Source organism: Homarus americanus, unplaced genomic scaffold (assembly GCF_018991925.1).
Source record: "Homarus americanus isolate GMGI-L3 unplaced genomic scaffold, GMGI_Hamer_2.0 scaffold24523, whole genome shotgun sequence".
NCBI lineage: Eukaryota > Metazoa > Arthropoda > Malacostraca > Decapoda > Nephropidae > Homarus > Homarus americanus.
The window spans coordinates 4,568,086-4,637,511 of NW_024744357.1; the positions used below are offsets into that span (position 1 = coordinate 4,568,086).

A 69,426-nucleotide genomic window follows, 5' to 3' on the forward strand; every position below is an offset into this window, starting at 1 on the left:
CCTTGTTTATCTTCCTTGTTTATCTTCCTTGTTTATCTTGTTTATCTTCCTTGTTTATCTTCCTTGTTTATCTTCCTTGTTTATCGTCGTTGGAGGCAGAGTTTACTAGTTCACAAGTAGACTTTAACTCCCTGACTTTCCTCACTCCCTTTCCTCATGTCCCGTCTCCTGCCATCCACCTCCTCCCTCTTTCCTTTCCTTCCTCCTGTGACCTTCCTCCTTCTCCTGCCCTTCCACGTCTCCTACCCTTCACCTCCTCCTCCTCCTCTCCTGAAGGGCCAGTAAGATGTAAGAGCCACTCACACAGCAAGACTGGAGTGGTGTTATAGGTACACATATATAATATAATATGTACACAGTTGCGGCAATACGTGACCAATGAGCCAGGCTGCCAAGAACTTTAGTGCCAGTGAGTGAATAACGTATGTGTGTGTGTGTGTGTATGTGTGTGTGTGTACATTGCATTTACAGTATCCGTCACTTAAGAGCGGATATTGATAAACGTGTAAACAAGGAACAGCTTAGAAGATAATGTAATACTGCAGGTTGTTTGTCGCAGTTGAGGAAGATATGAAGAATGTGTCTGTCAGTGAGTCATGGCAGGTGATCGACCAGAGACAAAGTTGGTATGTTGACGTATTGTTATATTTACATAATGATAATTGTAATCGTTCATAGGAGCGATTTGGGTTTGTGCAGTACAATAAGACCCTTGTCGTTGACGCGATGAGTATAATTCGGTCACATATAACAACTGCTGGTACATCAGGACACAGTTTGAATAATACGATCAATATACAGTACATAATTACACTTATTAAAGTTATTTAGAGTTCTCAGAGGATTCAACAGTTCACAATAACACTCACGTTTTGGGGTCAAGGGTTAGACCAGCGAGAACAAACATAATGTCCTGTGGGAAACTGTTGTGGGCGAGAATCAAGAACACGTTACTACCATCATCATCATCACTACCATACATGTTACTACCATCACCATCATCATCACTACCATACATGTTACTACCATCATCATCATCACTACCATACATGTTACTACCATCATCATCATCATCACTACCATACATGTTACTACCATCATCATCATCACTACCATACATGTTACTACCATCATCATCATCACTACCATATATGTTACTACCATCATCATCATCATCACTACCATACATGTTACTACCATCATCATCATCATCACTACCATACATGTTACTACCATCATCATCACATACCCATACATGTTACTACCATCATCATCATCACTACCATACATGTTACTACCATCATCATCATCACTACCATACATGTTACTACCATCATCATCATCATCACTACCATACATGTTACTACCATCATCATCATCACTACCATACATGTTACTACCATCATCATCATCACTACCATACATGTTACTACCATCATCATCATCACTACCATACATGTTACTACCATCATCATCATCACTACCATACACATGTTACTACCATCATCATCATCATCACTACCATACTACCATCATCATCATCACTACATGTTACACCATCATCATCATCACTACCATACATGTTACTACCATCATCATCATCACTACCATACATGTTACTACCATCATCATCATCACTACCATACATGTTACTACCATCATCATCATCACTACCATACATGTTACTACCATCATCATCATCACTACCATACATGTTACTACCATCATCATCATCACTACCATACATGTTACTACCATCATCATCATCACTACCATACATGTTACTACCATCATCATCATCACTACCATACGTGTTTCTACCATCATCATCATCACTACCATACATGTTACTACCATCATCATCATCACTACCATACGTGTTTCTACCATCATCATCATCACTACCATACATGTTACTACCATCATCATCATCACTACCACAAATATCATCATCATCAGTATCACACATTGCGCCACAACGATTGTCACCACCATCGCTATCTTATCACCACCACCATTATATCATGACCACTACGCGCACATCACCAGTTCCACTAAACTCACAACATCGCCATCACCACTATCATATTATCATGATCACTATCACTAGCGTAACACATCACCATCACCACCACTATTACATCATCACAAATTACCACCATCACCACAACTGGAACACCTCACCACCACCACTATAACATTATCAACATCACCAATCCTATCACACATCACCACTACTGTAACACATCACCATTACTGTCACATATCACCACTACTGTCACACATCACACCACTATAAAATTATCAACATCATCACTACTGTCACACATCACACCACTATAACATTATCAACATCACCACTACTGTCACACATCACACCACTATAACATTATCAACATCACCACTACTGTCACACATCACACCACTATAACATTATCAACATCACCACTACTGTCACACATCACCACTACTGTCACACATCACACCACTATAATATTATCAACATCACCACTACTGTCACACATCACCACTACTGTCACACATCACACCACTATAACATTATCAACATCACCACTACCCCCACACATCACACCACTATAACATCACCACTACCCCCACATATCACCACCACTGTCGAATGTTCCAATCATCTTATATAATATACTCCAGAGTTGCCCTGTCAGCCGTTGCATTAGTATTCACGTCTGTTTATCTATCTCTCTCTATATAAGTATATATAGATATTTATTTATCTATATATATACAGTATATATTCAACGTTAACATAATTATGGGGAAGATAACTCGGTCTAAACAGTTACGATCCAGGGAAGTGCCTCCTCTCGGGGTCAGGAGGAGTAAGCGTCTAAGTTAACAGCGTTTTTTCAAGAATCGTCCTCAAGTGTCTGCAGGTGGTACTCTGACCCTCTTCTTGGACCCGCCCCCACGGGAAACACGATGGCCAAACCTCAATAACATGCCACGTGTACATCTGAAAGACCTATGTACGGTTAATGGAATTATTAATAATCGCCCATGTACCATGTTTGTGGATTCAGGAGCAAGTTCGTTTATTATGGAGTACTCAATGGCTGAAGAACTCGACATTTTATGGAGGGCAATTGAAATTGAAGATAAGAAATTGGAGACGTGGGCTCGGCCTTTAACAGTTACGCTTCGGTTCGTGAAAAACATACAGGTAAAATTTGAAAATGACATAACCTTAAACTGCAGGATCTGTATCACACCGAGAAATTTTAAGTTGCCTGACAACGCCTCCATAACGCTGGACAACAGCACCCTCCGTAATAATTATGTCATCCAAACCTTCAACAGAAAATTCTCCACCTTATATTTCACCAATCCCAAGGTGCTCAAACGTCCCTCCAAGAAACAAAATGTTCTTTACACTCTCAAGGCTCACGCAACTGAATCCCTGGAAGAGCCCTCACTCAATATCCTCATCGACACTGGTGCACCCGATTTTTACATCAAGAAACGTTGTTTGGTAAATAAATTCGGGTTACATATTCCTCCAACAAGAGTTCAGATAAAAATAGGCCCCGAGACGTTTATACACAGCGGGCGGCTGTATGAATGTTACCATTCAAACATAGATTTAGTTCTTGGCGTAAATACATTGGCCAAATACGGCTGCGCCTTGGACTACTTTGACAGAAAATTGTACTTTAAGATGGGCAATAAACATTTCGCTACAGACACTCGTTTAGTGTGATTCGAGTTTTCAACAGCGGTCATACACGATCCACTGGCAAGATGAAACCAGGGGCAAGTTTCTTTATGGCAATGGAAGAGTTTTCGTTCGAAATTTTTTCATAAGATGGCAGGTCTTTTATTTTTTCGACACTACTACCCTAGTCGCCCTTCGTACACCAAAAAATTAACACATCTACGGCATATTGTAATGATTAATACTTTACTAATGAAAAATAATACTAAACTAAGTAATTTTTAGTTAGTTTCAATACCAAACCCAAATAAACTCAATTATTTAAATATATGCATAAATATCACCACCTCTTTCATAATTGGTTCGATGGATTCAGTTTGTTTCACTATGATCGAACCTTAAAGAACCGTTTTCTTTTAGTGACGGGAGGTAATACGTCTGTGGGATTATATATTTCCCACAAGGTCTTTCGGTAAAGAAAACGCTGAAATTTGCTATGGTAATTATATTTTTAAATAAATTGGGCCAAAAAGTGTAAAAAATATGGGTTAAAGTAGCTAAAAGGTCACGTGACTGCGAAAAGCTCTGTGATTGGTTGTGTGTATGTGTTGTTACCAGCAGAAATACAGGACTTATGGCCATATACAATGTTGATATACACAGGCATACCTTATTTTTAGGTTAAAATAATTTACTGCAAGTATCATAGTGTGTATTTACTTGCTGGCTGCCAAAATGATGCAAAAGACCGATGACTCCAACATGGAAGTTTTCATCGCTGTTCTCTATTTCATGTCTGGAAATTGTAAGTTTTCGTCACTGATGTCTAGGGACGACCATGGCCAGGGGATGATCAGATGACAGATGTAATTTAACGAGCTTCATAGATGGATGGCGGAGCTCTTGATAATAATCTACAATCATAAAGACATCTACTTTGGGTAAATTTCTTTCATCTGCCTTGATGAACCCTGGAAGTAGTTGTCCAACCTTCTCGGCTGATCGGCTCTGTAAATAACTATTATTAGGTAATTAATTGTGCTTTATTGTGCAACACAGTGATGCTGTATTGAATATATAAATATTACTAAGCACATTAACTAATTCAATGGATATTAGCTGCCCCTACTACAAATTTCATAGTATAACATTCCAAACAATATTGGTATTATCTTGGTTTTGGTCGTCTGGGGAACCTTACGATAAGACACATTATCACTACGGGATTTCTGTTGCAAAACATTTTTCGATTGCATAAGGAAATACAGGTCATATGTTAGGTTAGGTTATGATGAGTTATATTATAAGTTATAAAGTTTGCTTAACATACACCAGTAAGGGTTGGGGGTAGTAACTGAAAACTAGTGAAGTGAAGATCAAAATCGTTCATAACACATCGCAAACCATCAGAAAAAATCATAGCCTGTATGTCTAAGTACAGGGATGATCAAAACTTAAAATTTACCCAATATTGCCTATCTCGAATCTAAACATTCAAATACTTATGGTAGTTAAAGTAAAATTTTACCCATTAATTAATATAAATGATGATATATCCCAATGCATTCTCAAAACAAAGTCCAGACCATGTCATTACTTCTAAATTGACTTGTATCTCTATCTAGTACTGATATACTCTGTAAATGCACTGGGAAAAAAAGAGAAAACTCTACCAGGTAAGAATACATGACAGATGAACTGGTGTGAACATAGGAGTTTCTTATGACCATAAGCTGTTCTTCCCGGCACATTTCTTCATTTACGAAATATCCATGACTTAGACCATAAAAAAAATACCCTTAGAACTTACCTGAACGTGGTATTTGGGGTCTGAAGAGGCCATCCTTTGCACTACTCCGACTGCAGCTGTGAGTTTGTTGGAGAACGTCGTCTGCAGGGAAACTGGTGACGTCACTGCAAATGGCGGCCCTGTTTCTAGAGAAATAAACTTATCTCGACTATTATAGCAGGACTTTAAACTTTTATTACAAATTATATATACCGTAGCACTCTACGGACGTGGCAGAGTGTATTTACCCAGAGCCGTCAACTCGTCCATTGCCTGTCTACCCAGCAGTAACTGGGAGCCTGGATATTAATCGATTTGCTGATCGTACTCCGGGGTAGTGTTTAGCCAGTGCAGTTGGCGAGTTGTCCGGTCTTATCGGACTATTCTTTGACACTGGGTCATGCAACTCGTTAACTTAGGGTGTGGTTTTTGTGTTGGCGACAGCTTCTACACCTTAAACAAATTCACACCTTGGTGGCCCTAGGGCGGGCCATCCTTGTTATACGAGGGGCAACCATTATATCATGTACAGTACTATACAAGGGATCCACGAGGTGTTGTCATGGTTTTCAGTATGACTTGTTCAAACAGCTGTATCTGGCACATTCACCGGGCGTAGTAGTTAGGTGGTATATTAACGAACTCCTGAGCCAAATTAGGCTCTACTTAACCTTTTTAGCATCCCCTCATATTTTTACTGGTGTAACAAAAGCAAGAGCTATATCCCAATCCCATGTTTGAAAGACAAAGATGATGCGAGCAGGAAACAAATGACAGCCGGTCTGAGATGGTACAGCAACACGAGCTTATTTCCTTATTTAAAAGCTGTTTTGATTTTAGACCAATATGAAAGGCGTTTGTTACCCTAAACGAATTATTAGTTGATTAAAGTTAGCTATTTAACCAAGCTGTATTTTATTCATCCTTAATGAACTACAGTTGGATGGAGACCTCCGCTTCATATTCCATTCATGGGTGCTAAATAATGCTATACCTTCAGAGCATAAAAGAAAAATTAATTTCATTATAGTTAGTAGGGAAAAAGGTACCAAGAAATTTTTATTTAAACATACAGTTCATCTAAAGCTCAATTTTGTTTTGTGAATGTTTCCCACCTTTCGTCTTTGTCCATTGAAGCGGTGACTGAGGAAAATATTTGCTTACATATTAATTAAGGACATTGCATAAACTAATAAAGCTGAGGTTCTCAATTGGCTTAGCCATGTCAATATTGTTATTATTGTTCATTCTGTATCTGTATTTTTATGGCTCAATAAACTGGTTCAATATTAATATCAATATCAATGGTGATTATTAATATTATTTCAAATCATATTTTTATTCAATATTCATTTCAGCTTAACAATTAATGTATGCCTTTTAATTTTTATATCCGATTTTAACTCCGCAAATTATTCCTGAACGTCTGTGAGCGATATTCTCGTATGTCATATTATTTTCTTTCAAAATATACTCAAATTTTAACTACATGACTTTTTCTTACAATTTTATTATGAAAAACTTCTTTAGCATTCATCAATTTTTTTGTTACTATTTCACAAACCCTCATCAGAGCTTAGTCCTCCACTTAATATAACTTTCCCATGGGTTAAGGTTCCTCTACAGTGCTGTAACGTCTACAGTTCTACGTGTGTCAAATCAACCGGTTCATATATCGAGCTAAACCCAATTCATAGTATGTTATTATTTACGTCTTAGGGTCTTGTTCAGTCTTAGTCTTACATGTGTGGCAAATAGGTTATCTAAGAGCTCCCTAACTAAAGTGAAACGCTGATCATGATAACTGTACATAAGAACATAAGAAAATAAGGAGTCTGCAATAAGCCGGTTGGCCTGTGCATGGCAGCTCCTGTCGAGAGTTACTACCACTCTCTATCATCCATGAATCTATCTAGCCTCCTTTTGAAACTTTCCAGAGTTCCAGCACTTACTACAAAGTTGCTAAGCTTGTTCCGCTCGTACACCACCCTATTTGTGAACCAGTTCCTTCCTATCTCCCTCCTAAACCTAAACTTATCCAACTAAAATCCGTTGCTCCGAGTCCTATCCTGTTCGGATATTATAAGAACTTTATCTATATCCCCTTTATTGATTCCTTTCACCCACTTAAATACTTCTATCATATTTCCCCGAGGCAAACTTATCTATGCATTCATTTATTTATGTACCTATGGTATACTGAACCTTTCATATACACGGATGTTGTTTTGGTGTTACTATGGAAAAAAACCTCTGTAATAACTCACACAGGTGGTTAATTAGCGTCAACATTACTTTTCATTCTCTGGTCATTTGATTATTCTCTGAAATATAAATAAGTTTTAAATATATTTAAAAAAAAAAGAAATAGCTGTTAACTAGAGGTATTAATAAGTAACAAATTCCAAATAAGAGCGTTGCCAATATGGATACCCTACGGTTCGTGGTATTGAATAAGACTGATGCCTTATGCCTCTAGCTGTCGGGTTTCACTTTTCCGCTGGATACCTTAACAACATAGTCACTTAACATCTTTATTTCATCTAAGTCACGAGGAAACACTTGTTTACATGACATACTAGCAAGAAGGACATAACTGACTGTAGTAGTCCAGTTGTCAGATACTCGAATACAAATTATGACTTGTGTTGTTCACGTATACCTGTTTGTGTGTGTGTGTGTGTGTTAAGCTTCGCCAGGCAGGTAGAGTCATCGCCGCTCCCCCACCTGAGAGAATGTCAACACTCCACTATTGGCCACGACAACAACAAGACCTCACTCTTGTTCTTCTTTGTTGACTCCAGAGCGAGGATTTGTGTGTGTGTGTGTGTGTGTGTGTGTGTGTGTGTGTCATAAGTATACCTTCCTGCTGTTGGTGCTGGGGGTTGAAGGGACTGTGAGAGAGAGAGAGAGAGAGAGAGAGAGAGAGACACACTTGTGACACAGGAACGAGAATCGATTAACTTTTATTTCTATCGATGGAATCACCACAGCCTATTGCTGGTAGTGAAGATAGAGAGAGAAAAGAGAATAGCGATATACATGGTGATATAGATTTTTGGAGGCGAAACACAAGAGATAACCACTGAGAAGAGATTATGTAGACTCCCCTTATACTATACATAGCAGCTGTCGCCAATATGGTACACGGAGGGTGGCCAGGTAGGTGAGAGGACTTTGATGATGATGATGAGGTGAGGGGTACACACACACACACACACACACACACACACACACACACACACACACAAGGGAGGAAGGTGTTTGTGTGTGAGCAATGGGTGGTCTTAGGTGATGTCAAAGGCAATAGGAACGACATGAGAAGACACCACAGTTTTGTTCCCTGATGAGTAAATCCTTAAGTTTCCCCTGAAGAGCGGCTAGTTTATTGTACACCCTAATATTCATCCTGTGATCATAGTAGTAGAGGTCATATACAGGCAATTAATATCCTTACGTAGTGGTTGATTCATCTACTTGACTTAAAATGTAGAGCGTCTTTCGATAATAGTTATCTTCGTGTTACTGTACTGTATATAGAGTTTGTACAGATCTGTCCATAAAAGGTACTGTTCTTATCCGACGGTGTTGTTGTATGCGGCCAAATATCTGTCCATATACTGTACATACTGCGTCTCTGTCAGTCAGTACAATGGCAGATTAGCAGGTGCATAACAGGTGAGATATACAGGTGAGAGACGCATCGAGGTATATGAATGAAGTAACATAAATAATTACTGGTTGTATTGTTCACTTCAACCATTGATGGTCCTAACTTGACTGTTGATCTACTCTCAATAGATGTTAAGACCGACATTGTTACAGGTGATGTTTGGTTTCTCTTGTGTAACCCTGAGATAATGAAAAAGTCTTCCTGTTAATGAAATAATCACTTACTCCCCTAAATAACATGTCTTCCTTGGTCCATTTATCTAATTTGTACAGTATGAGCTGTTGTTCACAATATCAAATGTTGCATTAAAGATATTTCTCAGTTAGAAACATTGGGATTTAATTGTTACATCTTTTTACCAAGTCTGAACCCTGTAGGTGTTCTCTGACTCTCTAATAGTCTAACACCCTAAGGGATATTACACAAGCAGGGTAGTCCGTAATAACAGTAGGCTAGTCATCAGGTTATCCCGGCATTGGTTCTGGCAGATAATACTTTTAGTCCATGATGTGATATGACTCATAGGGTATAATGCCAATAATGGATTACCAGGGACATTCCATAATTGTCTACAATGTCCTCACTCGTGGTGCTGGATTTATGAACCTATGGACCTGGTGAGGGCAGCGTGCACCTCCCACTCATCCCACTCCGTATATGAAACATCCCACTCATTATTTTGTGTATATTTACTCCCATTTTGTTTACATTATTTTTCTCTATAAAATTCCTCTCCAAAAGCTCCTGATGTCAGGTTGGTTACGTGGTATAGTTAGACATATGAATTCAAATGATACTCATATATTCAACGCTTATGGCAGCAGCGAGTCTGAAGGTGAAACATGTTCATTGTTTTTATAATGTACCTATAATTGCTTTATGTCTGTTCACGTTTTTCTCAAGGGAATATGTCGATTCAGGCCATTTAAATATTTTTCCCATGTATTTTGTCGGAGTTTATTTACGTTCCAACACTGCAACATCACGAGAACTTTGAAACAGTTTTAGCAGCAGAGTTGTCTGTGACTTTCATACCTGGTTAAAGACTTAGGGTGTCTCAGTTTAAGGGTCATTATAGTATACTGATGTGGTTTAGTTCCAGTATGCTGACTACTTCTCCTCCTCCTCAACAAGGTGAATGTTGAGCCTAATGTAGTAATACTTGAGGTAATGTTGTTGCTGTGGGCAGTTGATAATGGCTTTGTCCACCAATAGTTCTAGCGACTTATTTTAGCGGGTTTGTGTGTTTGTGTGTGCGTGCGTGCATGATTTTGTGTGTGCGTGCGTGCAAGATTTTGTATGTGTGTTTGTTTGTGTGTGTGTGTGTGAGTTTATAAGATCATTAGAAGAACAGATCCAACTTTGTTAGGAGTTCCCAGTAACTAGATTAGTTAATTACCAAGTCAGTGGAACTTACCGAGAGATCAATAGGTTACCTGCGTCTGACAGCTACAGGTAACTCACGCGGTGTTCCCAAAGGCTGTTTGTTGATCATCTTGTTCACTTTAATAGTTTCATAATCAGTGTGAAAGTCAGTATACAGCACATCAGACACATACTGAAATACTCATTAAATAGGTAATTAAATTTCCAAATGGCTGTGTACTACCATAAGCTTCCATAAGGAGCAGTTCTGTTGCCTCACGTTCTTCTTCCCCAGCAACTCAGTCGGTGGAAGGCAGTGTGGGAGTCAAGAACAGAGCAGAACACAAGCATCGTATTAACCTCTAATGGATGAGCTAGCTTCGTTCTCACGGGCACAGCAGACAGACACCCCTCAGACCTGATACAATACAAGGAGCACCTGTGTATAATGGTGCAGCAACAACTAAACAAAACACTCAGTTGTGTTTCGGAAAAATCTCTGCCACTAAATAAAAGATGACTATAAGACATTACCAAGATCATTACTATTAAACATCGAGCAAGAAGTGACTCAGACAGGAGGGTGGATGGTCAGCTCCCTAGTTGTGTGCATGCCAGTCTGTCACCCTCAATTATCTCCCCCCCTCCCTTCCTCTCAACGTACTGGTTCCCTCATTTTTGTTTTTGCCCCTTCACCCCCGCCCTTTGGTTAAAATTTTTGTGATGCCATACAGCAGCAGGGTCTACCACAAGACAACACATTATGCTTCCAATATCTTCCCAGGCGGTAGTACCTTCCTGGCTGATAGCTGCCTACTACTGTACCTAATAAATCACATATATGAGGATACATGACTTTTCCAACCCAATTTAACACACTGGCTACCTAGCCTCCAGTCTGTCCGGTAAAGTAGTCACTTGCAATTCTACTAACTGGTACAGACCGTCAATCTTGGTGAATAAGATAAGTTTTGGCGCGTCAGTTGGGGAGCTGGGAGCACATTTGGTGGTGTACGAGAGTAATGCCGATTAATTTCCAGCCTGTCATCCGGACAGACTGCCCATCATCGAGCTAGTAACGTCAAGGAGAAATCTCTCTCGATGTATAAACGTCACGAGCAAAAGTGGAAATATTCCTTTACAATAACTGTTTGAACTCGAAGGAAAACAATCGTGTAGCATAAAGGCCACTGATGTAACCTAAGAGCATGGGATAAAGTGGCGCTGTTTTATAAGTATCTTAGTAACTTTATCTTAACGAGACGAAAAAAACTCAGGAAAACAATAAATCTCACGACAACTCTGAGACAAAGACTAAAGGCTCAAACTGTTGATACCTTAAAGTGGGTAACATAGGCCTGATGGTCCATGAAGGGCGGCGCACTAAGTCTCAGTACACAAAGAGGCAGTATTGTACACTCCCTCTACAGATGGTCAACTACAGGGTCCACCGAATGGGAATCAGTGGTTCCTATAACATAAGGCAAACGCTGTATTGAGCAGATCCTATATACTGATTCACTGAAAGTAAAAACATTGCTACATATTCACGTTATGTGTATCTTTAGTCGTAGTTTTATAAGTTATGCAAAATTTCTATTGGATTATATAGACTACTCATTATTACTAAACAATTCCTTGCTGATTTGTGAGTCTTGAGAAGGTCATCTGATACACCGTAAATCTTTCCAGTATATATATCCTTTATCTTCCTCATCTAGGTAATTTAGTCCTTACGTTCAACCAGGAAGAAACCGAAAATACTGTGAGTAAACTCTAAATATCCAACTCGTAAAAGTGCAGAAGTCAATGTCCCTTTGAAGTGAGCTCGATCGGCTTTTGTTCTGTAACCGAGGTTCCCCTGGTGGCGACTCTTGTTAAACGTGTATTGATGTTGCACCCCTTATAACACACACACACACATCTTCCTTATAACCCTTGAGAATACTATCACATCCATTGTCTACTTATATGATTACTCAATGTTTATTCTCCTTATTAAACTAAACTATATTGTTAATCACGTGACCCATTCCCTAGTTACACCATTACATTGTTTTCATCTCTGTTTGTTATATATTTCCAGCCAAGTTCTTTCAATAAGCATTTCATAATGGGCGTCACTGTCACACACACACACACACACACACACACACACACACACACACACACAGAAAGACAAAGCCGTGAATGTCACAATAACACAGCTCCTACCTGAGGCAGGTAGCAGCATATGCTAATATTGTTGAGGCAGCGGCAGAATATTACCAGCATAATGCATCATGACGATATTAACCCGAGTATTAAGCAGGAGCGGTTGTCTATGAGGCCTGGTATTGTGTACTGAATTATCTAGGTATTAAAGCCATACTAATTTATGGATGGTTATGGCTGCAAATTGAAGGCGAGTTCGATAATGTTTTCACTCACTCACTCATAAAGTACAGTACCCTCCCTCCTCACTCACTCACTCATTCACTCACTCAAAGTACAGTACCCTCCCTCCTCACTCACTCACTCACTCAAAGTACAGTACCCTCCCTCCTCACTCACTCACTCACTCACTCACTCAAAGTACAGTACCCTCCTTCCTCACTCACTCACTCAAAGTACAGTACCCTCCCTCCTCACTCACTCCACTCACCACCAAAGTACAGCAATTCTCCTCACTCACCCACTCAATTAAAGTACAGTGCACCTTCCTCCCTCACCACACCACCACCAAAGCACAGCACCTCCCCACTCACCTCACTCACCAAAGCACAGCACCTCCTCACCACCACCACCACAAGCACAGCACCCTCCCCACCACCACCACCAAAGCACAGCACCTCCCTCCCACCACCACCACCAGCAGCACCCTCCTTCCCCACCACCACCACCAAAGTACAGCACCCTCCCTCCCCACTCACCCACCACCATAAAGCACAGCACCTCCTCACCCACCACCACCAACCCGCACAGCACCCTCCTCCTCACTCACCACCCACCAAAGCACAGCAATCTCACCCCTCACCACCATAAAGTACAGTACCCTCCTCCCTCACCCACCACTCCACCAAAGCACAGCACTCCCCCACCACCACCACACCAAAGCACAGCACCCTCCTTCCCCACCCACCCACCACCAAAGCACAGCACCTCCTCCCCACCACCACCCACCACTCACCCCACCAAAGCACAGCACCCTCCCTCCTCACCACCACCACCACCACCACCACCAAAGTACAGCACCTCCTCCTCACTCACTCCACTCACCACCACCACCAAAGCACAGTGCCTCCCTCCTCACTCACTCCACCAAAGCCACAGTACTCCTCCTCCCTCACTCACTCCACCAAAGCAGCACCTCCCTCCTCACTCACTCACTCACTAATGGCAAACATTAATAAGGGAATTCATTAAGTCCAGCTCAACAACACGAGGGAACACTTGTTTACATGACATAGTAGCAAGAAGGACAGAACGGACTGTGGTAGTCCAGGAAAATCATGAGTCCAACCGTCCAAACCACGAGTCCAGCCACCAAAACACGGGTCCAGCCACCAAAACACGGGTCCAGCCACCAAAACACGGGTCCAGCCACCAAAACACGGGTCCAGCCACCAAAACACGGGTCCAGCCACCAAAACAGTCCAGTACCAAAACACGGGTCCAGCCACCAAAACACGGGTCCAGCCACCAAAACACGGGTCCAGCCACCAAAACACGGGTCCAGCCACCAAAACACGGGTCCTGCCACCAAAATAATGAAGGCAGGTTGTGTTGAGGAGTCGTGACACAAGTTACAAGGGGATACTGCTGGCAGGAGGTTGAGAACAAAAACACAACGTGACGTGAGGTAAAGCTGCCAGTGTGTGTGTGAGCAAGTCCTTCTCTCTCCTCGACCATGAGATGTATAGGGAACACCTGACTCGCTACCTGGTGATAATAATAGACTCACACGTCAACATGCAGCCTCATACGTCAACATACAGCCTCATACGTCAACATACAGCCTCACACGTCCACACACCCTCACACGTCCACACACCCTCACACGTCCACACACCCTCACACGTCCACACAGCCTCACACGTCCACACACCCTCACACGTCCACACACCTCACACGTCCACACACCCTCACACACCTCCTCACACCCACACACCACACGTCCACAGCCTCACACGTCCACACACCCTCACACGTCCACACACCCTCACACGTCCACACACCCTCACACGTCCACACACCCCTCATACGTCCACACACCCCACACGTCCACACACCACACGTCCACACCCTCACGTCCACACACCCCACACGTCCACACACCCCCACACGTCCATACAGCCTCACACGTCCGCACACCACACGTCAACACACCTCACGTCCACACATCTCACACGTCCACACACCTCACACGTCAACAGCCTCACACGTCCACACACACCTCACATGTCCACACACTCACACGTCTACACACTCACACCACACGTCTACACACTTGCCACGTCTACACACTACACGTCCACACACCCTCACACGTCCACACACCCTCACACGTCCACACACCCTCACACGTCCACACACCCTCACACGTCCACACAGCCTCACACGTCAACATTTCCTACCACATATTCAAGGATCAGACACACCCTGCTAAGCTTCATCGTCGTACCAGAGAACCACGAGTGAGCTTCCCTGATTAACTAATATTAACGTCAATTCTCTCTCAGTATATTACTAAATTATATTTAGTCTTAATACGTCACTATTTAGGGTACTTGTTATTCAGAGTAAATATGGTGATTTTATACCTTGGTGATGCAGGTAAAGTGTGATTCATTTTTCACCTGTAATAAAAGATTCTCTCACCGTTGACGATAACATTGTCTGTTTGAATTTACTTTAGGGGAATAAATTCTTTCTCTAATATTATTCCAGGATTGAAATATACTTTTTATTTTTTTTAAGAGTATCGCCAGTATTTTCACAACATATTCCGCCATAACTAAGGTATTACTCATGATGATGTTGCAGTTATTATATTATATTCTGAGAACTGTGGATTCCAAAACAGGAAACAATTGTCAGGGAATAAATCACCTCCATGTTTTAAGACGGATTAAGAGTGAACAAGGATGAACTGCACACCAGCGTCATGTTTAACCTCCTCTTCATTATTATCAAAGACTTAGAACTTCAGTCATACTTTTAAGGACAATATTGTTCCTATGAAGTGTGAGACAATACAGTGAAACCTCTATTTACCGGACTATATGGAGATGAAATTCCGTTATATCAAGGGTCCGTTAGATGTAAAACTCCCATCTACCGGATTATATATAGAGAGAAGTCCGTTATATAGAGGTTTACCGTACCTTAGTTATTGGATTGTTAACCACTGATATTTGAGGACGAATTGAGAGCTAAGACCAACATAATATAAACCGGATATAATTTTCTATTTATACTCGAAATAATAACTCACTAGTTCTGAAATACGTGAAAAATAACACTTAACTCAAATGTTGTGTGAGTTCTATAAATAAAACTCGATGGCCAGGAGTTTAATGTGAAACTCTTTACAACTGCGTATGTCAACACGCACTGGGAGGAGGGTTTCCAGCCGGACAATATATAATGTCCTTGAACCTACACTTGTTTAGGACTGACTTTAAGCCTTGTGATGCCAAGTTGTAGTTTAGTTCGTACGAGAGAGTAAATGGATTTTATTTTTATTTTTTTTTTACTTATTCCAACTTCCCGTAAAATGATAAAACGACTGAGAAATTATAACTAAAGTGACAATATCATTACCTTTGAGATGATTAAGGAATCCAGATTTTTTTTTAATTGTGACTTGGACTAAACCCATCAGTAGTTAATATACTCATTAGGGTCGAATAGCTACATTATACTTAGGTCAACGAAGAAAAAAAAATATATAGGCCTACCAGGTATCACATTTTGCTTGCTGAGAATCTTTGACAAATGTTCGATAATACTCAAATGATTAGAAAGACGAACAACAAGCGTAATCACTTTAGCTCTATATCCTATCTGGTGTTGTACTGCTGACGAGGGTAATTATAACGTAGCCAGCTTCATAGAGCCCAACTCCGGCACCCTTGAACTCGACACCTGCTATGAACGAAGCGGCAACACCCTACACAAACTCAAAACTGTTGTTCACTTATATTCATCGACACAATTACATTATATTTATTGTCTTATTCATTATACTTTACTCTTTGACTCTTTAGCATCGCCCAGGTGTAGTCTCTCAATGTAAGTAGACTTTAATTAACTTATTTTACTGAAGGGAAGTGTTAGTAGTAAAGGCGATATTTGTTTGCACAATATACTGTAATAACACTGACCACCAGTAGCCAATAACCATCAATAACCACACATTAACAATCACCACAGTTATGAAACATACATAAGTATAAAAACGTTATAAACTTACATTATAGTTCAAATCAGAGTAACTCAATCAATCACAACCGGCTCCGTCGACCAGCGCCCACCAGCTCCACACCCGCTGTCGTCCAGGAATGCTCTGCCCTCCTCCTCCTTCATATACTGCTTCATTATAACTACATTCGAGATACGAACAACACAGATACGAAACTCCGGAACGAGATTCCAAGAGCGCAAACCGTCATCTACGACTGGAGGAAGAGTGAGCTCTGGTGATCATTGACTGGAGGAAGAGTGAGCTCTGGTGATCCTTGACTGGAGGAAGAGTGAGCTCTGGTGATCCTTGACTGGAGGAAGAGTGAGCTCTGGTGATCATTGACTGGAGGAAGAGTGAGCTCTGGTTGTCACTGACTGAAGGAAGAGTGAGCTCTGGTGATCCTTGACTGGAGTAAGAGTGAGCTCTGGTTGTGAATGACTGCAGGAAGAGTGAGCATTTTCAATTGTGTGTCGCTGTTTAAACACCTGCAGGCATGTCCACAACTTGTATATTGTTCCCGTTAACAGAAGCCAAGTTAACCTTAGAGGGTGGAGGTTCAACAACTTCGATAGTACAAGCCAAGTTATCATATCCTTGGGCAGGCTCTGGGGAGTGGCCTACCATGGCAGGAGCAGCTGCAGGCTTCAGTCCCCGGGGAGTGTTGGAGCAGCTCTCAGCTGCTGCAGGAGTTAACTCGTCTTGAGGCCCATCTGTCTTGGGAGGTTGGCGAGAAGCAGCGGCACCATCACCTGCAATATTCTTTTTTTTTTTTTACTTTTTACACCAGAAGGCAAAATGCCCTGTAAGCTGAACGTCTTCAACTGTATCACTATAATAACATCAAAACTGTTTCACTAGAAAGGTCGAGACACTGCTGTACCTTCTTCCCTTTAATTTGTACACGAAAGTGCTTCATTATCTAAGTAAAATCATTAACACCAGCCAACCTTATGTGTCTAGGAGATGAGGCGACAATTGTTTTCCTAATCTGCTACCTATCGCTGACCTGACAACATAAAATCAATATTTTATCAATTTTATGCGACTTTACTTGGCTGGAAAACAATTTTTAATGATGAATTTTCAATATTCGATGACATAGACCTCAGATATTTCAGGAAAAATCCTCTCGACATGATAGAAAGCGAAGGATGATGGATGTTTGGTTACGGTAAGCGAGATGAATAACAGGTATTGCCTAGCTCCTAACCTGGCTCTCAGTTTTTCCTCTTTGAAATAATAAACTTTCATTTTTTTTAACCAATTAAAATACATAGGTTTAGGGAACAGATATATATTGGGAAGTAGTTATTATTGGCCTTATATTTATATAACTTTTATACCTTGAAATAAGAACTATGACAAATATAAGGTTAGTGAAACATCAATGTAAGAACAAATAAACGTTAAATATCACAAAGATATAAGTCTGGTTAAAGTTTAGGTCTGGTTGGTTAGTTTGTCTGGTTATAAAAGAGGTACAGTCCCCTTCACTACTGCGTTTACAGGAACTCGCCATATAAACTTTACACAAATCATCATCTTTGAAATATTCGTTTACTTTGATTCCAGAGTATATTTACTTTTGTGAGTTTCCTTCGGTCGAATGTAAACAAACACAGGGCTGCCACACTGCACAAAATCTGACGAGCCCCTGTAAACGCACTAGTGAAGGGAACTTATAATTATCCAAGAGTGTTATGGTACTAACCAGCTGGTCTAAGAAGAACCTTCTCCAGCCCCAGGACCGGCGACTCCACCATCAGGGACACCAACACCGCTATCATCCCCGAGAGTACAATGGAGCCAACCGTCTCCATCACCTGAGCCAGGAGTGTGAGGAGTAAATCTTCTACTCCGGAATAATATCATTTATAAGGTGTGATGACGGATACCTTTGAACCTTACCGGGAGAAGCAAACTGGTTGGCTTTAAGTACTGGGATGCTTGTTTGTTCTTCCCGGTAGACATTACTGTTTAGTGAAGTTTATTTTAACATAAAATATATACCTTTTTAACCTTTATCAGTGCTTTTATTAATCCAAACATTACTACCATGGTTCGTTAAGCTAACCGGGTATTTTGCTTTAAGAAATACTGGACCACAATTGACGCTTCGTAAAAGAATATATTGATGGATAACGTTAAACAATAAGCTGTTTAAGAGTCTCTCACCTCGATACATAAACCAAGACACTCTGAAATGCCTTTATAAACCCTTCACATGACAGCCGCCACCCACTGTGTCTCGGCCTAACTCTGCACCACGAGCACTTAACCGAAATTCATCTCCAAAAACTCAAAGAATTTCAATTATTGGAAGCAAAAATGTATGAAATTTGGTTAGCTTAGCTTAGCTTAATTTAGTTTAGTTTAGTTTAGGTTAGGTTAGGTTAGGTTAGGTTAGATTAGGTTAGGTTAGGTTAGGTTAGGTTAGGTTAGGTTCAATTTCAGTGTTTTCAGGTAACATAATTGTGTTTAACTGAACTACTGTTGTATTTGTCTTGCTGTAAACGCTTCGGACATACATTAAATTACCAACCTACGTTCACATTCAATACAGTGATCATTTAATCCTTACTAAATTTACTATACCTTTTGAGATTCATATTGATGTAATATGGCAAGATTGAAGTTTTTCATTTGAGTAAAGATCAGAATAAGTAAGACTGAGGCGAGGTAATTTCTCTCCAACGATATAAATTAATACAAATGTAGGGGAAAAATTGATATATCGCATCAGGGGGAAATTTTCAGTCATAATTCTGAATTTTGGTATTTTCAGTAATTATAATTATAGCAGGTGGCAATATGGCAGGTGTTTGCTTAATTAAAATACTGGCGAAGACATAACAAAAAGTGAAAATAAATGAAAGACAGAGAAAGAGTGAGACAAAATGAAAACCTAAGCAGACCTTATTCAGGTGGGTGAAGTAGAAGGGAATCCTGGAATTACTGGTAAAGACGGTCTGTAGCGGGAACGCCACCAGGTAGATCGTGAAGGTGAGACGACTTAGTGGCTGCCACGACGGGTGTGACAGGAAGTCGTTGACCAGTCCTGGTGAGTCAGTGTGATAATGATAATATAAGCAAGAATAACGGTAATAACAATGTTACTGATATTAAAATAATTAATGTGTAATAATGACAATGATAAAACAATACTACTAATAGAAGTAAAGAAAATAAATTAAGTGTTAAATCGATGACTTTAGTAAATATTAGAAACGTAATCCTGAAATGGACGGCAATGCTAACAATTCCGATACCGATAATATTCGTCCAGGACGTTCACTATTCGGCTGTCAACCTCCGGACACCTATTCCAGCTACTACCGCGGCTGCCACGTCATCGCCACTTCCTCCACGCCCTATCCACCGTCCGTGCCCTGGCGTCTGTCCTGTGTGGCAAGACATCGCCCACCAACGCCGGCGCCAAGAGAGGAAGCTGCCCTGGTCCTTCCCCCTGAGAGCAGACCACCGCGTCAACGGAACATTCCACCGGACTGCCGCCGTAGGAAATATCCATTAATTGTTTGACTCCCGTAATTGTTGACTCCCGTAATTGTTTGACTCCCTTAATTGTTTGACTCCCGTAATTGTTTGACTCCCGTAATTGTTTGACTCCCGTAATTGTTTATTTAATATTTGTGTGAGTGGTGTCAATTATAGTAATTATTTTCTTAGGAAAGAGATGTCAATCTCTAACGGTTGTTTGTTATCCCTTGGAAACCCATTGTTCTTGATTTTCCTATTATAAGATCCTAATTAGGCTGGCAAGGTATTTATATCCCAAAGTCCTAAGCCTTTACACAGGCATAATATTTGGTGACAAGTAGTGTTATTAGTATATCCCAACCATTTATGTATATAACTCACAAGTAGATGCCAGATATTGCTAAATGTTCAAGACTTTTGACCCCGATTGTACACTATATATCAGTGACATGTGCACTTGGCCCTCCAGTAGTCTTCACTTGGTGGACTTTAATGCTAGGTCGAGTGAGAGCATAACTCCTTGTGTCTAACATTAAGCGAAGTATGAGTATCTTTCACAGAGTCTTACGAGACTATTTCACTAATATACTAAGAGTTTGATCATATGAATGATAAGGTTGTACCACAAGATCCTCACTTAATTACGATAACCTAAAAGGTTGTTAGGACTTAAGGAACTTCAACTGGTGGTAACCTTACTGTTCATTTATATAGGTAGTAGTAATTAACCCAAGGTGATTTTTCCCTTGTGGTCTTTGTCCAATGTGGTTCTGTCCGAGCGCCGTTAACTAACCTCCGTATCCGTTGTGAGAGGCGTAGACGATCCAGCCGAGAGCGGCGGCCCAGGCGCTCCTGAAGAGTCCTCCATACGCCACCTGAGTCACCAGGTCGTAACCAGCCTTGGGGGGAATGGTGTTGTAACTCCACATCCCGAACACCACCAGCACACCCGTGAGCACCGCCGCCGTCCACCCGCACACCACCACAGTCTGCAACAGTCCCACTCAGTCAGTAACTGGCTGGGTCAAGACCACAGCTGCCACAACCACGTGAATCACAGTGTAGTGACCTATCCCAGATAATGGTCGGGTACCACTACCCATGGTGAACCATATATTCTATGAACTATAAGATATAAGAAGCCACAAATAATGGCGGGGAGCTGATCAACCATGTTTTCTTGGCAACAATTTAAAATATGGAGGAAAAGTAAAATATCACATAACTTGGTCTGGTGTTAATAGAATGACACACATCTGTTTGAGTCACTCTATACATTCATGTTCAATAGTGTTTGTCAAATGTGATTGACCACGAAGTAATAACTTTTAAAAGTTCTCCTTTTCCATTATCCCTACGTGTCTAGTCGCTAAATCAATTATGTGGGATAAGTTGAGTCAGTGTTATGTAGCATAGTTTTGATGCATAAAACCAGAAAAGTTCAGTATCAAATAAATTTGAAGTTTCTCACTAAACTAGAGGTGAGTCATATCCTTACAACTTAGGTTCCAGGTTTACAGCTTCTCTTGTTCATCCATGACCTGCGGGGTCCTTCTACACTGAGTCAAATTATACTACAGTATGTTGTTAATTGGCAGGTATACCACAGGTGGAGACTTTCTACTTTATGTCGAGGTCAAATGTGTCCTGCTTGTTGGTTGTATGTAGGTGAGACTCAGGCGATGCAACACCTACAGTATATTATAGGTGACAAACTTCATCTCGTAAATCAGATTTTTCATAAACAGTGCAGGACCTTACCTTGCTGAGCTTGACCTTAGCTTGGCCTTGAGAGAAGAGGACGAACCCCATCCAGATCCCCACCACCCAGGGCCCTGCGCGGCACCATGATTTACCGTACACCATGTAATAATAATCACCAATATTCCTGAAATATATCCACACTGTAAATATATACGAGTAGAGAAACTGGGGTATCCTAGACTCTATAAGGCTATTATGGATGTGTCACTTTGATAAATATGTTATCCTGAAAATTAACCTTCTGGTCTAGATACTGTCCTTATAGATAACCAAAGCAAAAGTAAAACTACTTACTCGGCTACCTGGAGACTGGTAGGCGGAAGGTTGTGGATGTAGATAATTATGGCAGGTACGAGAATGGAGACCAGGGCCGCCAGGTACAGCAACACTTTACCTGACACACGAATGGCAGGTAACAACATAATTTACTTGTTCAGTTATAAATATTCCTTTTATTTACGAGTGTACTTTATGGCAAGTTAGTGTGAATTATGGTGTGAGGCATTAATTAATTCTGATAGTCCTAGTCATAGTGATAGTCTTGGTGATGATAGTGATAGTCTTGGTGATGATAGTGATAGTCTTGGTGATGATAGTGATAGTCTTGGTGATGATAGTGATAGTCTTGGTGATGATAGTGATAGTCTTGGTGATGATAGTGATAGTCTTGGTGATGATAGTGATAGTCCTGGTGATGATAGTGATAGTCCTGGTGATGATAGTGATAGTCCTGTTGATGATAGTGATAGTCCTGGTGATGATAGTGATAGTCCTGTTGATGATAGTGATAGTCTTGGTGATGATAGTGATAGTCCTGTTGATGATAGTGATAGTCCTGGTGATGATAGTGATAGTCCTGTTGATGATAGTGATAGTCCTGGTGATGATAGTGATAGTCCGTGGTGATGATGTCCTGGTGAATAGTCCTGGTGATGATGGTGATAGTTCTGGTGATGATAGTGATAGTCGTGGTGATGATAGTGATAGTCTGATGATGATAGTGATAGTCCTGATGATGATCTGGTGATGATAGTGATAGTCTGGTGATGATAGTGATAGTACTGGTGATGATAGTGATAGTCTTGGTGATGATAGTGATAGTCTTGGTGATGATAGTGATAGTCTTGGTGATGATAGTGATAGTCCTGTTGATGATAGTGATAGTTTTGGTGATGATAGTGATAGTCTTGGTGATGATAGTGATAGTCTTGGTGATGATAGTGATAGTCCTGGTGATGATAGTGATAGTCCTGGTGATGATAGTGATAGTCTTGGTGATGATAGTGATAGTCTTGGTGATGATAGTGATAGTCCTGTTGATGATAGTGATAGTCTTGGTGATGATAGTGATAGTCTTGGTGATGATAGTGATAGTCTTGGTGATGATAGTGATAGTCCTGGTGATGATAGTGATAGTCTTGGTGATGATAGTGACGACCTTTGTGATGATTCGTAATGGTGATCATACTAAGAAGAACATTATCAGTAACGTTTCACTCGCTCACTTGCTACCCACGTGGAAACATCTATAACTTCCGATAACTCAGCCTCACTTGTCTCATAATCTTCTCGAAGCATTGGTTGGCACCCTCTACGAGTAATTAACCAATCACGTTTGAGAAAAAAATGTGACGTCCCTACCGAGGCTTCACAACCCTTCAAGTCATTTTCCTCACTCTATCCATTCAGCTCACTGAGTTCTTGGTTCCTGAGTCATCATGGCCCAGCCAACTTACGCTAAGTTCTGTGAATATTCATCTCTTTTGAGTCTATGGACGTGAACAGCCTTAAAAAAACAATTTTGTTATGTGTTCTACTTGTGTGTGCCTTCCCAATAATTCTTTTTTTACTATGACACGACACTTACTTATTCCTGGCAAGTGATTCTGTGCTAAGAGCATCACAGTGTTCTTTTGAAAATCTCTTGTACACTCTCCCCAAAATGTATCGGCTCCCCTAGGCCTGATGTATTTGGGAACGAACACAATAACACGTGTACAACAGTCTCGGTTCAGTTGGTATTTCTGATTGTGAGTTACACCTTTTGTTCTTTCTTCTTGTACCTGATAATCACCATGATACCTGCAGTATACCACCTGTTCTCAACATGATGTAATGAAATAGGATGAATTGTGATACCACATGCAAAATCAATAACGTCATGAGTAACCCTGTTGATTTATACACCTTAGATACTATTTCAGCCCCAGGGGATGAGTTGCCAAATAGAAATATAACGTTACTATGTTTTCATGAACCAAGGTTACAACGGAACTGCTTCGAATGAAATATGAAACACTATAATCGGATATTACATTCATTTGCAAATATAGTAAATACAGGTGTATTATGATGCCCTATCCAACTCCAATAACATTATGATTTACTGCATTTCGATATTATTTCTACCTCAATTAATGAGGTAACAATTATTAATATAACGTATCATTTCATGATCCGTGCTGGCAACGGAACATATCTGATACACACTACGAGACGATGTCGTCAAGTCCTCCCATGGGATTGACAGTGACCATGGAGACATCACAGGCAACACGAGGCAGTATCGTCGCCCTTCACGACATAGGCCTAAGCAACAAGGACATAGCTAACAAACATTGATTTATAGCTATGATGTTCTTCGGAAAGTGACATTTCTCCATGTCTGTCGGTGCAGGCTGTGTTTTCCAATGAGTCTCGAGTTACTTGTATTGGTCATGGATTTCCAGCAGAAAACACCCACACTCTGACTACCGATGATATATTTTCGCTACATTAATATCATATTATTCTACAAAAGATAGAGCAAGGTGACTCACCATAATTACAACAAATGCCAGAAATAATAACTGGCAACTTCATAGATATTAGGAAGGCAGACCTACCAACATAATGCAGGAACCACAATTAGTGATCGGAAATATTCGTCCATTATGACACATTGTATCGATGGGAAAAGGGGCCGATACTTTTTGGGGGAGAGTGTACATTGATTACTTTAACCTTTGTATATTTTTTCTTATTGTGTGGTTAATGATTTCATGAGAACACTATCTATTTGTTCATGAGTGGAACTTAAGGTTAACATTTTGCTTACTCTTAGTCTGTGAGTATCTTTAACACTGCATTTATTCTTAAATTTTTAACTCTAACTTCTACCCAATGATAGCAGATGCATCCAGTACTTACCTAGAGCCTTATAGAAGAAGAGAGGTAGGAGGAGAAGCGGGGCCACCAAGTACAGCTGGGAGTCGACAGAGACGTACCAGGTCTGGACAAGGCACTGTTTACAAGCAAATGATAAAATATTTAGTTATACTTTATACTGAATCATGTTTTAGAAGGCTTTTGGAAGACAACATGATATAAATATACACAATACCTTCAAAACTGATGATAACCTCTCTCTCTCTCTCTCTCTCTCTCTCTCTCTCTCTCTCTCTCTCTCTCTCTCTCTCTCTCTCACACTGTTGTCCTGAACTTTGAGTATAACTTACAATTTTATCAACTATGTTACTGACGAAGAAAGTGTCAGCCCACCAGTTCTTCTGACATTCGTCCCTGAAGTTGTAAGAGAGGGAGTAAGGTCCGCTGACGAAGTAAGAGACCACAGTGGCGTACATCCCTCCCACCAGGGCGATAGGGGGAGACAGCCTGCCTCAACCATGTAAGGATCAAACATTATCTCTATATGAAGCTGTAGAAGAGTTACAGAGTCGCATTATAGTGAAGGTATAACCTGAGTCTGTCACAAACGCGAGAGCTCTGACGTTTTAAGTCTTTTTCCTTAAATTAAAGGAAAATTTAGTAATGATGACCCAGTTTAGGTATCTTAAACGCATACCATCAGGAAGGTGAGAAATCCTACAATAAGAGGAATTAGCAGTCCTGCCTATATTATGTACTAAATTATATTATTCCTTACTAATTGAAGAGTTTTATGTTCATTGTTTCATTTAAATACATCAATTAAATTTACTTAATAACTTCCAAGTGATTAACCCACGAAGGCTGACCTGGTTTGCCAAGTTTAATGCAGAATAGAAAGAGAGAGAGATAGAAATGAAGGGAAAATAAAGGTAACACCCTCGCCTCTCCCTCATTATGGAAACAACTAAAAATAATAAGCTAGTAATCTCTCCTGTTCAATAGATGACCCGGCGGGATGTACTGTACCTGATGATTCTGTGAACATAAAACAGAATGATGTTGAATTTGCCAGTCCTCTTCATCTCCCTCATGGTACTGTAGGTCACCAGCAGACCGCTCATGAAGAAGAAGGTATCCACGCTAACAAAGGCATTAGAGATGGCTTGGAAAAGGAAGCCGTTGATTCGCTGTGGAGGGAGAGAGTAGCATTGGTGGTGGACGACAAAATATTACCCAACACTTTCCCGATCAGGTAATGTTAGCTTCACTTTTACTGTAGAAACATATGCACATGTCAACATTAATGGATGTGCGGCAACACATAAAGACGTATGTATAGTCGGCCACAGTTTCATCTGGTACAGTGGTTGGGGCGTTTTATAAGATGCGGCAGCCCTGTACGTTACGTCGTAGTAAAACCCCCGGAATGGCCCTAATGAACCTTACTATAGTAGTCAGCTTAAGAATGCGAAATAAGCAATCCATCTTTATCTCTGAATGAAAATTTTTTTTGTGTGTAGTTACAATTTTAATACATGTAGTTCACAAAATAGAACGTCATAAGCTCCTATCCGCTATCTGCTAGACGGTAACGGTGTGGGGATATGTTGAGACGGAGGGAGAAGGAGAGGTTGGGGAGTTCTTTTCATTAGGGCTGCCACATCACAAAAAACGCCCCAACAATGTACCAGGCGGAACTATGGCCGATTATACATCAGTGCATCAATGTGTACACACTGTAATGCTAATACTGCCTTCTGATACACACACACACACACACACACACACACACACACACACACACACATATCGACTGACCTTATTAAGGACAAAGAAATTGGCTGATTGGGAAGCATTACTAGCATATTGATGGCCGTACATCACCCATGTCATGGAGAGTACTCTGAGGGAAGAGACAGTGGAGGTTAGACCAGTGATGAACTGAAATATGTGATCACCTTTGGGGTAAGAGGAATTGTGAAGGATACCTAACTCTCTCCTCTACTTACTAGATTAAGAAATTCTATAAAGAAACAGCTGTATAAATATAGTTTATATGCATATGTGACGAAGGTGATGCCTAAAGAGAGAAACAGCTTTATTTTGTACCCAATGGAACAAATCTGGTGATGTTGCTCATACAAAACTGGGTAACACTGTAACCTTATGGCTTGACCTATCTACCACTCTGGAGCCACACTGACTGTTAGTTACGACACTAAAAAGCTTATTTGATGGAGTCACACATCCTGGGCCATACACCATCAAGGACTCTAGCTGTCAGTGTCACCTCATGCCGTGGAGACAGTTAATGGTGGTGGGCGAACTGTTGGTGGAGATGTGGAATATCTTGCCCAGGTTAGTGTAGGCTGAGAACGGCATCAAGAACTGCAGTCCACCTGAAAGAGAGTATGATATAAGGTACTGTAACATAACTTTCACCATTCTTTTTAGTACAAAATAAACTGCATGTAACTACAGATGATGTGATGTGAATCACCTTTTGTAAGATGTTGTTTGTTGGTGTAGTCGATGTAGATGTCGACGAGGGATGCGACCAACATGACAAACATCAACACACTGACCACAGAACTGTGAAGGAAAGGACAGCTTACTACACGTCCACACTGTGATCTACACACAGTAAGACTCACAACGAAGCTCCTCCGTTACAGTTGCTCTCCAGTATACAACCTTCATTTATTCAAAAATCTTATTAATTATTTCTTTATTAAACTTTCGTCTCTTTCCTTCTCTTGTCTCTTCTACTGCCTTTCTCCTTCACTGTTGAGTACGACGTCCTGGTGATGGGTCATCCTTTCATTTTGTATACAAAGTAAAAAAGAAAATACACTTCTAAGAAAACAAGTCCATAAATTAATAAGAATTTGTCCCGATATTTATCAATGACTGAACCTTTCCCGGCACTTTCCATCTGTCAGTCTGGAACTGTCCCATATAAATGTCACTCACCTGTTACTCTCCACTTTACAGTGTGTATGACAGTTACACAAACCAACAGTTAGGTGGTCTTATAACAAATGTCCTCAATGTTAAACTCACCTGATGTTGGAGTATCATTGTATAGCGAGGATACACTTCCTGTAACTAACACTCCATGAAAGATGCAAGACAGTGTACCAACTAAGGTGTAGTGAAACAAAAGTAATGCCTCCAGTAACAGAGAGTGTAGTGAGGTAATGGTTGCCACTCGTGTAGCGAGGATGGCCGGCACTAGGGCCGTGAGGTATACCACTGGTGTACTCACATAAAAATAATATCAGCACCAGAAAACTTCAACTCGGGGTCCTTCACGGAGCAAAATTTGACAGTGGCGGTGTAGTTGGCTGGCTCCAGGACCTGTGTGAGGCTCTCCTGGTGGGGAACAATTGGCCGTCAGTAGATGGTGGTCAGAGTAACAAGACCACTCTCAGGTTCAGTGTTTTCTGTTCCCAAATTCCCATACATCTCTGTACCTGCTAACTTCGCAACAGAAGCGTCACTCATCAAAAATTTATTTATATATATATATATATATATATATAATCAACGACCTCACCAGCAAGGAATCGAACCCTCGACCTAATGGGTGTGACTAGGGAACGCTTACCGGCTAGGCCACAAGGACACTAAAAGCAGTTCTAGACTCTGTTGTTGATTATATGTTCAAAGTCCGCGTGTTATATGGACTAAAAATGAAGTATATATATATATGTACCTCGCGTTTCATACCAGCTGATTCAAAAATGCTAATAATAACGATAAGAGGCATTGCAGTCTTCATTGAGTAGTCCATGCCACTGTGCCTGATGAACAGTATTGTGAAATATAACAGAGTCTAGAATCCTGCTTTTAGTGTCCTTTTGTACCAGTCGTGGTGTTGCTCCCACCACACCTAATAGGTCGAGGGTCTGATTCCTTGCTGGTGAGGTCGTTGATTATATGTTCAAAGTCCGCGTGTTATATGGACTAAAAATGAAGTGTATATATATATATATATATATATATATATATGATAAAATCACACGGGAAAAGGGAAACAACGCTTTGAAAACCTTGGATCTAGATGTATGATAGTTATTTAGTGGGTCCCTTATTTTGACCTGACCTGAGTTGTCACGTCGCCTCCCTTCTCTTAAGCTCCTCTACCTGTGTGTTGGTGTTGGTGTGTTGGTGTGGCGTGAAATAGGTAAACACTGGTTTGGAAACAGAGTAGTGGATGAATGGAACAAGTTACCAAATATCATCATTAACTCGAATACACTGAATTGCTTCAAACATAGGTTGGATGCTCATATGAGCAATAGGGGTTGGGTGTAGTTGGGACTGCCCAGTATGGGCCAATAGGCCCGCTGCAGTTTCCTCCATTCTTATGTTCTTATGTTATCATTATGACCTGACCTCATGTTTAATAAGGTCACCCTGTATATTTAAGCCTCTCTCTGTTCATGTAATTCAGTTGCCTCTGAAGATGTCTTAGAATAAAGACGAAAGCTAAGGTGCTCCATTGTTTCCCTTTTCCTGTGTGATTTTATCACGATTTATCTTATCCACGTTTTCATTGTGGATCTACATGAAATATATCTTATATATATATATATATATATATATATATATATATATATATATATATATATATATATATATATATATATATATATATATATATATATATATATATGTGTGTGTGTGTGTGTGTGTGTGTGTGTGTGTGTGTAGAACAAAAAGCAAAATAGAAGTTAATTATGGTGGAACCAAAAAACAAACAAAAATTTTTATGCATTCTTTGTACTTTTAGAAAATTGGTAATTCCCTAAGAAGTTATTGGGTGTAGAAAGATCAAGAATTTTTCCATTATTGGCTGGTAAAATGGGAGTCTTATTGACTGTAATCTGAAGAGAGAAATGGTCTTGTTTACTGGACAGTGGTGGTTGGTATTGGTGGTAATGAACACATTATGGTTGCTGTGCCCCACTGAGCTGAGCTATTGGCCTCACAAAGGGATTCAATGTATCTGTTCTACTAACTAATATTTTGGGAGGATTTACCTGAGTGTAGACATTACGGTGAGGGGATTGACTTTATTATAGGTAAGAGACATCAATGAAGAAATGTCTGTTGCTGGAAGTAACGGAAAGGCATTAATACTGAGTCAGTGGAAGGAAGTAAGAACTGATTAATTATTTATATCAATAATTAGAGAGCATCTTTAGCGTGTACTATCCACACAGGGTCATGGGTGTGGTGGTTGAAGAGAGAGGAGGAGATCCAGGGGTCCAAGAATCAGGGAGTCCAGTAAAGTCTGAGGCTGATGTAGACTACAGCCGGTGGGAACAACATTGTACTGTACCTCAAGTTCCTCCAGGGTGCAGACGTCGGGAATACAAGTGGCGTACATTAGCTCACTTCCCGCCCCGCTGTTGACGACAGGTACAGGAACAAATATCTGTGGAGGCTTCCTTAGTGGGAAAAGGTTCTGTAAACGATTTGGGACTTGGGCGTCAGTGTGCCAGACTCTAGACGTCTCCTGTTCTTTTATGGTGGTCGTTTTTCTGGAAGTGTGAAGGCAACGTCATTGAGTTAAGGCAAAGGTTTATGTACCCTGAGTTTAGTATATGATCTTTTGACCTAAGAATGCTTGACTCTTGCTTCTTGTGATGGATACAAATGATTGAATAAACACTACAACACAGCACAGTCAAGGAGTGCTGATGCCTCCCTGGCAGCTACACCACATCCTTATTTGCTAAAATTAAACTTATTTAAGTATTCCAAGAGAATAAATATTTTGTAGTTGTAAAATGAATTAGATATTTAACCCACAAACCCTTTCCTCTACTCACACATCAACACCTATGTATCTCCACAATAATAACTTCATCTCAGTGGTTCTTACTTGAGGTCGATGGAGCAGTACTTGCCCTTGAGGGAGTGGTCGGGGGACACAACTCCCACACACTCGTCGTATGTGCCAATTATGAGCCTGTTGCCAAAGAAAATGCCGTCGTTACTCTTACCCCAAGAGTCCACCACTGGGAGATGGGAGGAGAGAGTAATCATTAGCATACATAAACACCCACTTGTGCCCTGACGAAGTTGTTGTTACTCTGTGAGAGGACGACTTAGCGCCAAATCTTTACAAAATAAAACTCCTGCTCCAGCTTGTGCTTTTCCACCACCATAAACCACTAACTGATAAACTTCTTGTTACTCAGTTGTAAGCCACACAAGCAACTTCAATTACAGAGATAAGAGTCACGTTTGACTTTACATGATCCGTTAACGGTAAAGATCCACAGTCATCCTGTATATCCTATTATGAGTGACCGGATCAACAGACAAGAAGTAATGCCGTAAAGAACAAAATATTGAACTTATTATACCAGGAATGATATAAAGATGTAAACCTTACGCTCTATAACCATCAGACTCACTAAATCCTCCAGTGTGTTTATGTGTGTGCACAGGGTGGTGTAATGAGTCTAGTGTGGCAACATTATGACAGTATTAAGGTGCAGGCATTGCTTGCTCCATTTCGTTTTCAGCTACCGCCGCTGGCTAGCCCTCGTGGCGAACATTGAAGCAACTTGCATAAGTCTTCCCCTGCCAGTACATAGCCTATTCACCACCAAGACTCCTACTGTGCCTCCTCGTGGCAACACACGGTAACTGGGTGCCTCGTGGGCCCAGGCTAGACCAGCAAGGGATCTCGGAGTAGCAGTGGATCCCAGAGGGACGGCGCATAGGCCCACTGGCACGTGGACACGTCCTGGCGCCTACCAACCATTGCCCTGCTGCCTTGCTGATTAACCTTGGGAGGTATAAGGCTACGGGAGTAAACCCCCAACGAAAAATCTGCGGTGGAACCGCGCATCAGGCAGACATGCTTACAGAGCTCCAGCATGACCCTAACGGCGTTATAGGCGGAAGAGGCGACCAACATGGGAACCCAACTACTACTACACCGGCGGATAAGGGCAATGCCTGATGGACAGGTTACTTCGGTGAAACTCAACAAACTGGGCTATCGGCAGTCCATTGCAACTCTCCCTCTCCCCAGTCGTTGCAACACTTGCACCACTGGATCAGGAAGAGGGAGAGCCAAGATGTGTGGTTGCAGCCTGCGCTCCTGCCTCACCACATAAATCAACTCAGGTGCAGCCATCATCCAGCTCATCATACTTCTTATCATCATCAAAACCCCTATACCCCCAAAAGTCCTATGGTGACGGATGAGTGACGACGGGGACAGGCACAGATGACTGCCAGGAGTCTCCAGTCACAACTCTGCATATGGGCGGCACAGATAAGATGGTCGTTTATGCACTGGGATCTAGGCAGCAGTCCTATGTTGCTTAACGGTACTACCCTCTCTAATGTTACTCACTCCCAGTACCTCGGCTCCCACCTGTCCTCCACTGCAGACATAGATGAAGAGATTCAGCAGAGGATCAGATGTGCATCTCAAGCCAATGGGAGACTCTGAAACCGTGTCTTCAGCTGTAGGGAGCTGAAATTAGCTACAAAGTTACACGTATATCGAGCAGTGGTCCTCCCCACCCTGCTATATGGCAGCGAGAGATGGGTCACAACAGGAGGCACCTCAAGGCACTTGAAAACTTTCGCCAATGTACTCTACGTTCCATCCTTCGAGTTCACTCGGAAGACAAGAAAACAAATGCCATTATTCTTGCTGACGCCAACTGTAGGAGCATCGAAGCTACCATTATCGATGAACAACTTTGCTGGACTGGCCATGTTACCCTCATGGACGACAGTAGACTGCCAAAGCAGCTACTTTACAGTTACCTAACGAATACTAACGTAACGCCGGCGGGCAACTGAAAAGGTATAAGGATAATCTTAAGACAAAGCTGAAAAAGTGTCAAATCGACCCCCCCCCCTCACCTGGTAGACGAATAATTCACATCGTAACGCTTGGAGGAGCACCACACGAGAAGGTGTCAATACTTTCGAGGTAGCCCGACTGCAAACCGAGGCAGACAAGCGCCAACGCCAGAAAGACACTGCCACCGCCCCTCCCGCACTAGATGTAGCCCCCCACATGTGCAACATCTTTGAACAACTCTGCCGGTCCCGTATCGGCCTCTTTAGTCACCTCAAATCTCACCAATGAAGGTAACATCCCTAATAACTTATATCATTGTATCATAGCTGGATGATCGTCATACTCGATTCTGAGTGACAGCAAAGTAGTAGAAGTAGTAGTAGTAGTAGTAGTAGCCTGGATGAGATGTCGACTGTCCTTCTCTCTCCTTCGGTCGGCTTTGCTCTGCCTCAGGGAACGAGAGCATCGGCCCCAAAGCCGACAACAGTTGCAGATATTGACTATGAGGCAACAGTCACTGAATGCCGCATAGATCTGCGGCTCAACTAACTCAACACAGCTGGGATAGCTACTTATGTATTAGGATATTTAAAATTAAGGTAATAAGATTATGGCGAAGGTGTGGCTATTGGGGGAGGCTGGAGGCCATTGTTTTATTTATAAAAAAAGTAGTTTTAGATGTGTGTGTGTGTGTGTATGTGTGTGTGTGTGTGTGTGTGTGTGTGTGTGTGTGTGTGTGTGTGTGTGTGTAGGAAGGGAGAAAAGAGACATATATATTTTAGTGAACTAACATGATAGTTACCAATGTAATCATTTCAAGAAACCATTCCCAAAGGTACAGTATATTTTGCAAATTTTGTTTTATAGCATATGAAGTGACTCCTCGTATACGTAAATCAACACTAATGGCAGGAGTTTCTTCTTATCGTTATAACAATAACATATGCTACAGGAAGCGACACCTGCCATTTAGCGTCATAAACAAGTCATCCTGAAAGACCAAAACCTAAACTTTCATCACAACTTAAACAAACTTTATAAGGAAGTAAGTCCTTACACGTTGAGGAGTCCAGCTCATAGTAGCAGGTAGTTGGACTTACTTCTGATGGCCCAGGTGGAGTTGTCACCGAGGGAGAGGAACATGGAGTGGAGGGCGTGGCCACAGGGGCTGGAGGGGTCCACCTTGACGGGCAGATACATATCAGGAACATTAACAGCCGCCCGGGACAACACATTCTTCTGCCTCCCTGGAAATACACTGACATACAGTACCTGATATACACGTGGGTTTATTTCTTGTTATTTCCTGTTAAGATGGATGATGATGGTACACTCTCTCCCCAGTGTTGTTTAGTTTGGACAATGAAAGACAAAAGTCGTGTCGTGAAATTTAGTGAAAACATAGGCCTAAGGGCTAAACTTTTGGTGCGCTCTGCCTTGCGACTCATAACGTTTCACGAGTTATATTTAATCTTCGGGCAAAACCGCGACGCGACTTTTGTCTTTAACTGTACACGTACGAACACAGTAAGAAAATACTCCATGAAAAGTGTATACAAACAGTTTTTTGAGTGTCCGTAGTGACGTACCCTTATACAGGTATGTTATTACCCATAAACCCTTGCAAGTAAAAAGGTTATATTATAATTTTGAAAACCTTTACTCTACAAAAGGGTATATAAACATCTTCCAGACCCTTAGAATGCCAAGGGGCGTACCAGCTTTTCAAAGACCTTTACCCGACAAAAGAGTACATCACTACATTAACAACCCTTTGGTTCTTAACGGGTATATCGAGGTGAAGAAAACCTTGCTGAAAATAGCTGCACTCATCTTCAAATTACCGTTTGTACGCCGCTTATGCCCCCACTGTCCAGCAACACACACCTTGGCCAAGACAATCCTCACATATTTTTCAGTTATACCGTGGATGCTGTAAAAAGCAGTACCACAAACACTACAGGTGGCAAGACTCTTTCTAACACGCCCACACTAAACACCGACGCTAATACTCTGACAATTTCATTGTCGCTGAAAATATTCCCGTTTTTATTCCAAAATCGCCACACATCATGATTATATACAACTAAGATGACCCAGGTAGCACAGGTAATTAAGCAACTAAGATGACCCAGGTAGCACAGGTAATTAAGCAGAAATATTTTTCAACCCAATATAACTTTTTTCAGCGCATTACTTTACAAACAGATTGGGAGAAGCAATGTGTCGTGTCGTTAAAACTCTTGAAGGGATGGAAGTGGTGTCTGGCAACTTTCATGATTAGTTATACCGTCACAATAAAACTAATTATGTTCTAATAGACGCGGATAAGGTCATTTAAAGGAAAATTTAAGGTTATTGGTGTTTCGGTACATTTTCAGTATTATATTCAAGCTCTTCATAACGAATGATCAAAGATAACTAGAGACAGAAAGAACAATATTTTACTCAGGCGATAACGTAAGAACCAATCGCAACTTAAAAGGATATTGTGTACAACAATATACTCGACTGATTCCCCGATTACTTAAAAACAGTATTGTCGTTGAACCATTTATTGTAAATAGGTTTCGACCTGTAATAATGGTGCATCTTGCAAAAACCAAAACAACATATGAACCCTAACTGTGACAATTCCAAACCTTCCTAAACTAAACACTTAAATCACACACTACTGTCGTTAAACTATCTGCAAGGTATAAACAAAAAATAATGACAACACCAAATCTTGTCCATGTTAATTACAAACTGGGATAACTTATAACACTTAACATTATAATTTAATAAATAATATATCATGAGAATAATATATAATAAATCACAATAATAATGGCATACATATATACTTACAACGTTGCCTGTGTAAGTTAGTGATGTCAACTGTGACCAACCACCCTCCACCAACCGGGTTTGACTGTCAAGTGAAAATTGAACCACACCCACACAGGGAGGAAACCCAGACCCGGAAAATAGAAGAAAAACTTAATGCGTCTCGACATTAAAAAAATTTTCAACTTATAACTGACTATGGATTCGGGGGGACGATAGATACAATAAAATAAAAATTAAGAGAAAAACAGAACGCCATCTTCATTCTTTACCATTGACGAACGCAGAAAGACTGGCGCGCTAGTTCTCTATGCGTTTGTAACAAGGCACACTCAGAAAATTAACAACTTCCAGAAAAATTATGCAATAGAATAACGGAAAAAGTGTTAGTGTAACGCCGCCTTTAGTTGTGACTGTTGTTCATTTTCTTCGTGTCCTCTGTTTCCAAATTACTTGAATGAAATTTGCAATATAATTTCTACAAAATTCTGTTTCAATAAAATATAAACATGACATTTCGCATAACATTACCAGATCCAATCAGCTCCACGCCCAGGGTAAGGCGAGCACACACCAGCAGCAGCAGGAACAACACACCCATCGTCCACCATGTGTGAATCAACTTAACTATAAACACAAGCAAGTATCTGTAGTAACTCTCAATGGTGATATACTTAATCAGTTATCTATGTCCCACAAGTGAAGGTCTCATGATCTCTTATCTTAGGTCAAGGTGATGCATATGATCGTTTAAACTTCATTTTTTATTATAGTTTTGAGAAGTGGTTTTTACCCCTCAGGGCCACTTCTCTAATGGAGATGTTTGTGGCATAGACATTATTTAGGAATCCATTCATTTTCAATCTGGATTCCATGGACGACAGTGATATGATAAAAGATGATCTTGTCGACCTGCAGAGTAACGAAAATATCTGGATGGTGTTTGCATCAACGCACCGCAGAATGACCACTTCTGGTGCGCTCAGTTTAAAGCGTTCCCACAATTGTCCAAGAGAGTTCTGGAGATCCTCGTACCATTTGCAACCAGACACTAGTGCGTGGTAGATTTTTCAACGCTCCTTCACATCATATCAAAGACCAGAAGCCGTTTGGATGCAAGTGACGACATGCGTGTGGCCATTTCAAAGAAAGTTCCTTGTTTCACGAATATTATCGACCAAAGCAAGAACAAAAGATCTTCTCACAGACTCTAAATGTGTCTGCTTGATTGGCTGTGTTATTGAATTAATCTAAGCCACTTTCAGGGTGTCGTTGCGCCATTTCAGCTGTTTTTTTATGAATTTCCTTTGAAAATAAAAACACGTTATAAATCTATCTCAGAGTACCTCCATCACAGCCACCAATGATTAAGTCATTATTATAGAATGAATTTAATTTGTATTTGTAAATATTCATTGAGGATAATTATATAAGTGATTGTTTAAGACATACTATGTGGTAGAGACTTCGTTTAAAAATATTGTTTTGGGAACACACACACACACACACACACACACACACACACACACACACACACATTTCTCCGCGCTCTGACCCGTGTTGGCCTGACCACAAGAGACCTCCTCTCATCTCTTTGAAGGTGTACCATTTCCGGGAAGGAACAGGAAGTCGGCATGTTTTCACCACACATACATATGCATACTCAACAACCTGTGACCCTGCTGTTAGCGAGTAGTTTACTGGTGTTTTTGTTTGTTACACATACACAGTGGTGAATGGATAACTACAGTACTATATCCTAAATCGAGTAAGTTTCTGTTTAATTGATTTTACGAGACAAATGCATATATGATTTCCATAAACAATGAGCTTTAAAGACAGCTGGTTGTTGTGCAGTTTTGACGTTAATTAATGACGGTTTCACGTGTCGACATTTTCCATGTGCACTAGAGGATGTTTGTAGCTTCAGGAGGATATTAATATATTGTTACCATATTCGAATGTGTGCGCTTGTACTTTTTTTCCTGATTAATTTAAAGAAATGTGATGCAATAACATGAAAAAAAGTTGTGTGGGTAAAATAAAAACATACTAAATTCTCTATTACTTTACCTGAATTGGTCAGTCAAATTTTGTCTTGCCTAGAGCCCAGCACACAGCATCAGCAGCAACACATCCATCCTCCACCGTGTATGGGCCAACTATAATTAGCTCATTAGCACGAGTGTAGATTATCACTCATGATAAGGTATAATGCATTTTATGTTTCATGAACAAATATCAACAACACACGTCAAGGTTACCAATCGACTTTTCTCATTCTGTTTATTTACATTTTCTCTGCACATATTGGCCTAGACTGAAAGAGTTCATATAAAATGAAGACATGAGAATTGCTTCACCCATAAGCAGCACGTCCTTTTTAATCCGTCTTTGATTCATACAGTCATTCAGCCATGAAACCTGAGCAGATGCCGTCATATCCACTCCATATTGACTCCATTAAAACTAATAATCATATTCTGTTTTCTTTCTCTTCTTAGTTTCATTAATCACTTTTATTCACCGTTAATATTTAATTTCTCTCAGTACACTTCGAAACTAAATCCCTACCCATGGGGGGGGGGGAGTTATCCTAGACTGGTGGAGTCTTCCCAATAGTAATTGCGAGCTTGTCTTTTTGGGGGGAATCTGGTGTTCAATCCTGGCAAATACCCCAATGTCAATAGCAGCACATGATAGAATATACTAGATTTTGGTCAGGATTTTTTGTCTTTGCACCAAACATCCTTTGATTCCGAGCTAAGTTATCTTGCCCACATGGTGTGTCGCCTAGCTCGGCCAAAAGTCAATTGCTAATCATACATTTATATCTGTAAGCATCCTAATCACCGTAATGATAGTAAAAAAAAGTCTGATAAGTCACATCACTAACCAAGCAATGTGACATTATTTTATCATGTTGCTCTTACGACTCCACTCATTGCCACGGTAATGGCAATCGCTCAGTTCAAGCTAGTCGTGAACATCAAGGTGCAGACCAGTCTTACTAGATTGAAAGTACAGTAATACAGTTTCCCGAAAAATTAGGATCGCCTACAAATGATTGACTTGACAATTGTTCTTTTCATTAAATCTCTTATGTAAAACACTCGTAAATTTCTCAGTATTTGGGCATCTTGACAGTTTGTGATATTTAGGCACTGATTATTGCATATATACAACCTAGATTTAGTATTATTTACACAGTGACGAGGTTGTTGCAAAAACTGATGTACTTCTGTTGTCGCTGTTAATATCACTTACTGCAGCTAATAATGTGACCTTGAATTATCTTACGAGTGACCACGTTAACAGGTCTTGAGGACTTCATGTATACCCTAATTTGTCATTCAAAAGCTCATGTCTGTATAGCGTCCTCTTGGTCGGTCTGCTGTTCCTACTCTTTATGAATTTACGTGAAAAATCCTTTGTTTGGTGACTGCTCTTTTTTTTTCTTCTCTACTTCCGTTTCCTTGTAGCTCATACGGTACCTTCTATTACCCTAATCCTGCATATCTCCACGAGACACAGACATACACAATGCTGCAACCAGATTTATGGAGACGGGAGCTTTTAACAGAACAAAGACATAACTGACCAGCTTGGCTGACATGAGAAGACTGGTAAGCAATTGACCAGCACTTATCTCCACCCAAGTAGTGGTACTTTCTGGAAGCTTACCTTGTGAGATTATACAGTCATCTATAACTTACGAAAATGTGATGCGATTATCTTGGAAACTTTTTTGGTCGATTCTTTTTTCTTTTTCTTTTTTGACGCAATTTGCGTTATCAATGTAGTTATTGCATTCCAATTATATGACACGATTCGCGTCATGGTGCGTACGCGTGAGGGGTAAGTGAGCCGGGGTCCTCATAAACACAATCACACTTCACAGAAAAACGAGGAAAATAAAAAGAGTCACCAATTTACCACTTTTAATATGATCCACATTTCATTACAAATGAATAAGAACACTAAAGGTCTTAATACCGCTACAATATATGAATAAGATATAGTTAAAATAGTGAACATATCAGTAGATGCGGCTGAGCCATGTCCCCAGTGACTTACTAAAATAACCAACCATAGAGGAGGTGATACAGTCATCTTATCTCAGACAGTTGGTAAATATGACACCGGGCCCACGGGGATAACTCTTGGGTGTTCACAGTTTGGTGGACCATAGTATCTCTTCAGAAAAAAAAAAATAAATTGATTGAACCAGAACAAAATATAATAGTTGATGTTTAACTGAAATATTTACCAACAATACATATGAGACGAAGTTATCAAAACATAAATTGTGTTAAAACAGGTCACCATTGTCTATTATAATATTCAGAAATAAATTTGATAAGGTAATCATTACACAATTCCTAATGATAATATGAACAAGTGTAATGGGATTCTTTTGGGGGGCACAGCCATGTGAATGTTTTGGGTGGTAGTTACCCTTTACACCTGCTATGATAGGTTGCCATTTACAGAAGCTGTGTTAGCCTCGCCCGCCTCGACAATAAAGGCCAGATTGTTGTATCCCTGAGGAGGCTTCAGAGGGTGGCCAGCCGTGGTAGGAGCAGCTGGAGGGTTCAGTCCTAAGGTAGTGTTGCAGAGGCTCTCGGCTGCAGCAGGAGACACCTCGCTATTTGGTTCTTCTAGCTTGGCAGGTCGGCTGCCAGAGGTGCCGCCATGACCTGCAGCAAAAATGTGGTGTTGGTGGTCCAGCGGTAACATGAGTATCTCAATATACTCCAAGAAACTTGTACTTCTGTGAGGATATTCCAGGTTTATTTGTATTACTGGGTAATAGATCTTATCCTTGTGAAAATTATGCAGGCTAAATTCTGCCTTATACCTTCAATATTTTTAATATTATTACTCAGCCTACTTCTATTATTAGTATTATTACTACTACTATTACTACTACTATTACTACTACTATTACTACTACTACTACTGCTACTACTACTACTACTATTACTACTATTACTTTAAAATGGTCTCCAGCCTCCCCCAATAGCCATTCCTTCACCACCATTTTATTACCTTAATATTAAATATCCTAATACATAAGTAGCTATCCTAGCTGTGTTGAATTAGTTGAGCCGCAGATCTTTGCGGCATTCAGTGACTGTTGCCTCATAGTCAATATCTGCAACTGCTGTCGGCTTTGGGGCCAATGCTCTCGTTCCCCTGAGGCAAAGCAAAGCCGACCGAAGGAGAGAGGACAGTCAACATCTCATCCAGGCTGTAACATAACTTCTGGGCTGCTGCTTCTGTTCGGATATCACCTCTGCGAGTCTGGTGTAGAAGCATCTTGCACTTGGTCCCATCCCACCAGAGGTTGTGAACACTAGAGGAGTGAAGCTGCCTTGATCAACGTTCTGAATTCTCTCCCCATATGCCCTTATCTTGTCGTTCTCGTTCTTCCTATGTGCAGCATCGAGAGCTAAGTTTCGGTGACATGCGGCCATGGGATAAAAAATCCTGATGTCGAAGAAAACTCACTGTCCCCGCATCCAGAATCCTCTAGCACTGAGGTCAACACGGGCTGATGTGTTTGAAGTCTTATGTTGGAAAATCTCACCGTCCAATGGAAGGAGGGTCAGTTCTACTCTGACATCACGGCAGATTTCCTTCAACATATTTGCTGTGAGATCCCTTACTTCATCATGCCTCATGCATATGAAGCCCCCTTTCTTGCACACCATGGCGTGATCGACGTCATAGGAAGACTCTTGTTTACTTCACTGGCATCCACCTCACCTGTTGCGTTCTGAGCTATTATGTGGTACGTGAGGGCTGCCGTGAGCTTAACTGAGTTTTGATATTCGGTGGCAGCAATCTCCTCTGGATCGGTCAGTCCCATTCCTCCCAGTCTCGGTGGTAGTGCAAGGAGTGATCTTTCTGCTGGGGTTAAGTGCGGGTGTTTCACTAATTTGGGAATGAAACTGACGCTGATTGCTTCTTCCAGGGGGTGGAGGAGGGGTCCGATATCAGGGATAGTGCGCATCAGGTAGTTCCAGCGATGCTTGACTCCATGGGTGAATGCCGCAAAAACCGCATGTGGCTCTGTGTTAGCAATTTCAGACAGAGCTTGGATTTCCCTAACCCACTCATTCACCTTTCCCGTTACTTACTCGGTCTTGAAGTCCGTAGTTCCAATTTCTGCACCTAGATGTCTTTGGCCAGCCTTTGTTATTTTGACCTCACTTCCACCGAACACCTCCATTGCCCATTCATAATGTTCTGGCTTCACAATGAGGAAGGACTTGCTGGCATTTGGGTGGTACCCAATTTGTGGGCCTTGTGATATTACCAAGTCCCACCACTTTTTGATGTCCTCCACTTTTCCTGCTCCTGTAAGGTCATCAGCGTACGCCACTTGCTTGATCTCAGTTGTTTTAAATTTTATTGTGTGTTGGTGGACGGATAGGCCTATTGTGTAAAATGCCATTGCAACAGGGTCCCCCTGCGTTGTTCCCTCTGTTGACTGTATGGTGGTATCACCTCTTAGAGCCTTGTTGTTTACTATATAAAGGTCTGATGGATTCCTATAGGAGTTTTCAACATACATTGCAAAGCTTGGACACTTGATCTTGATGTTGTGCAGTGCAGCCTTGCGGTTAAGTATGTTGAATGCGTTTGAAGCGTCCACCAGGAGAATGGCCTCACTATCGTGCTGCTCAAATATCGTTCTCATGGCGTGAATGGCAGCTTCCCCTCCAGCTTGGTGGCCAGCACAAATTTGCAGGTTCCCTGCTGCTTCCCTGACATCATCCTTTACCACCTCCGTTATGCATTTTCTGATGATCCTCCTCAGCACTTCCCCCACCCCTATAGGCCTACATCGTGGATTCTTATCCAGGGGAATGAGGCGGCAGGCTGTCAGAGCATGGAGGCGTTGGCAGCACGAGGATGACAGCTTCCTTGCAAGGACGGCAATGGCCGTGCAGAGATCACTTGCTACGGGGCCAAACTTGTTAGTGCTGAGGATGACTCTCCCAGACCTGAAGGGCCTGCACCTCCCTGAGTCTTCAGTGCCTTTTTCCACACTATCCCTCCTGTTATTTTCTCGAACAGGACAGCATTTGGTGGGATATAGTCACCCTGGAACCTGATGCCTTCGTCTTCCCTTGCAGGGGGATGTTTTTCTTTAGTTGTTTTAATGTCTCTCTGTTTATTGGCATCACCCCACCGGAGGATTCCTCTGTGAGAGATCTTACAGCCTAAGACACTTTTTCCACACGCATTTTGTTTCCAAACTTTCTTGCAACGTCATCGGTGTTTTGCTTTCCTGTAAATTTTAGTCTCTCCTGCAGTGTTCTTGCTTCACATAGGAGGTCATCAAGGGCCCCATTCTGCCACATTGCCAATCTTCTCTTCATTGCTGCCGCATTTTCTTTGTGCTTAGTCTTTGTGTGTGTCCTCTGACAGAATAGATGTGGTATTATTGCCAGCATTTGAAGAGCTAACGGGGCAAGGAAGCAGTCTTGAGTGTACGCAGTTATGAGGCGAATCATCTCCCGAATCATTTCTTTGGTGGCCGCACACTAGGGTGGTTCAAACAGGTTAGCTGGCGACCACCTGACAATTTCTGAGACAGTTTCTTTAACCCATATGTCCGCATTTTCCATCGAAATGCCATTCCACTGTGGTGGCGGTCTCTCGTTCGCCTCGTGGACATCTACTACTATTGGAGCAGCGTTTATTAGAACTACATTTTCAGGTTGAGTAGACTCACTGCATTTAAGATACCTCTAATTAAATATTACCGTATTGTATAGACTGTACAGTATATATTAAGTACAGTACTCTGAAATAACTACAAACAGATATGACAAGTAACTCCAACTGAAAATGCAAAGAGTTACAAAAGTAACTAGCAGATGCGATTACCTGACATTCCACAGCAAGTTACATGATGTTACCAGGTGGAGTAACATATATCCTCGTCGGGAACATGAGGTGATAACCGGTGGGATATAACTGTCTGGAACATGATAAGTTACAGTGGGTTTCTTTAGTTGTCTGGTTATACAAGAGGTGCATGATAAGGAAGCCACCATGAGGGATGTGGAACTTATAATTATCCAAGAGTGTTATGGTACTAACCAGCTGGTCTAAGAAGAACCTTCTCCAGCCCCAGGACCGGCGACTCCACCGTCAGGGACACCAACACCGCTATCATCCCCGAGAGTACAATGGCGCCAACCGTCTCCATCACCTGAGCCAGGAGTGTGAGGAGTAAATCTTCTACTCCGGAATAATATCATTTATAAGGTGTGATGACGGATACCTTTGAATCTTACCGGGAGAAGCAAACTGGTTGACCTTAAGTACTGGGATGCTTGTTTGTGCTCCCCGTTAGACATTACTGTTTAGTAAAGTTTATTTTAATGTTAAGTATTTATTTTTAACCTTCAACATTGACTACATTCACCGAAATATTAGTGTACATGTGAAATTATTTAACCAATGGCAGGACAGGTCAGAGAACATTAACAGATTACACCAGGAAGGTTTTCACTCATAGTTACGAACTGTGGTGTATTTAGTTATGTTATGACAGGTGAGAACATGGCGGGTGTTTCCTTCATTATACAACAGGTGAACGAGAGAGCAAAAAATACTGAACTGATGAATTTTAAAGAAATCTTCATTCATATAAACAGATGACACTTAACGCAGAACAAGAAAACTTAACAGAAGAGAATAAAGTTATATAAGAAAGAAACAGACATGCAGCCCCAAGCAGACCTTATTTAGGTGGGTGAAGTAGAAGGGAATCCTGGAGTTACTGGTGAAGACGACCTGCAGAGGCAACGCCACCAGGTAGGTCGCGAAGGTGAGACGACTTAGTGGCTGCCACGACGGGTGTGACAGGAAGTCGTTGACCAGTCCTGGTGAGTCAGTGTGATAATGATAATATAAGCAAGAATAACGGTAATAACAATGTTACTGATATTAAAATAATTAATGTGTAATATAATAACAATGATACACAGAATGATAGTAATTGTAATAATAATGTGTAATAATGTCATAAATTAATTAATAATAGAATTAATTATTACATTGTTATATCTATGATAATAGTATATATATATATATATATATATATATATATATATATATATATATATATATATATATATATATATATATATATATATATATATATGAAATTTAACAATTAAATTGATACCAATACTTATAAGTCCAATGGCACATATAATAAATAATAATAATAATAATCTATATATATATATATATATATATATATATATATATATATATATATATATATATATATATATATATATATATATATATATAACAAAGAAGTATGTCTGTTTGTGTGTGTGTGTCCGCACGAGAATCTCGGAAACTACTTTACCGATCTGTAGTGATGATGGATGGTGTTATATGTAGTGATGATGATGGATGGTGTTATATGTAGTGATGATAGGTGGTGTTATATGTAGTGATGATAGGTGGTGTTATATGTAGTGATGATGGATGGTGTTATATGTAGTGATGATGGATGGTGTTACATGTAGTGATGATATGGTGGTGTGATGATGGATGGTGTTATATGTAGTGATGATGGTGGTGTTATATGTAGTGATGATGGATGGTGTTATATGTAGTGATGATAGGTGGTGTTATATGTAGTGATGATGGGTGGTGTTATATGTAGTGATGATGGATGGTGTTATATGTAGTGATGATGGATGGTGTTATATGTAGCGATGATGGATGGTGTTATATGTAGTGATGATAGATGATGTGGTGATTATATGTAGTGATGATGGATGGTGTTATATGTAGTGATGATGGATGGTGTTATATGTAGTGATGGTGGATGATGGTAGTGTGATATGTAGTGATGATGGATGGTGTTATATGTAGCGATGATGATGGATGGTGTTATATGTAGTGATGATGGATGGTGTTATATGTAGTGATGATGGATGTGTTATATATAGTGATGATGGATGTGTTATATGTAGTGATGATGGATGGTGTTATATGTAGTGATGATGGATGGTGTGATGATATGTAGTAGTGATGATGGATGTTGTTATATATAGTGATGGTGGGTGGTGTTATATGTAGTGATGATGGATGGTGTTATGTATGATGATGGATGATATGTAGTGATGATGGATGGTGTTATATGTGGTGATGATGGATGGTGTTATATGTAGTGATGATGGATGTGTTATATGTAGTGATGATGATGGATGTTGTTATATGTAGTGATGATGGATGTTATATGTAGTGATGATGTATGTAGTGATGATGGATGGTGTTATGATGATATATGTAGTGATGATGGGTGGTGTATATGTAGTGATGATGTGTTATATGTAGTGATGATGGGTGGTGTTATATGTAGTGATGATGGATGGTGTTATATGTAGTGATGATGGATGGTGTTATATGTAGTGATGATAGGTATATGTAGTGATGATGGATAGTGTTATATGTAGTGATGATAGGTGGTGTTATATGTAGTGATGATGGGTGGTGTTATATGTAGTGATGATGGATGGTGTTATATGTAGTGATGATGGATGGTGTTATATGTAGTGATGATGGATGGTGTTATATGTAGTGATGATAGATGATGTTATATGTAGTGATGATAGGTGGTGTTATACATAGTGATGATGGATGGTGTTATATGTAGTGATGATGGATGGTGTTATATGTAGTGATGGTGGATGATGTTATATGTAGTGATGATGGGTGGTGTTGTATGTAGTGATGATGGATGGTGTTATATGTAGCGATGATGGGTGTTGTTATATATAGTGATGATGGATGGTGTTGTATGTAGTGATGATGGGTGGTGTTATATGTAGTGATGATGGATGTTGTTATATATAGTGATGATGGATGTTGTTATATATAGTGATGATGGATGGTGTTATATGTAGTGATGATGGATGGTGTTATATGTAGTGATGATGGATGGTGTTATATGTGTGATGATGGATGATGATGTTATATGTAGTGATGATGGATGTGTTATATGTAGTGATGATGGATGGTGTTATATGTAGTGATGATGGATGGTGTTATATGTAGTGATGATGGATGGTGTTATATGTAGTGATGATGGATGATGTGTTATATGTAGTGATGATGGATGGTGTTATATGTAGTGATGATGGATGGTGTTATATGTAGTGATGATGGATGGTGTTATATGTAGTGATGATGCATGGTGTTATATGTAGTGATGATGGGTGGTGTTATATATAGAATATGAAAAGTATCACTCTGTTGTCATTGGCAACATGGATAAGAAATGTGAATACTGTGGTGCAAAGAAGTACAAAGGAGAATCTGCTCTCATGGGAAAGTACGACTGCCAAATTTGGAAAACCACCACAGCCATTGAAGTCTTTCATGCTGGGAACAATACCAGAGTCAAAACACTTCTTGGAAAATATGCGGAAGTACAATTCATGCTTCCAGATGACATCCCTTGGAGCTACCAGAGTAGTTCGTGAGCACGGATACAGGCCCACATTCAAAGTCCAGGGTCACGTTTATCACAAAGCAGGATCCCTCTTACCACTGGAAGATGAGCAGGCAAAGTTCCTCCAAATCTACTTCATGGGAGATCATGAAAAGCAGACTTCTATCAGGTGTGGCAACATTCAAGGTGTCAGACATGACATTGTCCTATCTATCCAAGAAATGCTGCATGAGCGCAACACGTATGTACAGTCATTTAAAAATGCCATGGAAAACATGCCATCTGACGAGTACAAAGTCAGGATCAAAGCAGACACCTTAATGCACTACAGTCAGACAATGTGGAGCCTCCCGGAAGGTGGCGTCCTACCGTCGCCTAGCGAAAGAGCCGCCCGGAGGGCGGCGATTCCGCTAGTAATAATAATATTAATAATAATAATCGTCCAGGAGTTGTAATGGGCGTCATTAATTTGTAAACATTATCAACTTTCACTCATTATGAACATTGTAAATATTGCTCCACGAAATCTCCATTGTACAATATATATCAGTGACATGTGCACTTGGCCCTCCAGTAGTCTTCACTTGGTGGACTTTAATGCTAGGTCGAGTGAGAGCATAACTCCTTGTGTCTAACATTAAGCGAAGTATGAGTATCTCTTACAGAGTCTTACGAGACTATTTCACTAATATACTAAGAGTTTGATCATATGAATGATAAGGTTGTACCACAAGATCCTCACTTAATTACGATAACCTAAAAGGTTGTTAGGACTTAAGGAACTTCAACTGGTGGTAACCTAACTGTTCATTTATATAGGTGGTAGTAATTAACCCAAGGTGATTTTTCCCTTGTGGTCTTTGTCCAATGTGGTTCTGTCCGAGCGCCGTTAACTAACCTCCGTATCCGTTGTGAGAGGCGTAGACGATCCAGCCGAGAGCGGCGGCCCAGGCGCTCCTGAAGAGTCCTCCATACGCCACCTGAGTCACCAGGTCGTAACCAGCCTTGGGGGGAAGGGTGTTGTAACTCCACATCCCGAACACCACCAGCACACCCGTGACCACCGCCGCCGTCCACCCGCACACCACCACAGTCTGCAACAGTCCCACTCAGTCAGTCACTGACTGGGTCAAGACCACAGCTGCCACAACCTCGTGAATCACAGTGTAGTGACCTATCCCAGATAATGGTCGGGTACCACTACCCATGGTGAACCATATATTCTATGAACTATAAGATATAAGAAGCCACAAATAATGGCGGGGAGCTGATCAACCATGTTTTCTTGGCAACAATTTAAAATATGGAGGAAAAGTAAAATATCACATAACTTGGTCTGGTGTTAATAGAATGACACACATCTGTTTGAGTCACTCTATACATTCATGTTCAATTGTGTTTGTCAAAGGTGATTGACCACGAAGTAATAACTTATAAAAGTTCTCCTTTTTAATGATTTTCCATAAAATTTAAAAGAGACTTTAGTAGGTAAAGAAACTATCGACCACGCAGTGTACCATTGTCTTTGTCCATTTTTCCTACATGTCTAGTCGCTAAATCATGTATGTGGGATATGTTGAGTCAGTGTTATGTAGCATAGCTTTCATGCATACAACCTGAATTATTTAGCATTAAATAAATTTGAAGTTTCTCACTAAACTAGAGGTGAGTCATATCCTTACAACTTAGATTCCAGGGCCTTCTCTTGTTCATCCATGACCTACGGGGTCCTTCTACACTGTCATATTAAGATCTGACATATAGCTCTGGTGAACTGTTGCTCTAGGAGGTAGCATGGTTCATGATATATCTACTGCCGAAGCCAAATATTGTTTGAGATCATATTGTTCTGTTGTTTACATTCTGTGGTCCAAACATCAATAGGAAAAATACCTGAAGCAGGGAAAATATTGATGTCAGTGAGAAAAAGACAAACTTATTGACAAGGTCTTTGCTGTTCACAAACAGTGCAGGACCTTACCTTGCTGAGCTTGACCTTAGCTTGGCCTTGAGAGAAGAGGACGTACCCCATCCAGATCCCCACCACCCAGGGCCCTGCGCGGCACCATGGTTTACCGTACACCAGATCATAATATTTAAAAACATTCCTGAAATGAATTCGCACTGTCAATATATACGAGTAGAGAAACTAGGTCATTCTAGATTCTATCCTGCTATTATGGATGTCACTATGGCAAATATGTTATCCTGAAAATAAACCTTCTGGTCTAGATAATGTCCTTATAGATAATCACAGCAAAGATATGTCCGAGACGATAATTGCGTCATTGTACCAGTGTACATGATTTCTTTTCATCTCGATTATGTTCGTGCAACTGAGATTTTTACCATAAAAACATAAACTATAGACATATTTACATGCACCTGTAACTCACCTGGCTACCTGGAGACCGGTAGGCGGCAGATCGTAGATGTAGATAATGATGGCAGGTACGAGGATGGAGACCAGCCCCGCCAGGTACAGCAACACTTTACCTGACACACGAATGGCAGGTAACAATAAAATCATCTGTAGTCATTTTGAGAAACATTAGAAGCAATATTTTAATTCATAGAATTGGCCGCAAACCACGTTGGTAATATGGTGGTGGTGTGACAATGGTGACGGTCGTGACGGTACATCAAGCACGCTGCATCTTATAGAATTTATAAGATGGGCAAGTTGATGATGATGATAATGTTGATATTGGTAACGATAGTGATGGTGACGATAGTGATGGTGTTCGTAATGGTGAAGAGCATTAGCAGATGCATCCAGCACTTACCTAGAGCCTTATAGAAGAAGAGAGGTAGGAGGAGAAGCGGGGCCACCAAGTACAGCTGGGAGTCGACAGAGACGTACCAGGACTGGCCAAGGCACTGTTTACAAGCAAATGATAATCACTAATACTTTGTACTGCCTCATGTTTAAGAAAATTTTTAAAAGACAAAATAATACAAATATCCACAATAAATGATTCCTGTTTTAATGAGGTGATGTGTACCTGTTAATAATGCTTTCCAGAGTTAATCCTCTGGGTATCTTTAAGTTTAGGTGTAACTTACGTATCGTTTAATGAAGTTATTGACGAAGAAAGTGTCAGCCCACCAGTTCTTCTGACATTCGTCCCTGAGGTTATAAGAGAGGGAGTAGGGTCCGCTGACGAAGTAGGAGACCACAGTGGCGTACATCCCTCCCACCAGGGCGATAGGGGGAGACAACCTGCCTCACCCATGTAAGGATCAAACATTATCTCTATATGAAGCTGTAGAAGAATTACAGAGTCGCATTATAGTGAAGGTATAACCTGAGTCTAATGTTAGGAAAACTATTGATGTAAGAGGAGGTGCCCTCTCTTGGAAGACAGAAGTAGTATAAAATTTTTGTATTCTGTAATAATGATTCAGTTAAGATTGTGTCATTGTTATTTGTTTCTAATGATTCTCAATAACCTGAATTATAAAAAAAAATAATAACATGTTTCTATTAATGCTTGTGTGAAACAATTCTACCTAACATAACATTTCTGAATTTTGAATATTGATTTAAAATAAAAGAGCCGGTGGAATTTGTCTGTTTTAATATATATATATATATATATATATATATATATATATATATATATATATATATATATATATATATATATATATATATATATATATATATATATATATATATATATATATATATATATATACAGTGGGGTATGCTATAACGGACGCAACTCCTACAATGAACGCGGATGAATACCGGACTACTTCGCCTGGCGCATGAATATTGTTGTACCGCGACCCACAACAAGAGCGTCAGGCGCCATCTTTGTCTCATTGTGCACCAGTGTTATTGTTGAAATTTCGTCTTTTGATGTGGAAATTCGCGTTATTTGTATAACTATTTTGTTATACAAGTATACAATTGTAACAATGAGTCGTCCAAAGCGAGTGAGAAAGCTAATAACCCTTGAAACTAAGAAAGAAACTGTAAAGAAACGTGAGAATGGAAGAAGCATTGGGAAACTTAGTGATGAATGGGATGGCTAAATCGACTATATGTACGATTTTGAAGAATAAAGAGGAGTTAAAAACTGTGCAAGTGGCTAAGGGAATCTTTAGACTTAGCAAAGCAAAGTGTAATGTGATTGAAGAGATGGAAAATTTACTCTTAGTGTGGATAAAGGAGAAAGAAATGGCAGGTGGTAACATTAGTGAAGCTATAATTTGTGAGAAGGCTAAACAATTGTTTGAGGACCTTAAAGCCAAGACTCCCAGTGGAAGTGATAGTGATGTGCCAGTGTTTAGGGGTACCTGCATGCTGAATAACACTAAGGTAAGATAAAGTACCGTATTTTTTACATTTTCCACAGAATTTTTTCAGTGTTAAGCGGTTGTATTTGGGGGCCTGGAACGGATTAATCCTATAACGAACGAATGCTATAACGAACGAGGTTCTGGAACCAATTACGTTCGTTATAGCATACCCCACTATATTGATTGTGGCCAGCGACATCATGACCACCACCATACCCATGCTAGAGTCTCTGATAATTATTTTAGTGACAGGACGAATTTTATGTTAATATATATTAGTAAACCTTTTATAATGTTTTCACTTTTGTAATTTGGTGCTGAGCTGAGCTGGTCGAGCTCCAGATGTCGTCCATTGTACCCGTTGACACCCCCCAGTCCTCTCCATCTAAGTTGACCAATCAGCGCCGCGAGTTGAAAATGTGACATTAGTATCCCGCGAGCTTTTGGGCGGGACTTCGAGGCGTCGTGAGGGTGGGGGGTGGTAAACGCCTCCACTCACTCTCTCGCCCTCTCTTTCTTGAAGCTCCAGCTGTGTGTGTGGACCTCCTGCTATCGGCACAATTGTCAGTGATTGTGTACAAGTTTTGTTTTTTCTCGAGTGTCTAGCAATGTTTCAACCTTACTTTCTTACTGATGTGTGACTTATGCGCTCTTACCATTGATTCCTTATCATACGACTCAGTAACAAGAGTAATATCTGGTTCGTGTTCTTTACCTCTTCATGTGAGCGTCATTATACGGACATAAGCGATGTTTTACTTAAACTGTACTTTGGCAGTTATCAAATGACAGCTGTGCATGTGTCAGCTGCTTTCCTTTACCTATAACTCCCATGGATTCTTAATGGTGGGTCAGTAAGCAGGGTTGACTTACTTTAGTCTTTTCACTAGAAATTCGGCCTTTAAATAATGCAACTTAAAGCAAGTTTCCTTGTAGAATGTAGAGCTTCTGCCATTTTCTCTAAGTGGAGTTCTGTATGCAGTTCAGGTCTCAAACTCTGACCATAAGATGATGTGAAAGCCTAGAATGAATGGTTAAAAGTCCTGCTTACAATATTTACTAAATAAATTTTCGGCCCTATTTCCTGGGAGTCTTATGTTTTCCTTACTTTAATTCATAGCTCGAGATGGTGGAATAAGCTCTAGATGTTTAACCCACAAAGATCGACATGGTTCCCCATGATTAATGCAGAATAGAAAGAGAGATAGAAATGAAGGGAAAATAAAGGTAACACCCTCGCCTCTCCCTCATTATGGAAACAACTAAAAATAATAAGCTAGTAATCTCTGCTGTTCAAGAGATGACCCGGCGGGATGTACTGTACCTGAGGATTCTGTGAACATAAAACAGAATGATGTTGAATTTGCCAGTCCTCTTCATCTCCCTCATGGTACTGTAGGTCACCAGCAGACCGCTCATGAAGAAGAAGGTATCCACGCTAACAAAGGCATTAGAGATGGCTTGGAAAAGGAAGCCGTTGACACGCTGTTGAGAGAAAGACAACAGCAGTGATAGCGAACGGACAAAATCTGACCACTTGAACTGTCTACAGATGCATATATATAAATGAGTAAACACGAATCAACTGACCTTTAAAATAACTACGATGTTGGCGCATTCCCCCACATTAAGAGATTGTTGATGGCAGTAGATCACCCATGTCATGGAGAGTACTCTGAGGGAAGAGACAGCGGAGGTTAGACTAGTGATGAACTGAAATATGTGATCACCTTTGGGGTAAGAGGAATTGTGAAGGATACCAAACTCTCTCCTCTACTTACTAGATTAAGAAATTCTATAAAGAAACAGCTGTATAAATATAGTTTATATGCATATGTGACGAAGGTGGTGCCTAAAGAGAGAAACAGCTTTTTTTTGTGCCCAATGGAACAAATCTGGTGATGTTGCTCATACAAAACTGGGTAACACTGTAACCTTATGGCTTGACCTATCTACCACTCTGGAGCCACACTGACTGTTAGTTACGCCAATAAAAAGCTTATTTGATGGAGTCACACATCCTGGGCCATACACCATCAAGGACTCTAGCTGTCAGTGTCACCTCATGCCGTGGAGACAGTTAATGGTGGTGGGCGAACTGTTGGTGGAGATGTGGAATATCTTGCCCAGGTTAGTGTAGGCTGAGAACGGCATCAAGAACCGCAGTCCACCTGTGAGAGTGTATGATATAAGGTACTGTAACATAACTTTCACCATTCTTTTTAGTACAAAATAAACTGCATGTAACTACAGATGATGTGATGTGAGTCACCTTTTGTAAGATGTTGTTTGTTGGTGTAGTCGATGTAGATGTCGACGAGGGATGCGACCAACATGACAAACATCAACACACTGACCACAGAACTGTGAAGGAAAGGACAGCTTACTACACGTCCACACTGTGATCTACACACAGTAAGACTCACAACGAAGCTCCTCCGTTACAGTTGCTCTCCAGTATACAACCTTCATTTATTCAAAAATCTTATTAATTATTTCTTTATTAAACTTTCGTCTCTTTCCTTCTCTTGTCTCTTCTACTGCCTTTCTCCTTCACTGTTGAGTACGACGTCCTGGTGATGGGTCATCCTTTCATTTTGTATACAAAGTAAAAAAGAAAATATACTTCTAAGAAAACAAGTCCATAAATTAATAAGAATTTGTCCCCATTTTTATCAATGACTGAACCTTTCCATCTGTCAGTCTGGAACTGTCCCATATAAATGTCACTCACCCGTTACTCTCCACTTTACAGTGTGTACGACAGTTACACAAACCAACAGTTAGGTGGTCTTATAACAAATGTCATAAGAACATAAGAACATAAGAATGGAGGAAACTGCAGCGGGCCTATTGGCCCATACTGGGCAGTCCCGTTTACACCCAACCCCTATTGCTCATATAACCATCCAACCTATGTTTGAAGCTATCCAGCGTATTCGAGTTAATGATGATATTTGGTAACTTGTTCCATTCATCCACTACTCTGTTTCCAAACCAGTGTTTACCTATTTCACGCCTAAATCTAAATTTGTCTAATTTAAAACCATTGTTACGAGTTCGCCCTGGTTGGATAATTTGAGTACCTTTTGTAATGTCCCCTTTGTTTAGCCCTGCCTTCCACTTATACACCTCTATCAGGTCGCCCCTCGCTCTACGTCTCTCGAGGGAGTGCAAATTAAGATGCTTTAACCTGTCTCTATACTCAAGGTTCCTAATGCCCGGGATTAGTCTTGTCATTCTCCTCTGAATTTTTCCAAGGATTCTATATCCATTCTGTAATACGGTGACCAGAACTGAACTGCGTAATCCAGGTGTGGTCTCACAAGAGCAAGATACAGTTTTAGGATGACCTCGCTAGTCTTGTAACTAACACTCCTTTGTATGAACCCAAGTACTTTATTAGCCTTGTTACGAGCAAAAACACATTGTTTACTTGGCTTAAGGTTCCTACTTATCATTACTCCTAAATCTCTCTCGCAGTCGGATTTCTCTATGGCATCGTTGTTCATCTGGTATCTGGTTTCCCTGTTTACATCTCCTATACTGAGTACTTTACATTTGTCGACATTGAATTTCATCTGCCATTTTTCAGACCATTGGAAAAATTTGTTTAGATCTTCCTGTAGTTTTGCCGAGTCCTCGTCAGATTTGATAACACGTCCTATTTTAGTGTCATCAGCAAATTTACTTATGTTGCTGTCTATGCCGATATCTATGTCGTTTATGTATATAATAAACAATAATGGTCCAAGCACTGAGCCTTGGGGAACTCCACTTGTGACGTTGCTCCAATGGGACTTAGTGCCGTTAATGCTCACTCGCTGTTTCCTGTCCTGTAACCACGCCCTAATCCATTTAAGGATGTCACCTTTTGATGCCATGAGCTTCTACCTTTCTAATTAGTCTTTCGTGGGGGACTCTGTCGAAGGCTTTGTAAAGTCGAGATATACCACATCATAATTGTGCCCCTCGTCCACCGATTCGAAAACTGATGAAAAGAATGTTAATAGATTAGTTAGGCAAGAACGTCCGCTTGTGAAGCCATGCTGGGAATCATTGATCAATCGCGCTTCCAGGTGATTTGAATAGAGTTTGAAATGATTGCTTCCAGTAATTTGCCTACAATTGATGTTAGACTGATTGGACGGTAGTTAGAGGATAGTGATCTATCCCTCTTCTTGAAAATCGGTATTACATTCGCTATCCTCCAGGATTCTGGTACTACGTGTTTAATGACATGTTAAACAACTTTGCTAAGGGCATACTAAGCTCTTCCTTACATTCCTTTAATAGTCTGCCAAAGATCTCATTAGGACCCGGTAACTTACTTGGCTTTAGCGTGTCTATTTGCTTACTAACAGCGTTACTAGTCACTACTATCTCACTTAATTTGTTTTCTTCACTATCTCTGAATAGAGTCGGTGCCTCGGGTATCATGTTTAAATTTTCGGTGGTGAAAACTGTTGAAAAATAATTATTCAAATTATTGCTCATTTCTCCGTCGTTATCAGTGAGCTCGCCGGAGTCTGACCGTATTGGTCCAATCTTTTCTCGTGTTTTAGTTTGATACATTTGGTAGAATCCTTTGGGGTTTGTCTTCGCCTCCCTTGCTATCCTTACCTCATTATTCCTCTTGCTTTCCTTATCTCGGTTTTAACCCTACTCGCCATCACCCTATAATAGTCCCGGAGGTGAATTTCGCCACGATTTATCCTTCTAATTTATAGTCCCCTCTTGGCCAATGATGTTCTTTTAAATAATTATTTATCCATTTAGGGTCATTGTTGTCTGATCTGAGTTTTTTGTATGGTATGTTTTGCCTTTGTGCATTAAGTAACTCACTATTTAAATTGTCGTGGAACTCGGCAATCTCAGATCTCGTTATCAGGTCGGTGTCATCTGTCAGGTTCTCGGCCAAGCGCGACACCCCCTCTCTCAGCTGCCTCTTTAAACTGTCAAAGTTTGCCCTTCTGAAATCAGTTTGCCCTTCTGAAATGTTAAACTCACCAGATGTTGGAGTATCATTGTATAGCGAGGATATACTTCCTGTAACTAACACTCCAGGAAAGATGCAAGACAGTGTACCAACTAAGGTGTAGTGAAACAAAAGTAATGCCTCCAGTAACAGAGAGTGTAGTGAGGTAATGGTTGCCACTCGTGTAGCGAGGATGGCCGGCACTAGGGCCGTGAGGTATACCACTGGTGTACTCACATAAAAGTAATATCAGCACCAGAAAACTTCAACTCGGGGTCCTTCACGGAGCAAAATTTGACAGTGGCGGTGTAGTTGGCTGGCTCCAGGACCTGTGTGAGGCTCTCCTGGTGGGGAACAGTAGATGGTGGTCAGAGTAACAAGACCACTCTCAGGTTCAGTGTTTTCTGTTCCCAAATTCCCATACATCTCTGTACCTGCTAACTTCGCAACAGAAGCGTCACTCATCAGCAAAAAAAAAGTTTAAAAATTTAACAAATCCCAGATGAAGTGAAGTTCTTAGAGAATTGTAGAACAAAAAGCAAAATAGAAGTTAATTATGGTGGAACCAAAAAACAAACAACAAATTGTTATGCATTCTTTGTACTTTTAGAAAATTGGTAATTCCCTAAGAAGTTATTGGGTGTAGAAAGATCAAGAATTTTTCCATTATTGGCTGGTAAAATGGGAGTCTTATTGACTGTAATCTGAAGAGAGAAATGGTCTTGTTTACTGGACAGTGGTGGTTGGTATTGGTGGTAATGAACACATTATGGTTGCTGTGCCCCACTGAGCTGAGCTATTGGCCTCACAAAGGGATTCAATGTATCTGTTCTACTAACTAATATTTTGGGAGGATTTACCTGAGTGTAGACATTACGGTGAGGGGATTGACTTTATTATAGGTAAGAGACATCAATGAAGAAATGTCTGTTGCTGGAAGTAACGGAAAGGCATTAATACTGAGTCAGTGGAAGGTGGAAGTAAGAACTGAACATTAATTATTTATATCAATAATTAGAGAGCATCTTTAGCGTGTACTATCCACACAGGGTCATGGGTGTGGTGGTTGAAGAGAGAGGAGGAGATCCAGGGGTCCAAGAATCAGGGAGTCCAGAAAAGTCTGAGGCTGATGTAGACTACAGCCGGTGGTAACAACATTGTACTGTACCTCAAGTTCCTCCAGGGTGCAGACGTCGGGAATACAAGTGGCGTACATTAGCTCACTTCCCGCCCCGCTGTTGACGACAGGTACAGGAACAAACATCTGTGGAGGCTTCCTTAGTGGGAACAGGTTCTGTAAACGATTTGGGACTTGGGCGTCAGTGTGCCAGACTCTAGACGTCTCCTGTTCTTTACTGGTTATATTTCTATTGGAAGAGAGAAAGCACAAAACAGTCAGGATGATGCTGTTGTCTTTCGGGTGGCTTCACGACGTACGTACACACCCATACAAGTATTCCAAGATGATAAAACACTGTAATTATAAAATGAATTAGATATTTAACCCACAAACCCGTTCCTCTACTCACACATCAACACCTGTGTATCTCCACAATAATAACTTCATCTCAGTGGTTCTTACTTGATGTCGATGGAGCAGTACTTGCCCTTGAGGGAGTGGTCGGGGGACACAACTCCCACACACTCGTCATACTCCCCAATAAAGAGCCAGTTGCCGTTGTAAATGCCGTCGTTATATTTGCCCCACGAGTCTACCACTAGGAGATGGGGGAAAGGTGTACGTTACCACCACACACACACACACACACACACACACACACACACACTTATTACTCTGTGTGACGAAGACTTATGCCCGTATCACCTCAGAATAAAATTTCGTTTCCAGTTTGTGTTTCATTTTATCGTTATAACAATAACATATGCTACAGGAAGCGACACCTGCCATTTAGCGTCATAAACAAGTCATCCTGAAAGACCAAAACCTAAACTTTCATCACAACTTAAACAAACTTTATAAGGAAGTAAGTCCTTACACGTTGAGGAGTCCAGCTCACAGTAGCAGGTAGTTGGACTTACTTCTGATGGCCCAGGTGGAGTTGTCACCGAGGGAGAGGAACATGGAGTGGAGGGCGTGGCCACAGGGGCTGGAGGGGTCCACCTTGACGGGCAGATACATATCAGGAACATTAACAGCCGCTCGGGACAACACATTCTTCTGCCTCCCTGGAAATACACTGACATACAGTACCTGATATACACGTGGGTTTATTTCTTGTTATTCTCTGTTAAGATCATGGTACACTCTGTTAAGAAATGTTTAATATAAAGATCCACTGTCAAGTATATTTTTCGAGTACACAGAATGTCATCAGCTCAGCTTAAACTAATACGACACATGATACATATTATTAGAAGATATAATATTTAGTCCTCAGTTTACTGGACAAGAGCTGGACAGATTACACTATTACCAATGAAAACTATGAGGAGAAAAATCAGATACACATGAAGTCAATGACCCTCTCTTGACCTTGGTAGAAATAAAGTATATTTTAACGCCTCAAATTACAGTGTTGGGGGCATTGATCTTTATGGTGCAACACGTAAGGCAGTGGTGCACAGACCTGTAGGTAGACTTGATTAGGGATTCATTATGGGAGATACTGGAGAAAAAGTCCTTGTCTTTTTTGATATTGAAGATCGGCGACATTGTTATATCCCAACTGTCTGTTTGTCTGCATTGTTATTATAATAGCCAGGGGAAATATAAAGAAATATATCCGTTCATAACTTTATTCAAACAAAAGACATAATTGAAGTTATATGTTTTTTCTCTATATCAAACTATATATAGCGTGGGGGAAACTTCACAGTGTATCCGTACGACTACAGAAAAACATTCATCAACCTTACCGCCGTCGCCCCACACCACACCACACCACACCACACCACACTACACCACACCAAAACTGTACATAGCTAACAGTATCTCTTAGCTACATGGAGTATATTCGGAGTATCCAATCAGAATCTGTCTTTCAAAGAATCTTAAGGTACTTCTTTTTCATTGGCTGGGTAGTTCACAATATGGGCGTAGTCAAGTCAGTTTTATGGACGGAGCTATCTGGCACTTGATATAGGCATCTGGTTACCTTTGAGAGGGTGACGAATGATGATGAATTAGGGCAATTTTCGCGTGACAGCACTTGTAAACACAGAGCGCCCCATAGGTTAACTTTCATGTTCCACTTGTAATGGCTGGGTATCGTGGACGTGCGTGGGCGTAGGTGTGCGTGGGCGTAGGTGTGCGTTGGGCGACCCTTTTATTACAGTCTGTTTGTCATTTTCATACAGACATACACCACTATAGATATATCCCCCTAAACACAAGTTACTGTATCATCAAACGTAATTTAGTAACAACAACTTATTTATCATAAGTCTTAGGTAAGGTCTGCTCACTATCCACAAATGCCAAGACAGTTGTTAGAATGATGAAGTATGAGGTAAATATCCTGCCACCAGAGACGACTTATTATTGTGAGGTTTTGACGTTACAGACATAAATAGGAAACCCTATTTTACATGTTAGATGCACAGTGTTTACGTAGTGTGATTAGTTTCTCTTAGTAATGTCTATTTCCTCACGAGTTCTCTGGTTTCTAAATCACTTGAATGAAATAATATGTAACATAATTTCTACCAAAAAATTGACTTCAGTAACACATAAACATATGACTTTACCTGACCTGATGAACCAGTCTTTCTCCTGCCCCACGCCCAGGGTGAGGTCAGAACACACCAGCAGCAGCATTAGCAACACACCCATCGTCCACCGTGTGTGTGACTCAACCCTCACGACTAATACACCTGTACCTGTGTTGACTCTCGCTGGTGATAAACTTAACCAATTATCACCGGCCCTCAAGTAAAGGTCTTATGATCTCGTATCTTAGATTATGATGACACTAAAGTGGACTGAGATTCCTTTTTTTTTTTTAAATATTAATCCTGTTAAAAATGGCTTGAATACTTTGCTTCCATCCTCATCTTAAATAACACCAAACCGATTATACCTGTTCATTGAAAGGTTAATTAATTAATTTCAAAGGCAAGTAACACTTTTAAGTTATTTCATACATAGATCGGTTTTACAATTCACCCTTCATAAATACTTGTATAAAATTGTGAATTCTTGTAGAGTAAATATTAGTTTTAGGTTCCATACATCACACCATAATGTGACGTCAGCTAGTAATGATTTCTGAAGGTGTTGTCTGTCCGTCTCGAGAGTTGATTTTCTTTATGCTCACTATGGTAATCCAGGAGCCACAAACACAACGATTTTGACAGACGAAGGAAAGAGAAAGAGAGAGAGAGGAGGAGGAGGGAGAGAGAGAGAGAGAGGAGGGAGAGAGAGAGAGAGGAGGGGGGTGGCAGAATGGTACACACACACACACACACACACACACACAAACACACACACGAATCAAAAACTAGAGAACAAAACAGCTGAAGCTTTTGGTCTCTATTGTGTCTTAATTCAAGCTTCCTAACTCAATACGCACCTGAGCCATCAACCGGACAAGTAACTGAACAAGACCTGGACTAGCACCTGAAGACGTGTTGTGTTTACAGTAAAGGAACCATTTCTTGGTGTTTTTCGGCGATATCATTACCTAGTAGACTCTCTAAACACATGTAAATCAAAACTAAATAAATACTATTCATTCGACATTTGGACACTAGAGGGTAAAATTTAAAACTATGGAATTATTGTTGTTGTTTTTTTCGACGGGTGACTGAATAATGGTCCCCAAATTTGGTATTGTGTTTAATGGAGATGAAGCAATCTGAACTGAAATAGACGGATACGATTATATATTTCCCAGCGCAACACATGTTTCGTTTAATTGGCCGCAATATAAAACAATCATACGCAAATGAAAACAGTTTCATCACGACAAATGAATGGATTTTTTTTTTTCAGAGCTTTTATTGGTGGGATCGAAAACCTCTTTTGTTTTCATAGTTATTTTTTTTTTCCCAACCAAGTACAGTAGTTAACATTATTGTGTAAATCTAGGGTAAACAGAGTAGACACAAGTATGATGGTCACCCAGAAGTTAAAGATTACCACAGATTTTTATGCTTAAGAATCATCATTACCCAACCAGCAAGGCACAGCAAGAGAAACACCAAGTAAAATATATAATTTTTTACTACCATCTATTTACTACCTTACTTAAACCTGCCCCACGAAAAAGCCAGTATTTTATTAACAATCTATCTATTTGCAAATGATGAGGTTTTTCAGGTCAAGGTTGAAACTCTCCTGTAGAAGTCAACACGCAAGGATGAAGTTCTGTGTCCACTTTCCTGTAGAATAATTGAGTCCAATAGAATCCAAACCTTTCACTATTTTGGTACTCTTCACTCAGTACTCAAGTTTACAAACACTATGTTGAGTCCACTGACACTCCTCTTTGGTCCAACCGTCCCTCCACACGGCGCGGCGATCCTAGACGTCCTCTAAGTGCCGAAACAGTAAGGGAGGTTACCAGCTTCTCACTAGACAAAGTCCAGCAAACTCTGAGCCACACTTGAAGCCGCCAGCAACCAGTGCCGGGTCATAATCAAATACTTTATATCTCTGATTACACTGTTAACTTTCTAATCCTAATGACATTAATTTTAATACGTTAATATTAAAGATGGGTAAGATTCGGAAAAACTCAGCCAAGGAACTTCATATTTACGTTTGTATAGTAATTGACTGTGGTAGATATGGCCTCCAAAAATCATTATATGACGTTTCTGTCGTAAATTTATCTTTTTCGAGTATTTTGAACTTCGATTTCACTCAAGAACTTATATTATGGTGGAAGACGCTGTTTCCATCTGACTCGAGCGACTATGTTCCGGCCAATCACCATAAGTCTCGGTGTCACGTGATATTCTCGCCCATGCTTAGAGTTCTGACTTTGGCTAGTCGCATGATGGCTTCTCTCTGCAGTGGTGTTCTCTCTCACTTGGCTAACCAATCATCGTATATTTGAAAACGAAGCCGCTGCCATTGACATTTTTAAGGCTAATGGTATTCTGCCAGCCTCTGTGAAGTGCTGCAGGCGTTCATACGCAAAATATAGAACCATTTTGGAAGGACATCAAGAGTTTGGTTGTTTGGGCCGCCAAGAAGAAGGAACATTACCAACAATGTTTCGCTCGGTACATGTTACAAGCCGAATACAACGATCACTAGACTGCAGTACACTCCATCACCTCCTCCTACAAGTAACATCACTTTATCCTCAGCATCTGTTAATTAAGGTCAGTTTTTTTTACACAATGGAGGTCAGGTCTTTCTGGTCTCTCTGGTTAGCAGGTTTTCTTTTTTCTTCTTCATTTTTCTTTTTGCGTATTTTCGTCCCAGAGTTTCCCTTTATATCAAAGCCCTGTCCACTTTGCGCAACCAATAGAATTCAATACTCTGTACACAATTCAATCAAGCAAATTAGAAATGCTAAACATGTCCATTCAACAAAATTAAATAAAAAGACATACTAAACTAACACTCAGATTTGTCCTCAACTCACGATGATAAAACTAAACCTCTGACCAGACACACCTGCCCCGGTCTGTTACTTCCCGCCACATCACTTTAGCTCATTACCTCCCACACCTGTAACGAGTGATCAACTACCTAACACTTGTCTTGATCATTTAGCCCTCTAAACTTTCCCAGTGCATCATTTTATGGACAGTTCTCGTAATGTTTCGCCCTGTGACTACTCTACCAATGGACACCAAATATTCTTGATGACAAACGTTCATTCTAACAGGTCTTTCATTCTCGGCCGCGATCATACTTGTCTGTCTGCCTAGTCAAATATTTACATTATTTTCTTTATGTTATTTACTTTATATATTTGGTCTTTTTCTCATTACTGTTTACTATTAAAACTAACGTTATCACTCACGGAACGTATTAAGCATTAAAGTTTGTAGATCACAAGGTTAGGTTAGGTTAGGTTTCAATACATTGGTTAGATTAGGTTAAATTTGGTTTTGTTGTGTTACATATTACTTAGCTTAGTTTGGGTTATGTTTACATTACGTTAGGTTAGGTTAGGTTATCTTAGATTACGTTAAATTAATTTAGGTTAATTTAGTTTAGAATTGGATAGGTTAAATCTCCTTCCAGTTTGTTAACATTACGATATATGTACTCTTAAGTTCTCTACTGTTTCTATTCATTACATGTACTACAGTGTCATATGTACAGTAGCGGACAGAATTCCTTGGACAGCCTCGACAGCATCTAGCATCATGGGGTCTCTGATATAATTTTTCTCGATATGACTATTTTACTCTTTTTATTTGGCGTCAACCTAACGTAATTTATAATAGGGAGTTACCAGGTGTGCAGAGACTTGTGACTATGACTGTACAAGGCAATAGAGATAACCTGCCTTGTTTATTGGACTCAGTGTAAGTGACGTAGGCGTTATAACATACGCAGTGTCCGCCCTCAAACCATTAATTACGTAGGAAAGAAAGAAAGAAAGAAAGAAAGAAAGAAAGAAAACAAACAAACAAATAAATAAACAGAAAGAAAAAGACAGACAAACAGACAGACAGACAGACAGACAGACAGACAGACAGACAGACAGACAGGGGTGGGGGGGAGGGAGAAAAGGCCTTCAAAACAGAGGGATTTATTCGATTAATTGGGGAAGAAATCCATCCTTTGTAAATTTCTTCCTTAATGATTTTAACCTAAATGGAAAAATTAAGCTTTGAAGAGATAACTAGGGAGGAACCACCACCTCCTAGCTGACTGTGGAGGGGACGAATACCCAAAATAAATCCCAGAAAGGTTGGGAAGTTGTATAGTCGGCCATGAGTGTGGCGAGGGAGAGGTGGGGTAGGGAGGCACTTGGTCTTGTTGTGAGGGAGTGAGAGTGTAAAGGAAGGAAGGAGTGAGGGAAAGGACAAGGAAGGAATGAGGGAAAGGAGAAGTAAGGAGTAAGGGAAAGGAGAAGGAACGAGTAAGGGAAAAGAGAAGAAAAGAGACCAATTTTCCGCCAAGGGCTTGTGGGATAGACTCACTTATTGACCTTTCTGGAGGTAAAGACCCGATTATTTATTTATTTATTTATTTATATCATTATTTTTTATTTATTTATCTCTGTTTATCTATTACGTTATTAAGAATGTAGGTGTTGACACAGGTGTTAATGATGCAGGTGTTGACGCAGGTATTAATGGTGCGGGTGTTGATGCAGCTGTTAATAACGCAGGTGTTAACGATGCAGGTGTTGACCCAGGTGTTAATGACGCAGGTGTTAGTGATGGAACCTAAATACTCCTTACTTAGAGACATGATATAGATGGTAACTTTGGTCCTACAACAAACTGATTAAAACAAAATATCATCGAATTTATTTAGTGTTTTGAGAAGAAGGAGAAATGTCCATCAACTTTAATATGAAATAATTCTCGTTGTGACAAAACTTCATTCCTACATTTTATTTTTGTTGACCTCTGGGCTTGGCGGCCATTTTGAATTTCTTGCCTCCGGGATCTGTAGAGAAAAATTGTTGAGGAATTTGTTATGAAACTAAAGTTAAGTTATGAGTTGATTCCTGTTATTGTGAACGTAGTGAGGGTAGTGAACAAGGACCAGATATTATTGGGACATTCTTCACATGGAAATAAAAAATGAGGTTTAATAATAATACTAATAATAATAATAATATCATCATCATTAAATAGAAACTCTCTAACGTATCAGGATTAAATGTGGTAAGATTCCTTGGCAGTATAAAATGATCTCGGTGTGTTCCAGTGAGAGCCGGTAGATAATCTGTTCACTCAAGGTTTCCAGTGTTTACTAATTTCCGGGAGGGTGGTGTCCAGCAGAGCCCCCCTTCCAACCACGCCAGGAGACACCACGATGTTACGCAGGTTAATTAACATATCCCTAGCCTTCCGTCTCATGTTTTATTTAACTTTTAATTATATATTTTTGTAACTAAGAAATGTAATTATCTACTTCATATATTATTCTTGTACAGCAGCGAGTAATTCCACAAGAAATAATAAGATTTTGGATTATTTATTCTTCACGGGCACACGGGAACTTCAAGCTAGCCTCAGTCTATGTCAAAGAATATTGTCTCCTGTGTTGATGAGTGGTGGGGCGTGTGAGAGGCGTGTTGTATGTGGAATAATGGACACGGTGGCGACGGGGATGACCACGTGTCACTTAATTATCAGGAACACGTGCTGGTGTACCTGAGGCAGACTGTGACATTAAGCTGGGGGATAGAAGGAGGAGATTTACGCTCACTCACCTGTTATATGAAGCGAGGAGAGACAGGTGTAGAGGGTGTGGGACAGCAGGTGCAACAACACACTTGTAGGGAATGTTGTATACCTGGTTTATAAAGAAAAGATAAATATGCAAATGATTTATGTGCATTTATACACACACACACACACACACACACACACACACACAAACACTAAAATGGCTCCTGTCATTTTAGATTCAACCTTTTCATTTTTGCAGCTGAAATATTAATTAAAATGCCCTTCATCGCAATTAAAAAATTAATAATGTCACTATCCTGGTTCATAACCGTTTAATAAAGCTGTATCAAAAAGAATCTCCATTGACACATGCCCTTGTTGCACCTACCACTGACCTCGTTACTGCTCCAAACTACCATAACTACCCTATATACTTTTTAATATGGAGGGGTTAATACAATGTTATGTGCCTCTCTAAACGACTGTGTGTGTGTGTGTGTGTGTTCTGTACGTCTACATAAGGACGTTTTAACTGTATTAGGGAAATATATGTAGTATTTCCTGTTAGTTCTGGCAAAATTTCCCCCTAAAGTACACAGAATTCCGTTTTTTTTTATTCTATTGACACAAATCAAAGCCAAAAAATATGAGAATAGTTTGGTGGATAAATTTTTCTACCAGGTTAAATTTTTATTATCTATTAGTTTTATGGGACACACACACACACACACACACACACACACACACACACACACACACACACACACACACATACACAGTTTACTTTACCTAATGATTTAAAACTCTGACCTTACCTAACCTAACCTAACCTTACCCCTTGATAGCGTTAGATACTTTAATCAGCAGGTGAACCAAGCTAAAGGAACTAACTAACCTCCAGGTGATCTAGATAAACAAACACAAAGAGAGTTGTTGAGGTGACTAAAGAGGCCAATACGGGACCGGCAGTGTCGATCACAGATGTTGCACATGTGGAGGGCTACATCTAGTGCGGGAGGGACGGCGGCAGCGACTCTCCGGCACTGGCGCTCTTCTGCCTCAGTATGCAGACACCTTCTCGTGTGGTGATCCTCCAAGCGTTAGAACACATCTATTGCTTCTTGCAGCATAGACCTCGTCTCTTGCAGCATAGACTTCGCTTCTTGCAGCATAGACCTCGCCTCTTGCAGCATATACAAGTGTTTGAAGACAAAAAACAACTATCTTTCACCTCATTGTTACAGCAAGGACTATATACCACGCACAGAACAGTCAACTCTTAATGAATGATTAGTGTTGTATACATCAACTGCTGCGTTATGGTGTTTGATTCGAAATGGTTTTGCTGTTACGCGTCCATTCATTACACTCAAAGGCATTAAATCAGAAGAATGTTTAATATTCATTGGTGTGAATTTTTTATAGACAGGCAATATAACAGTATTTTATGCGTGCAGCTCTCATTCAAATAGGATTTCATGGATGCAATTAAATCATAGACTAGATTAAAACTAACACATGATATAATATTGTGTTTTATTGTGATGTTCACCATACTTCAGCATCAATCACTGTATGTTAGTTCTTTTTGCCTCAGTACATTGATATTTATGATGACCTTGAGGTATATATCAGTTTATGTCCTGGACTGTATGAAGAAATCTACCCAAGGGAGTCGGTTCACCAGCCAAGACTTGCTGGGATAAACTTCTCGTGTCGTTCTCAACCTCAAGGACTGAATACCTCTCTCTCTCTCACACACACACACACACACCTTGTCTTTTTTCCCACGGAAGTATATTTCATTTCATGTTTGGAAACTTGAATGAAATTTCCATTCATTTCTTTCTTTCAAAGTTACTCCTAGATTGTCCTCTTGTGTGTGTTTGTGTGTGTGTGCGTTCCAATTTAGCCGTCGGGGTGGACATCGAGTACCGGATGAAGGGTCTTTTCAACATAAGACGACTCCAGGCAGGAACAAAGGTGTCGGCAGCTTCCATTACTGAACTTCAGTATGCAGACGACCTCACCCTTGTCGCTCACACTGAACGCGACCTACAGGAGATCCTGAACACCTATGCAGATGCGTATGCACACTTCGGCCTTGAGGTGAATGTACAGTCAACCAAAGATCCAGCGACCCCACCCTGAATCTCTTACTGGCAATTTTACCTGGCAATACCTGGTAAAGTAAGGCTGTATGTAAAGGTGATTGTGATTGGTGGATCTATTTTCGACTGTATCACTGTCAGGATAATTATTAAAACAATCCCAAGGTAGAATTTTCATAATAATAAACAAGTCATTGTTAGTTAATATCATGAGAAGTTTCCAAATGTTCTTATATTTGCTTAAATAATGAAGAAAATTTGATCTGAGAATCTTGTGGCAGTCCTCGATCCTCGTTGTAGTTGAGTTGCCAGTTCATTAATATAATTTCTACATTATTAAACCATATATACGATTTTTTTAACGTCTCATGATCTTAAATAGGAATGAATAGTTTATTATTATGAAAATTCTACCTTTGGATTATTTAATATTTATCCTGACAGTAGAGTAGCCGAAAATAGATCCACCAAATACAATCACCTTTACATACAACCTTCCTTTACCAAGTATTGCCAGGTAAAATTGCCAGTAAGAGACTCAGGGTGGGGTATTGCCAGGTAAAATTGCCAGTAAGAGACTCAGGGTGGGGTCGCTGGATCTTTGGCTGACTGTACATAAGACTCAATTTCTGTTTCAGCCTGCCCCTGGTTCAGCCATCCAGCTTACTGGAACTACCTTCTCTAATGTTACCCACTTTCGGTATCTCGGCTCCCACCTGTCCACCACTGCGGACATCAATGAAGAGATTCAACATCGGATCAGGTGTGCATCTCAAGTCTTTGACAGACTCCATACCCGTGTCTTCAGCTGTAGGGAGCTGAAATTATCTACAAAGTCACACGTATATCGAGCAGTGGTCCTCCCCACCCTGCTATATGGCAGCGAGAGATGGGTCACATACAGGAGGCACCTCAAGCCACTTGAAAACATTCACCAACGTGGTCTACGTTCTATCCTCCGAGTTCGCTGGGAAGACAAAAGAACAAATGCCAGTATTCTTGCTGACACCAACTGTAGGAGCATCGAGGCTACCATTATCCATCAACAATTGCGTTGGACTGGCCATGTAACCAGCATGGACGACAGTAGACTGCCAAAGCAGCTACTTTACAGTCAAGTAACGAATATTAAACGTAACGCTGGCGGACAACTGAAAAGGTATAAAGATAGTCTTAAGACAAACC

The 69,426-nt window shown here is 40.5% G+C and overlaps 3 protein-coding genes across 4 annotated transcripts; all 3 read right to left on the reverse strand.

Moving 5' to 3' along the window:
* Positions 1 to 16,422: 16,422 nt before the first annotated feature.
* On the reverse strand, positions 16,423 to 28,631 carry LOC121877719 (nose resistant to fluoxetine protein 6-like). 2 transcript variants are annotated; one of them, XM_042383562.1, is made up of 12 exons: positions 27,879 to 28,631; positions 27,669 to 27,777; positions 27,197 to 27,281; positions 26,405 to 26,565; positions 25,726 to 25,882; positions 25,418 to 25,511; positions 22,523 to 22,622; positions 22,226 to 22,352; positions 21,258 to 21,453; positions 19,882 to 20,024; positions 18,678 to 18,789; positions 16,423 to 17,715 (listed from the first exon to the last, which is right to left on the reverse strand). In XM_042383562.1, exons 1-12 carry the CDS (start codon positions 27,949 to 27,951, stop codon positions 17,444 to 17,446), a joined length of 1,629 nt encoding a protein of 542 aa, XP_042239496.1. In that variant the 5' UTR covers positions 27,952 to 28,631; the 3' UTR covers positions 16,423 to 17,443. The 2 variants fall into 2 exon arrangements, with proteins under 2 accessions (XP_042239496.1, XP_042239497.1); XM_042383563.1 differs by having other exon boundaries at positions 17,660 to 17,725; positions 27,879 to 28,630.
* Positions 28,632 to 28,642: 11 nt separating this feature from the next.
* LOC121877760 lies at positions 28,643 to 37,368 on the reverse strand. The gene is made up of 5 exons (XM_042383618.1): positions 36,588 to 37,368; positions 34,328 to 34,474; positions 31,275 to 31,410; positions 30,729 to 30,930; positions 28,643 to 28,753 (listed from the first exon to the last, which is right to left on the reverse strand). The coding sequence occupies exons 1-5, from the start codon at positions 36,655 to 36,657 to the stop codon at positions 28,643 to 28,645; spliced, it is 666 nt and encodes a 221-aa protein (XP_042239552.1). The 5' UTR covers positions 36,658 to 37,368.
* Positions 37,369 to 39,983: 2,615 nt separating this feature from the next.
* On the reverse strand, positions 39,984 to 60,700 carry LOC121877717 (nose resistant to fluoxetine protein 6-like). The gene is made up of 17 exons (XM_042383561.1): positions 60,557 to 60,700; positions 58,889 to 59,035; positions 58,431 to 58,566; positions 58,017 to 58,215; positions 57,086 to 57,192; positions 54,143 to 54,234; positions 53,933 to 54,041; positions 53,461 to 53,545; positions 53,195 to 53,355; positions 50,626 to 50,782; positions 50,346 to 50,439; positions 49,956 to 50,055; positions 49,541 to 49,667; positions 48,458 to 48,653; positions 44,823 to 44,965; positions 44,178 to 44,289; positions 39,984 to 40,756 (listed from the first exon to the last, which is right to left on the reverse strand). The coding sequence occupies exons 1-17, from the start codon at positions 60,639 to 60,641 to the stop codon at positions 40,527 to 40,529; spliced, it is 2,280 nt and encodes a 759-aa protein (XP_042239495.1). The 5' UTR covers positions 60,642 to 60,700; the 3' UTR covers positions 39,984 to 40,526.
* Positions 60,701 to 69,426: the final 8,726 nt, after the last annotated feature.

What these genes read in the sequence shown, in the direction of transcription:
- LOC121877719 (XM_042383562.1), bottom strand. Translation starts at nt 27,951, where the DNA reads ATGTTTGTCATGTTGGTCGCATCCCTCGTCGACATCTACATCGACTAC. An exon ending in AACTGTCTCCACGGCATGAG is followed by an intron (nt 27,282 to 27,668) that starts GTGACACTGACA and finishes CTCTTCCCTCAG; the next exon opens with AGTACTCTCCATGACATGGG. An exon ending in CTCTCACAACGGATACGGAG is followed by an intron (nt 20,025 to 21,257) that starts GTTAGTTAACGG and finishes CTGACTCACCAG; the next exon opens with GACTGGTCAACGACTTCCTG.
- LOC121877760 (XM_042383618.1), bottom strand. Translation starts at nt 36,657, where the DNA reads ATGGGTGTGTTGTTCCTGCTGCTGCTGGTGTGTGCTCGCCTTACCCTG. An exon ending in CGTGGAGCTGATTGGATCTG is followed by an intron (nt 34,475 to 36,587) that starts GTAATGTTATGC and finishes GTGTATTTCCAG; the next exon opens with GGAGGCAGAAGAATGTGTTG. An exon ending in GCACCCTGGAGGAACTTGAG is followed by an intron (nt 28,754 to 30,728) that starts GTACAGTACAAT and finishes GTTCCCCACCAG; the next exon opens with GAGAGCCTCACACAGGTCCT.
- LOC121877717 (XM_042383561.1), bottom strand. Translation starts at nt 60,641, where the DNA reads ATGGGTGTGTTGCTAATGCTGCTGCTGGTGTGTTCTGACCTCACCCTG. An exon ending in CTCCACCTGGGCCATCAGAA is followed by an intron (nt 58,567 to 58,888) that starts GTAAGTCCAACT and finishes CCCATCTCCTAG; the next exon opens with TGGTAGACTCGTGGGGCAAA. An exon ending in CTAAGGTCAAGCTCAGCAAG is followed by an intron (nt 48,654 to 49,540) that starts GTAAGGTCCTGC and finishes GGACTGTTGCAG; the next exon opens with ACTGTGGTGGTGTGCGGGTG.